Genomic DNA, 61,823 nt, shown 5'->3' on the forward strand with positions numbered 1-61,823 from the left:
CTTAATTGGTCATCTTAAAGATTGAATTCACTCTCAGTATTTTTGTTATGTGTATTGGCAATAGACATGTAATTTGTTTTATCGGAATTAATAGTAAGTTTGTTTGCATCACACCACAATACCACCTTTTGAAATTCACAATTCAGAGCGTTTATGTTGATTTGGTTAGATTTGTTTTGTACTGTGTGAAAAATATTGGAGTCGTCACTATATAATCTTAAGTTAAAATGGTCAGTGGATTGAAAGATGTCATTTATATATAACAAGAATAGTATGGACCCTAGATTGAAACCTTGGGGTACTCCACATGTAATTGGCAATGTTTGGAATTTAGTGTTATAAATACAAACATACTGATTTCTTGCTGTCAGATAACTTTTAAACCAGGACAAGGAATTTGCAATTAAAATACTGCGGTTCACTGTATCGAATGCTTTCGCTTACAATTGATTACAAACTGTTGCCTGAGAATAAATGCGTGCCAACGGAACTGAACTGAGTTGCTTAGCGATTATAATATTGTTTTAGGGATCGAACATGGGTATGGGTTTAGAATAGATTTATAGTGATATAAAACACTTCAATTATTGGCAGAAAAGCAAACAAGTCGTGGCAATGAACCTCAGACCACTATAAGATTGAACAAAGTAATTGCCAGTTACAAGGGAAACCTTGTTGAATTATTCCTTTATTTATATGCTAGTCTAAGAACCACTATTCAATACCAGTTTGACCAAGATACAGGTTTTAGGAAGAAATGGAGAGGATACTAATTCTACTACCTAAATATGCAGTAATAGAAAGCAAATATCTGGGCATGTTTATCCTGATGGCAAACATTGGGTGGAGTAATTAAATTTGCCTGATTGGTCATTTCATGACAAGATGGCGAAACATGGGCCGCTGACGATCTCCATCTTTTTCGATGACGATACATACTGCCTATATAAACTGAAGTAACGAAAAACAAAGCAACTTATAATGGACGGGTGCTACGAAACTTTTCTAGAGAACATGTCATTGGAAGCCATAGACATATAATTTCAGGTAATGCACAATCAGATTTTTATTTTATATATATTTATTTATTTTTACTATAATTTTATTCATTAGTTTGTAACTGTTTTAGTATTTAGTATTATTGCCTTAACTATTGCCACATCTGAACAGACGCATATATAACGAAATTTCATCGAGATCCCCTCTGACTGGTTTAGTCGACCAACTTCTATATCGCCGGTAACCTTTTACGGTCGCTTGCATTGGAGATGGGTGATTGAATCTCTAGCTGTAAATGCCGATTGTTCACCACATTTTATCAACATAATGTATAATAACTTTTTAAGTAATTGAGCTGATTTGTAATAAAATGTAAGCGACAACATAGACTGTCTATTATCGTGAGACTTTGACAAATATACAAATTATTCAGAACAAGGAAATCAGAATAGGTGGATTTAAGGTTAGTAACAACGTGATTGCTCTGGAAATATTTCTAATTATAGCTCCGTGGGCGCCGTGAGCCGCCGACCGTTATACAGCTTAAAGCTGTTGGGGTCAAATCAGTTTGCAATTTGATTGTTGCTTTTACAGTTTTCTAATGCTTATTTTTTTAGTTCCACTCTAGTTAATTATGCCCAGGGTTTAGTGTAAAGTTGAACTCTCAACATCAGTGAGTAGATGGCTGAATAAACTATCCTAGGCTGACGAAGATACAGCGGGAATTGTTCACATTTGTTGGAAATTGAAAAAAGTTCAATGTAACGACAATAATTGTAAAATGTTGTTGAATCTCAGTGGTGGATAACAAATACTAGAGGGAAAACTGACATTTTCTAACAGCCAATGTACACTTGATAATATCATCCTCAATAACGGTGTGCAAATTTTGAGATAAAACCTGTAAACGTGAAACACAGTATGATGATGAAAATCCCAACAAATTGTCAGAAGTCAAGATAAATTGGCGAGCATATTTATCTACATGAAATCATGAACATGAAATTTTGCAAAACTATTTTTCCGAGTTTTGTTATTGTAATTTAAATAAACAAAAGCCAATCTACTAGATTACTGGAGCAATGGCGACCTAGATGGTTCATGTCTTGCCGTGTTTAGCCTTCAATTGATAAAAATGACTGGAGTATCTAACCACCTTTCCATGGTATTTCCGCTAGCCAACATTTGATTGAGATGATTGTCTTCAAAATGAAATCCACGCCACGAAACACGTTCTTTTTATTGTTCGTTGCTTTTTAATTACTTCCTTTCTTGAGAACGATGCCCGGGGTCACTCTATATGCCGTTACTACCCCCATGTACGTTCCAAATTTAGCAGGGAAAGGGGATGTTTTTCATCTTCTAAAGCGGGCCCCTTTAAAATTCTAATGTCTGCAATAGGCCCCCAGCAATAAACTCACAAGGTTACTGCACTCGTTGTAGGCTTCCTCTTGCAACAACCACCCCCATACACCTCCCTACACTCCCATACACACCCCACTTGAGTGAAAAAAAAAACGGCAGAGAATGCTCGCAATAGGAGTAGGATGTTCTCAATATATGTCTGCAATATGGGGTCTGCTCTAGGGGTACTAAACTTACAGTGCGTCCGCAATAGTGGGTATGGTTTGGCAATGTGCTTCCAGCCCTAGGGGCCTATTATTTTTTAGCAAGAACACACATGGTGTAAGGTCGAATATAAAGTGACCCCCGGGGACGATGTTGGCCAGTACAAAAAGACTAGCTGTAATTTCTGTAGTTTAAACAAGATTTGAACGGGATTTTACGGACATTGTGTCAGATCAATGTGAGCTTTCGCGATTACCAACATTTTAAAAACATTAATTCAAATAAAAGTAAAATATTGTGTATGGTAAGAATAAATAATTGAAAATAGAATGAGCAACTAAATCGAGGAATATTATGTAGATAATAACAGTAACCTATAGACATGCGGAGACAGGAACAGTACCACATAAAGCGTAAGTCACACAAAACGGTATGAGGGCTGATAGTAAGCCTGTTCAAAGGTTTTAAGAGATTCTATTCGGATGATATGCAAGCAAAGATGCTGGTGAATGACAGTTACCATCGCAAGCAATAGCTTTCAACGAAAGAGAAAATCGTATAGTATGCTCGCTCTAAATAACATCGGGACTATCAGTTTAATTTGAGGACAGTTTACGCTATATTGACTCATCGGAGAAAAGGGAATTAATACGTAGACGTGATTAGCCTTCATATTTAAATGTGTTCATTCGCGTTATCTTTAATTATCATGTCATTACAGTGACTGTATTTTATTGTGCTTTATCCGGCAAAACTGTGTAGAATATATTATTTGTTTTCAGTATATATCGTGTTCATTGCCTGTACTTTTCCAATTTGTTCAGTATATTATAGGTAACAGTATGATCTTATCCAAGCCATCAACAATAAAAGAGACAAGGAGTATCCATTGTGTTGAGTACTTTATTCACTATATAGCTTCATTATTCAGTCTAAGAGTGATACACTTTTACTCAAATTTGCCTGGTTGAAAAATATTAACAAGGTTAAAAAAATGTTACAGTATTATATCTCCGATTTTGACATGGGGCACAAATATCAATTTCTTGTCTCACAATTTCATTTCTAGTGTTATGGATGTAGTATTTTATGAACGAAGTCATGTTATAAGGTAAGTTTTAAAAAAAGTGCAAATGTTTACGAAACAGTAACGATGCATTGATCCGTGGTCTGTGTTATTAAACAACAATTACACATGTAAAAAAGGTAACATGTGCAATTTGTTTTGTACATTGGCTATTGTTCGTGACTTGAGTATAGTGAAATGAGTCAGCAACATTTTTAATCATTTACACTATTTAGCAGTGAATTTGCATAATGAGTTAAAAGTAACATTACATGACATCTTTAATTTACCACACGCTTTCACAACATATCTGTTGATACTGAAATTGGTGAAAAATACCGTAAATTGTATTGCAGCAGATCTAAATTCACAGAACCATGTACTAATTGCGGACAACTCATTGTCAATATGTTACATCTAATCAAAAAAAAAAGTTTCGGACGTTTCCTTTAATAAACGGGATATTTAAGACATCATAACAAATATCGAATATATTATCTGCAATTAAATGTTTAAATAGATTGGCTTAATCATTACTTTCATCACCACTTTTCAAAAAAATTACAACCAAATTAGTGAACCACATTAATATTATTTTCATCAAAATTATTCTGGAATACTATAAACCAGTCTAATTTAGTTTCAGTGGTTATTAAAGTTTATTGTGATCACATGTGAAATATGGTTTACAAATAATATTAACAATCGGAGTGCATAACAGTACAAATCCGTGGCATATGGCGATCATTCGTTTGTTCTATTGTATAATACATAAATGAACTTGTGATTAGAGCAAAGTGTCGAATTCCAAATGATGAAAACGATGCACAGCCTTTCAAAAACACCAATATGTTGCTGTTTTAATTATTACAACAAAACAACAATTTATTCTTTTCTTTTGCAATTAATACCCACCTGATGTTCATGTGGCTGTCAAGAAATGATCTATTGGTTATATTGGTTAAAAGTTGAAACTTGTCATTTAAACCACGCCCACCAATGACTGCGAAGCGTACCCCTACGAAGTCGCATGCTGGGACGCGTACTCATAGGAAATCGAAAGTAATGTCCTATTTTTTGTCAGTAAAAGTGATGTCGATATTTACAAACATGCCTCTACTCATGAACTCATGTGATTTTAGCCTGTGTGGTTATCGTCGCGAGAACAATCCGCTGGCATTTTTGCAATTCACATCGCTGTATTTTTTAACAACATTGCTACAATGAAACAGAATATTGCCTACAATTAAACACGCTAAAAGAAACATTGCAACAGTGTATCAATATTCCAAGAATAAGAGGAGCCACAATTCCACATTCCCTCGTACATCCATTATCATTTCAGGGACAGCCAACGAGTCGAATGCAAACACACCCGGAAAAACTGTATGTTGCGCTAGTTGATTAGACTATCCTAAATAAATATAACAATATTACCCCTACAACATTTTCGTTGTTTATCTCATAGTTTGTGCTGTTTTCCCGATCGCGACGTTCTGTCTTAACCGGCTATTTGACGGCGTTCCACAGCCGCTTGCGCCATAGAACCCATAAAAATACACATGTACCTCGGGGGACATTAATTTAAGTAGTGTAAATGTTTGTTTTGTTTTAATAAATTAAAAAGCAAAATATTGGTGTTTTTGAAAATTAGTGCATCGATTTCAACATTTGGAATTCGACACTTTGCCCTAATCCTAAGTTTATTCATGCATTCTAGAATGGCAACTACATGACACGGATTAGTACATATATGTATACATTTTAAGTGTTATAAGTGTAGTTAATTGGTATAAAACAAAAGTTTTAAATTACGACATGTGTACATACAATGCACAGCAATACCCGTTTTATACTCAAGTCTTTATTTTATCACAAATACGAAATCCGATGTTTATAAACAATTTCAGCAAAAATATATATCACATATATAATTTGTGATAAATGAACATGTTTTAAGGTATATGAACTTAGATATATTCAATCGATATCAAATATTATATTTATATCAACTATTATATTATATTGAAGGAATTAATTTACAATCAATCAATCAGATGATTGTTACAAGTTACAATAAGTTACAGTTCACTACAATAAAGCGAAACGAATCCACTGGCAGGTAAGTACACAACTGTATAATAGTCAAATCAAGAGACAAAAATAGTCAAAGAACAGATTTATGGACCTAACGGAACACTTGAAGTGATGCCAGATGTTTCGTAAAGAATGAGTACACCGTGTTTCGAATGCGACTTCCGTCATATATCATTGTAACTCGTGGTCGCTAGTTTTACAGGTGGCATTCATACCGTATATACAAGATCCATAATGAAAAACCTAGAGTTGTGGATTGCGCTCTTCACTACAGAAAGATTCAGCCATGGTCGTGACTCTTGTCTGTGTGAACACGAAAAAGTAACACATATATTAATTTGCTACACGCGCATGCGCATTTATCGAGTTGTCATGCACATACAAATTGAATATTCCCAATATTTAAAATATATAAGTGCCATACAGTATAGACTATGCAGCACACACTGGCTATACTCATGTGCCACCATTGTTGGTATTATAATAAATTAAAGTCACAATTGGCATTAAAGGCGAACTTATCAGATAATAATACTAATTGGGATACGTACGGTTGTATCTACATTACCCTGATACATCTGTCTGTACCTGACGAGTTCTTCTTCAGCAAGTCTACACGAGCCGCTTGTATGAGGGAATACGCTGTCATTGTGAACTGTGCCTTGAGTAAACGTCATGACAGCTGGTGGTGCTGCATCTATAAACCGTAAGGTGTCACGGTATTCCAATATCTGGTTAGGAGATACGGACATTTACAATTTAGCAAACACGATTTTTCAGGTTTCTTGCATGCATATTTGTCAACACTAATATAAAGTCTGTCCGTTTTCGACATTGTGATTTTTTTTTTCGTAAAAAAATTGATTTTTACGAGATAATTCAGAAATTGGTATTAAGAATAATTTGTAATCAAATGAATTCCCTATGCATCCATAAATCATTTTCATAATTACCATATGCATTTTGGAATAGCAAATGTTACATTTAATTGTTAAATCTGGTGTTAAATATCACGGGGAAATGCAAAAGATATTTAAGATAAGTGCGATGATGTCACACGTAAACTTGCCTTTGGCACAAAAACAATGCAAAGCGTAACCGTTGTTGAGAATGTAATACACAGGGAGGTTAGAATGAATTGAAGATCCTTCTGTAGAGGACTGAGGAACATAGTTGCAGGTACTCCAATACAACACATAACTGTGACATTGTAGACAGCAAAACCAATATAACGTGAGTCATTAAGCTGAGGATATTTGACCTTTAACGTAGTAAAATACAAGTTTTGTGTTAACAACACTGTTTATGTATAATTAATGATCATATACATACACCAATCATAGAATATAACATTTAACAGCTTAACGACAGCCATTGAACTATTAATTGACTAATCCTATTAATGAGTGAGTTTATCCAATTTTATACAAAATCTAAGCAATTTCATCACATATAACGATGAACAGTGATTTCATACAATTTAAAATACCCCCACTACATTCCCGGTGGTTGTACTATGTACCTGTCTGGTTTCCCATGCTAAGAAGACACCAAATAACAATACCATTCCTTTATAACCAAATAGTAAGATTACCCATACAAGGTCATGCTCAGATATACATTCCAATATTACCGGTACGATCGTCACGTCCCTTCCACTTGGATCAGGCTGTAATTGACAGAAGTGTATGGCGTGAAAACCAATATATATATATATATATATATATATGTGTGTGTGTGTGTGTGTGTGTGTGTGTACGGACCGGTCCATGGAATTAGTTAATACTTGTAAAACAGCTACGTTTTGTTTTAGATTTGTACATAGTCGTTATTCAAATTTTATTCATAAAAATTGTAAAAAAAACATTAATTAGGTACAAATGACATAATGCAGAAATTGGACACAAAAAGGTGGGCAACATTATTATTAGAATAGTTGGAACAACCAGTGATTGTAGAAGTGATTACATTTTGTAAACGATTAGAGATTTCAACTTCCTTGGTGGAATCACTGACTTTATCTGCTTGCCTGTACCGAGTCTCTACAGATAACTTCCCCTATCACCTTTAGTATAGTATACTCGGAACACAACAATTAATTCGTCGTAACGTAATCTTGGAAACATTTATGTTCTCATCTCCATGGCAATATGGCACTAATTCTAAATCTACACTGATAAATCACTGCATAGCATCAAGCGAGTATAATTTCTATTATTGTTACATGTGTATATTGCCGCCATGGAGATAAGAAATAAGGAATAATCAATCAACACATTTTATACTTGGCTTGAACACATGTTTTGGGGTGTTTTAATTCACAATTGATAAAACCAATCGCAATGACTACGAACCCATAGAAATGTTAAACAACTTCACAAGAAATGAAAACCAAAACATGTAGTACTTACATACGATGGATATTCAGTTACATGTATATAAGGGTGGTCGACAGCACTCCATAGAATCAAAATGATAACGTCAAATGCCAACATTAATAGGACAATTCCAAATAAATGAACGTCGCGAATTTTCTATAGAAATAAAGTTAATAACGTTCAGAACATTTTTTAAAGCAATATATTGTTTTGCGATACCTAATAATGGGCTGGTTTTAAAACATAGCTTCAGAATTGCTTTAAACGGTATCTGCAGGGCGCAATACATCTCATCTGTAACAATCTTGTCTTTATTATTTTAATCTTTTCTGTCCACATTCAGATACAAAATTTTACTCATTTTAAGGTAGAGATGCAGGTTCGTGGGCACTTGGAAGTGATTTTTTTTTTATTATCTAAACAGTCTTTGCTATAGACTGTTAAAAGTTGGTAGAATTGTGAATAGTGGAACATACTCAAAAAACGATTTTAAAATATAGATAACAGATGAAAACATTCTCTCTTTTAAATGCTTAGCAAGATTTATTAGTAAGGCTGTACATAAATAGTAAAAAAGAAACATGGTGAAAAAAAGAAATGACGGGATCTCCATATTATGCACTATATTTAACTTTTAACAAAACGATAATACATTTACATTTGGAACTGCTGCAGCCATTTTAATTATGAGCATTAGCAAACTTCTTACTGAGTGAATTGTTATGCTAATTAGCAATTATCTCAGCTTCTTTTTAGTGCACATCCCAGAACTTTGAAAAAATAGCTCCTAGACGCTTTGACCTTTTGTTTTGAAATTTTCACAAATTATTGACAATGTGTTTATCTTCAAAACGCCGTCGGGGCATTGTTTTTGGCTGAACAGTGTTACAACAATCTTACAGACAACTAGCCTGTGGGTTAATTTATGCATAAATTTGAAGTATTGAAATTTGAGCTGCTGCCCTACAAAATTGACAACTGGTAGACAGTTTTCAAGACGGCACTTTCTTCATAGTAAACAGATGTACCCATAAACCAATTTTGACAGGAAACAGAAGCATGGTTCAGAAGCTATTTTTTTTAAATCACTTTTGACCAAAAAAACACATTTTTGTGCATATTTCAAATTACAATGTCCGTAAAAAAATGCACAATTTTAAAATTCATACAATAAGCTTTCCGAAAATATATAGTTTTGTGGACAAGGGCGGTCATCTTGGTTTCCTAATTAACTAATTAAAATACCTGTCAGGTAAACTGCATCTCTACCTTAATTTTAAAATTAATGTAAATAAATTGTACAAAATTGTGCAAATTTATTTTCTGGAATGTCACAAAAAAAAAAAAATTAATCAGTCATGCTGCTCTATATCACATTCCGTGCAAACATATAAGATAACTATAAGATAAACAGTAATGAAAGGTGAAAATCGTTAATTGAGAATGAATATCGTTGCAGTTGAACTTGCATACGTTATTCATTAATTAAAATATTATTCACAAGTGTGTATATGCAGTGTGTTAGTCTGGTAATTCTGTATTAATATATTGAATAATTAAATGAATAAAAAAGATACAAAAAGTAATTGTGAATGTTAGATTTGATATTGTACTTTAAATAAACTCACCACTGATTTGACTTTTTTATTTGTAAATATCTTATGTACTCGCCATGTCTTACTGAACATAGAACCAAACCCCAAAGTGAATCCAAGACAAAGTAAATAGTGTTTCATCTGTGAAAAAAAGTTAAACCTTCTTTGTACGGAACAGCCACTGGAAAATATATAAGAATTGCACAGGGACAATCGTACGTATACGTATCAAATATTTTAATTTCAAGATTTAATTACCTGACAAACAGCCAGAGCATGAACTCCACTTTCCAATCCGAAAAGTATTGTTGAGATATACACCAATAAAGCCCCAACAACAATCATGTTGTTCAAGTTTGGACTGGACATTTTAATAAACCTTTATAACAAAAATAAACAACGTAAATCCATGTCACTATTTATTCGTGTTACACATTATCAGAATACAACAGGACTACCTTCCTCGGCATTTATCGGAATTTCATTACTGACGACGACACCGTCGCAAAAACAAAACAAAAAACATATGCGCGGTATTGAATTCATTATATAAATTATATAAACGTTATAAATTAAATTTGCGATGCATAAACACAAGTACAGTGTCATAAGACGTGGTCATGGTTTTGCGGGCTTTAATTCAATTACTTGCACAAAGTTTACAAATTAAAAATGTGACAGATGGTCTCAGTTTCCAACCTACAATTTCCTAGCAATCAACGTATCCAATCGGCAATTACACTGACACGTAATGTATATAAGTTTCTGTATTTCTATTTATTTGTTTCTATCAAATCTTGGTACACATGACTGTCATATACATCGAGTTACCGTTTCTGTCGATGCACCACGTTGAAAGCCAAGAATGACAGTGCTAAGATGGATCCACAGGATATTAGAACACAGGCACTATAATAAATAATATTACTGATTTTCACGTGTTGTGTTTCTGTTAGTCCGTGATCACGTGGAATGTCGCCACCTAAAATGGTAAAAACACGGGAATAATTATATACATTTATTACCAAATAGTTCACAAACTGAAAACTAGGTTACCGTTGTTAGCTCTGGCAAAACATGTAATCGACTCAGTTATATACGCACTTTAAGAAATTTGCTTTTATCTCAAACAAATATATTTGCTAACCTTCCCAGAAGAAATTGGTATCCATAATAAATTCGTCAGTGTCATAATAGTATGTTCCTATAATAACATGAGATTCACCTAAATAAGCAAAAAAGTTAAATATTGTAAACTTGGGATCTGGAAGCAGAAAACATATAGAACAGCATAGAGCAGATTACGAATTGTCGAAGTCGAATTGTATTTGTTTTAATGGCTGGAAACATATTCTTACCTACTAATTGATATACATCAAGACTCCCTATTCTATCACCGGTTTCGGTAAACATGACTGGACCCTATAAACCAAAAATTAAAAAGATGAGACAATGGGAAAATGCGATCAAAACGATCTTTTCTATATAGTAGTTATACCAGCAACTATACATAAAACATTATTTGATTTTTGGTGGTACAGGTTTTTTTCTTTAGTATTTTCTTTTTATTAATCGTCATTCCTTCTCCTTGTATCCACACGGTGTATTTAATTTTGGACATGTACGTCACACATGATCACGCCAAGAAAGTGAGTGGCGTAACATATCTAGAAGTCTGATTCAATCTTTGTCACGATAAACAGAACTCCCTTCACACCCGCCTACAATCTGTAACATATACTACATCTAGACGGCTCACATTAACCGCTCAACATTAGGAAGATTGTGTCATGCTTCATTGATCGTCAATTTCACACCACAAATATCCGAACAACACGTCAATAAAAGCCAGAAGTCACCCAAACCACAATGAAAGTACGTTCAAAATCGTCGTATTGAAGATAAGCTGGCATTCTGGATAGCATGCGGAATGTAAAATTGTATTTGCGTTTGTGTTGCCAAACTGCATGTTGTACGGTAGGTAACTTCGCAACCATACGGGCTACATTATCGTTGCGAGTTTATACGGATATGGAAGCTTGAGAAATCTCGCGTCGGTATGCATCTCCTGCGAGTGTTGTGTACATTGAAAAGGGAATTGTATAAATTCAAGTGTGATTACAACTTTAATAATGGAGATGGTATTGCAAACTCACAGACAATCCTTCAAATTTCAGGTTATAAAATGCATCCAAGAACACAGCTGACATATCCGAAGCATCATATGTGAAATTCTGCAAGGTTTTATTGTCTGGTAAATTGTGCATTGATTCGTTTAAGGTCAGTGCCATTGCCCATATGCTGTCATACGCTGGTGCCGCAAATACACTGTAGGGCATTCCAAGTGAGGCAGACAAATTGCTGTACTCTGCACGGAACTGGTCGACAGTCTGAAGGATCAATATGTGTGTTAATAATTAAGAGGTTATAATGCATATGTCTCCTGCGTAATGACTAACTGATAAGTGAATGAATGAATGAATGAATGAATGAATGAATTAACAGATAAATCAAACTTATAGGCATATATATGAGCATGAAACACGAGATTCGAACTCGGCAAATGCGCATCGCCACTGTAAGTGCTCCCATAACGAATAATTTACACGAATTCTACATTAATAGTACCCGCTCTCATACTAGTATCCTGATCCAGACTAAAAATAGGCATGTCAATGTAGTTCATGTTCATTTATCAACAAATACAAAAGACTTACAATTCCAGATGATGGCATAATCCCGTCATGTCGAATTGGTGCTTCGGCGAACATTATCATTCCTTGGGCTGCAGTCTTAATTTCTTCCGGAGTACAGTCCACCGCATCAACGTTCTCCCACCAATAACTACCATATCTAGTTTTCAATGTTTGCATTGTAGCTGTTATCCATACATACCGAGGACTATACATTTTGTTTTTGTATGCCTGAAAAAATGCACATTCATCAAGGTTACCATCAGCAAAAGAAAAAGCAGAAAAAACAATAAGTTTAAAAGAAACAGTGACACGTTATATAATAGTTATTGTTTTACCTCACAAAAATGGGACACCATGTCAAAGTTATAGGTGAATATAATGCGAGCATCGGTTTTCTGTGAATACAAAAACATAAACATGTTATATATCATGACATATATTTTATTTGGATGTGATGTGTGCAAAAATGTGTTTTTTGAGCATGTTCATGTAATTTTGCGTTCATTACAATGGGAAAGTGCCTGGTCATTTGAACGCTGCGTTCTATATATGCCAATAACAAATGTTGCTTGAAGAAATTTGAAATTACCGTCATGAACAATGTCAAATATATGCTACAGAATGGTTCACCATTTGAAGTTAGTAATTTTAAAAATGCAATGAATTGTGTCAGAAGTCTAGAGGGCGTTTAGACTACACACACAATTATGGTCATATTATGGTCTTTTTGCTCACAAAATTGACTTTCTATCCATAATTTAGTTTGGTAAAATTTAAGCACAATTGTATGCGTACTTATTCCTTTCTTATTTTTATAAAATTGTGACGGATATATTGTTATACATATTTACTATACTTATTTTTACCCCACAATTGTGAAAAAATAGCTTGAAAAATAGGATGCAAAGTATTTTACACAATACGTTTTCAGTTAAAGCAAATACAATTATTACAATAAACATGCATTGTTTATCAGAACTGTCGGCGGTTATCCAAAACAGAATTGCCAATGCAGGGAACAATGATGATTTAAGACAAAAGTAAAAAAAAAAACATCATGGAAGATAGCTATTGAATTGCCCCTACCACACATATTATAATTACATAGGCTGAGTCAGACAATGCAGTACTTGGAAACACAATTTTAATATAAGAAAAAGGGCATTGCTAGAAAACAAGTATTTAAACCACGAACAATCATGGCGCAATAGACTAGCACAGTATGGTGATCACTTGGTCAGATGAAATTAATCAATGTTGGAACAGCTTAATCAACATATAATTACAACTCTTATAGACAGATATTTATCAATAGTGACTGATTGTTCATTCGTCCAATACCAGGCAAACACCAATATGATGGGATACAAATGAACCAACTCGCATGCAAATATGGCCCGACAAACGTTGATTTGAAAAGACTTTATGTGCCAAGAGTCTTATAAACCTAGTTGTATTCATAACGAGTTAACATAACATATGTACCACGTTCTAGCTAAGGTTAAACAGGCCATAACACATAACAAGCAACATTGGACACACTCTGCCTATTAAACATGGTGGTCGAAACAATTTAAACATGGTCATTGTCAATTATGGTATTTATGTTAACTTTTGTTATTCATGGTCATTGTCAAACATAGTAATCCATTGGCAATATATGATCTTTTATGGCCAGAAATAAATCAACAATGTTGTAAATTACCTGTAAAATGTCAAACGAGTCGTGCATACTTTTGTCTCCTACATAACAATGACCGATTGGCGATTGATTGAATAAAAGAATGAATGAATGAATCCAAATTACAGGCATATATACGAATTTATGAACTTGCAACACGTGATTCGAACACGCAACTCGGCAAATGCACGTCACCACCGTTAGCTGACGTGCTTTCACAATAGTATTCACGAATTTACCTTGGAAGCACCCACTCTCATAGTAGTGTCCTAATTCAAACGAAACATATGTACATCGATGTAGTTCATATTAGTTTATACAAAAAATATATTTTTATAAAAAAGTATGCGTCAACTTTCAGTTAACAGTTATGATTTAGTTGGCACATGCTCCAAACTATATAGTTGAGTACATAGAGTTTTATAATTCACTCTATGTTTTTGTTGTATATTGTACATTGATTATTACGTTGGGTTATAGTGTATTGTAACATTATAGTGTATTGTAATAAAATAGCCGCCTAGTACATTGTACACCCCCTCTCTTTTTCATGTCTTGCTCGGATCGTATATCAACTCTTGTAATAGAATCGTGAAGACACGTGAAGACAGATCAACAAGTAGATACATCCGAAGTGCTGGGATGACAACTGATACTTTACAGTCCACGAGTATATTGTTTCAAGTCCAGCAACCAGGTGGCTGATGATTTTTGATCCCTAAAATATTTTCCATATTTGAAAACATCCGAAGAGGCCTCTTGAAATAGATACACTTGTTTATGACCTCCAATTGAGAAATTTAATAGCACCCAAGTAGTGAAGCATATTTATTACAGGCGAAATATCATCTTCAGGTATCTCCCGAATTGCAGTATTACTAAATATGGATGTAAACATAGCCCGGTTTGGACAATAACAAGATTCCTAAATTCTACCTAAAAAGGATATTTAGAGAAATTGGCCAATGAGAGTGCGAATCCAAATAATTCCGTAGAATCTGAGTAATACTTACTATGCCGTATTTTGTATAAAAAGGCCTGTTTTTCACTGTAAACTTGTCTCTGACTACGGACTGGGAGAAGACTGTCCAAGTTTGAGTTTTGCCTGCTAAGTTCACCGTTTTCCAGCGAGAGCTTATGTTTGATGTGGGAACACGGCGAAACCTGACTCGATACTGATTTTCATAGTTTTCGGGTAAGCAAACTGATAACTCTTTTAATAGACATTCGAATTTGAGACAGGATCTTTGTCTTCTCTCAGTTAGTGACCAGAACCCGGGAAAAAGCCTCCCGTTATTATTTCAGCTTTGGAACAAGTCTGGAAACCGAAATTGGCAACGCAATCGCTATAATAGTTGTTAAATGGTTTGTGAGATCGCTTAGAATTCACAGAGAGGTACTTCATTACAAAGTAGAAACCCTAGTAAGATGAAAATTCCGGACCTAAAATTCGGCGTATTATTAGTCGTGGTTCATTAATTGATTTGTTTCGACTCTTAAAGGTTATATAATGTTTCAATGGGCCGTGAAATTATAACTAGAGTTAATCAAGAGATTAGTGGTGATAGCTAAACAAGAGTATCTTAATTGGTTGATCATCGTGCCTGTGGTGAAACCAAATACTCTCATTGTTAGTTGACGGGTTTACAGATACTTGTAAAGTGATAGTGTCCAAAGTTCATGTATTGATTTACAGTGGAATTCAGTTGGCATAGCAACCCAGGCTATGGGAAACTGAGTAGCACGCAGTACTGCCCAATGTCATCACGAGACTCTGCGTCTAAAAATAGTGATATCTCATTAAAAATCCAGACTTGGTTCAATAGCTCGAGTATAGGTTTGAGTCCAAGTACGCTCTGTACACTTTTATAAAAGACTGACCTTAATCCTTGTAAAAACACCAACCGCAGATATTGTCAATCTTTGATGTATTTCTGGAACTTAATTAATTAGCATCTGACCATACAAATTTTCTGTATCTCTTCTCTCTATTTTTGTGTTGTATTATTAAACCATTTTAACTTTATATTTCCCTTGTCTGAGTATAATTTATCGAAATAGGAACTGACCCGAGTTGACCCCTTCGCTCTTCTGGTATGATCTTCCATTGTCATGACCCAGTGTACCAGCCATTCATTAGGAAATAAGCCTTCAATTTATGATAACTGAAGCCGGACCTTGTGAATATGTGAAGCTAAATTACCTTTAATTTATTTGGCAACGCTACCTTACGCTACCTTTTCGAGACGTCGCTCATATTCACTAAAGTAGAATTCGTGCTACTGTTTAACCCTCAGTAGCACAAGGTACATTAACCGAAGGGGTGTTTGGGGGATTGCTTCCTTGCAGAGTTCCTCCTTGCTCCCCAACGGAATTTTGTTACAGTATTGTAACATGAAAACGGCTGTTTTGTAGAACACATCTCAGTATTCGTTCGAGGAAAAAATACAACAAGAGTTGTCGGAGCCATCTCGATGCTGGGAAAATAATAATATTTAAAGGTGTGTTTTGGAGCAATAGATTGGCGAACAAGCAAAAAAGCAATTTCAAAGACTTTGACATTGTTTTAATGAAAACTTGAAGTATACATGAGGGCACGACGTACGTGTTATTATTTATTTCGGAAACTCAATTTTTAATTGAAGGAATTAAGCTAAATTAAATAATCATGTTTGTTTATTTTGAACCTTAGAAATGACTACTGTTCAACTTGGGACGTTTAATTGTACTTAGCGTATGTTACTATGACAATCAACCGAATTCGAAAAAAAACAGTCGACAATGACTAAATGCATGGCCACAGCTAAATTGCTGTTTAATTGATATAAAAAATCAAAGAAAACAGAGAAGGAAGAGAAACACGAGCGATGTAGTCGAACGACAGGCATTACGGCAGCCATGTTTGTTTCATCTCGAGCAATACAATAATACCCACGATGCACTATTCCCATAAGCGGGGTATGTGGAAGTTCATAGCCAAGCGTACTGCGGTCAAGAACAAGGTAAGGAATTACGTGACCAGACCATCTCAATTTGCCGTCGATTTCCGGGTTCGGGTGCGTTTCATACAAGAAGATCTATACGCACTATACCGCCGAGTGTAGCAGACATAATCCCGATGGCAATAGGAAGTTCGAAGGACGCTAATACAGTTGATTTATAACAGACGAAGTAAATGGAAATCACTTCAGTCGCAGACACAAACGTATTTAAATGAGTTGGTAAACAAGAGACGATGGCAACTCCATGTTGTGCAGATTTACACACTACTAAAGTTCGACTAATGTTTACAAACACCACGGTCAGTCACACAAAGCCCCCCCCAAATCCAACGGGATTTTTAAATGCATTAGGGAACACGAGACGAACAATTATTTGTGCATACTCCACGTTATGACCAGCGTGAAAATGGCAATTTAAACTTTGCTTGAAGATTTTCCCGGGCAGATTTACGTAATACTACAGTTCGGTAACACGGCCAGTCACACAAAATCCATCAAAATGGAACTGCAAGTCGTATAATGCCAAAACAGTACTATGATTTCACAACTTACGTTCGCTTTTATTGATGTCCTCTGTACACCAGTAAATGTCTTTCCGTGCGCAAGAACACAAAGCCTAAACTATCAGAAATTCATTCGAGTGATGGTATAACAAAATAACTCGTCACTTCAATTTAAATTCAATTTATCGAAAAAACTATAAGAAACATTTTCATAAACAATTTTTATTATATAAAACACTTTGAAAAGAAACAAGATTCATAAACATAAATCTATTTGAATACATTTAATGGCGTTTCTTCACACCACAAACTATTGGAATCATGCACACGTGTGAGTACTTCGGTTACATATTTTATAGCTACGCCCAAAATAGTCCATCATTTATTGCGCAACTGTGACCAAATGACATCATTCTGTTAACATCAACACATTTTCATAAAATCTCCATGCACTGTTTGACCTTTCATAAGTGAAATACACTACAATTTACTCCAGAAAAACAATTTGCTTGGTATATTCCTACATTCTTGCATAGTAATGATGGGTTCAGACACATTCCAAGCTGAACAATTTTCTTGGACTAATAACAAAGCTGGTCAATTTTTTTCCCAGCAATAATGGTACTTACAATAATCGTTTTTCATCTACAAAGTGCAGTTGCATTTCCTGCTAACTCAAAATATACAATTCTTAATACTTATACACACGGATATTATCAGGACAATATATGTACAACATGACTTCTAGACTATCAAAACTTTTTTTTCTGAAACGCTGCAAAACATGCAATATTTTACATTACATCACAGGGTAATAGTAGCAATGTGACAAAAAATCATATCAAAGATAAATGAATGATGCTACTACAATTGTTTGTATGGAATTGAGTGCGGACTAATACAAAAGTATTAATACTTCTGCAGATTTGGAACCAATCAACAAAGTAGCGTCTGTTCTTTATATGCGCCTGTAAGTGTGCTATCCCACTAACAGCTCCATCCTTCCATACTTTCAAATTGCCATGCAAAATTACTAGATTCGACAAACTGTTACTATGCCCTATAGCTGCAATTACAACATATCTGTCATTGGTAATCTGGTAGCCCTCGGCTAATGTGATGAGACTAGTTAACAGCTCCACACACAAAACAAAGGTCACAGGCATAGGCAATATTGTTGGTCGAAGCAAAACTGAGCTTACGCTACTCTACTAATTATGATACTATACGAACAAGCCCTAGGACTACGCACTTCACAATGAGCTATATTTATTTCACTATTCTCCTACTCGGGGACTTAAAATACCAAAATTCAAACTGGTTAGCATTAAGTCAGTAATTATTTTAAGTCAGTACGATCAGAGGCTTTGACAAATCTTTATTGATAATTTTTTGAAAACAGATGAAGGATTTGATAAAATATTCTTCATAATAAGCAGATAACTTCAAAAATATATTTTTATTTCAATAACAATTCTGTTGCCAATCTGTCTGTAACTTGGAGGACTCTACTTGTGACTACTCTGCCTCAATATTAAATTATGCTCTGCTCAGTCATGTTATTACCGGTGATCAGACTAATATTCCACATGATGTACTTTACCAGATTGTATCATGTAGAATGATGTTCAATTAACCTCAATATATCAACTGTAGTCACAATTTGAGAATCATTATCGACTCAGTTGAAAGATATACCCGACAATATGCCCGAGTCAGAGTGAAGGCTAGAAGAAGTGAAGTGTGTTGTCAATGCTCTCAATTAACTGTCTCTAGGATAGGTGTGTTGTCTGTGCAGACAACCCTTCAATATACGGTTTGTTTGTAGTTCATACTATTACAAATACCTTATTAAAGGACTTTGTCTTGCTAGATAGTGAATATAACATACCCAACTGTAGATCTTTATTGAAAAGGTTATTTAAAGGAATTTGAAGTTTGATCTATATCTGATGCAACAAATACACTGCATTGGTGATGTACTTTCCATCAACAATTCTAAAGTTACTTATTATATTCCAATGATATAAGCTCAATCAATCCTTTCATCCATAATTATCTTCTCAAGACATCTATCCACTTGCACGTTAAATAAAAGTAACAGAGTCAATATCTTGCTGTCCTCCTTGAATTTAACTCTAATGGCAATCCATCTAGACTGTGTGGCAAAAGATCATCACTTTTCCCTAATTTTGTAGTAAACGTGGTTGAATTAATTGCCACACTATAGGTAACCAGCCACAAAGTACAGAAGAAATAAATAAACAGCGGAGGTGACAACCAAAAATAAATATAAAGGACTAATGCATATACGTTACTGAAATTTAATTAATTTAATATCAAGATTAATTAGTATATTGAAGTGGGTGATGTTCTGTATAATTTCTCCTATTTGCATATGTTCTGTATAAGTAATGTATATATATTGCCTTAACCCACTGTATAATGGCCACTCAAGACAAAAAATAAACATTTCTTTACTTGTGTTCCAAATATAGTGACATACAAACCGTCAAGGAACCTGTATCTTGGTCGGTCGGTCGTAGTAATATACTTTTACTATACGTATAATATATCTTTTTTGCATATGGTGTATAGATTTCTCAACTTTTATGATATGGTAGAGAATGCACTGGAAATGATTACTTTGACAAATGTCATAGACTTCTGTATCTTAAACGGCTAAGTCAAGGCGTTTTAAGAGAACGTCTTATTTCAAACATTCAGTCATTTCTATGGCGTATAACGTAAACTGATGACAAAACATGGCACATCTACAAGGCAGGTGACCTCTGACTGTTTAAACTCCATTTGACACGTTATTGATGTTACCGGTATGACAGAATATCCTCAATTTTTTGCTCCTGATATCACTTTTTGTACATTACTTAGTGGAGATGTAGATCTCAGGTTTCACATATAAATCATTTGATCACGACACAGAATGATATGTTGCTGGTGCTGATGTGGAGCAGAATGTGCTTACTATTTTTTGCAACAATTTACATTACTTCTTTCTCTTATTGATTTGAATTCATGTTTTGTTATTGTGGGTTTTGTTTTGTTGCTTGTAGCCAGTCCTTATTTGTTTGTTCTTGAACTTGTAAAGAACTCCTATACCACAGATCTATGGTTGGGTATGTTGTTTCACTGGTGAGATATTATAGCGGAATAACAAGACACATTTCGGCAGTTTTACATGTTTAAATAATGAAGTACTGGACCAGTAATAGAGTTAAAACGCATACAACAAAAACCAGACAAGAGTGTATAAACACGGGGGAGGGGTGTCTAATGAAGTTAGTATGTCATGATAAACTAGTCTAGCTTCATCGTCGTTAACAAATTCAGCCATTACTAAGGCAGAAATCAGAGATGTCATATTTAGAATCTGGCATCTGGAGTGAGCATGACTGATTTGCTATAGAGTAAGGGCGATATACAGGTGTGTCACACTAAGCCTCCAACTCATTGACACATTAACCAAAGACTCTTTATCTTTCATTAAATGTTATGTCACAGTGTTCGTGACAGCATGACAATGAATACCCATCAGTTCACTTGCAAGCAATACATAGAATCAGATCTATTTGGGCTTTTCCCTAATTGTCTGACCGAGAAAGTGTGTGGATGAAATTAACAGTGTGACGACTTTCACTCATTACCACACACAGTATTTGCCGGGATGTCAGGGTGGCGCACATGGCAACATCTATGCAGAACTACTCTGGTAGGCAAAATCTCCTCCGTATAAGCAGAGCCCCCACCAGTATTACTGATCTATCATGAACAACTTTTTCTACTACTCCATTTCTACTTCAACTACACAGACTACTCTATTCCCATCGAACAACTGCTTGTTAATTTCATCGCCGATACTGACAATGTTAGATTTTGATCACAAGTAACAGCGACTTTGGCAAACTTGGTCAGTGACATTATATTTTGAAATCTGACATGTTTCTTGCAATAAACAGTATGCAGTGTCAAAGAAGTGAAGTGTTATTAACATGTCACTAAATACAGTATAGGTGAAAAGAAATAATTAGGATATAATAGCATTGGGTTTGATAGCTACATTATGTGTGACGGTGATCAGGACCAGACCTTTTAATTGGGTCACCATACAGGTAAGCACATTATAACTTATTTAATCCTTGGGTATTGGAACATTGAGTAAACATAGTTTGCATATAGTACGTAGTAACGATGATCGTTCAGCAAGATGTGTACTTAGACATATCAAGAGTATACGCCTAATTCAATCCTATCGTACTACCCTGAGCTGATCAGAAACAAGAAGACCGAATAAATGGTTTTATTAATTCAGCCAGTGCATTAGCCGAGAAGAAATCCAAACTGCTTATTTGCAGACTGATTCACAGGTTTTGTCATTGTCAGATTGACCGAAATACGTGCGGCATATTGGGTGTCATGTTTGTAATTACAATGTTACTATGTGTGCCGGACTGGCGCGTTCAAGTTTCTTAATCAGGTGACAGGACGAGGTATTTATTTAAGGCAAGGCAGAGATTATTAACTTATGTAGCAACTTTAGCGAGACAGGATTTTATTGACACTGAAAATCACAATATTAGATCTCCAAGTCCGACTATACGAAGTTTTACCAAAACAGTTTTATTTAAGACAAAAAAGTACACACTGATCCAGAACAGTATCTTAAAGTCGGAAACCCAGTATTACACTGTAAATCTATGTGTTTTAAAATAAGACACATTTTTGTCCCCACTTTAAAATCATTTTCAAGTGATTTATAATGAAACATATTATAAGTGTTTTTCTTACAATCGCAAATGAGTTATTTTACAACACTACTGTTTTAAAATTAAACAAAATTAAACAGCTTGTCCCCACTTTAAAAACACTTAAAGTGTTTATAATCTGCATAATTGCGAGAAGTGTATATTATGAAAACACTTTTAGTGGAACATTTCAGGGATGTTTTTGCTCATAACACATTAGAAACACGATTTTAAAAGTGTTTCCACCATAAACATATATATATATATATATATATATATATATATATATATATATATATATATATATATATATATATATATATATATATATATACATACATGTATGTGCTTATTATCACAACACTTTTAAAAGTGTTTTTACTGGTCACACATTTCTAAAGTGTTTCTACCAGGAACATGTATAAAACGTGTTTATTATCACAACACTTGTTAAAGTGTTTTTACTAGACACACTTTTTGTAACGTGTTTCCACCAGGAACATGCATAAACCGTGTTTATTATCACAACACTTTTAAACGTGCTTTTACTAGTAACACATTTGTAACAGGAACATGTATAAAAAATGTTTATTATCACAACACTTTTAAAAGTGATTTTGTAAAGTGTTTATAACGACACGTAGAAAAATGTCTCAACCGAAGACATGTTTTAATAGAGTGATTTCACTGGCCACACATTGAAAAGAGTTTCCACCAAAAAATATGTACTGAAAAAGTGTTTATCATCGCAACACTTTGAACAGTAAAACACAATATTGACAAGTGATCGTAACAGAGACACATAAACAAAATGTAGCAAATGATGCGTTTCATGATGAGGCAGTTTACACTATTGTACAGTAATCATAACAAAAAAACCCACATAATCAAGTAAGAATGTATTCATAAATATAAACATAATTAATGTTTCAAGGTTTCAACACTCGACTATGCATGTTTTATACAATTTCATCAGTGTAACTAAAACACTTTTCTTACAAAATGTTTTGTCTTGAAGCACTTTCTAAAACAAACACACATGTAATGTTTCAAGGCAAAACACCCGACTGCATGTTTTATAAGTGTTTACATATATGACATGTACAAACGTTCATAAGAGTAACTAAAGCAATTTGCTTTGAAACTATTTTAATTTGAGGCACTTCAGAAAACAAACACACATGCAATGTTTCAACCTAAAACACCCGTCTAAATACAGGGCACTTTGTATGATTTGTATGGTATGCATCTATAGTGTACACAGTCATACTGTGCATGCGATAAATTTATTGATTTTAATATTTTGCGAGTGTGCATACCATGGACCTGTCACAAGTTTAATAACCGATGGAATTACACATGCATGGTGTTGTAATCTGGACGACGTTGCACTAAACAGGCATCAATTTCCTGTGATCTAGTCATTAAATCCAATGTCTTTACAGCTCTTATTCTATTGACAGAGCGTCGTTGTTGAATTGCAATATTGCGATGAACGCGCACCTGTGCGAATTTAAACAAGCTTCTCTAAGCCTCTAATAATACATAACCATTCAATTGTTATTTAGAAGTGTAATTATACAATAAATACAATAAATACAATATGAAAAGAAATATTAAATTAGAAATAAAATTAGTTTGCTACTTCTTTTCAAATATAACATACATTTCGAAAACGATGGTGGTCCTTAATGTATGTTGCGTGTTCAAGTAACTGGTAACTTTTGTCGTGCGCACGCTTATTCATGATTGAATTATACTTTTGGGAGTGTGTGAATAGGTGGCATACTCGTTAAAGAAGCAATAACAAGAAGGGAACTGGAAGTTATTCTAAACAAACCTGAAGGTATGATGATATTGTTACTCCGTTATGAAGCGTGTGGAAAGTGTAATTGATAGAGCCAGCGTCGGCAGTTGTGTCCTACATTGATATTTGCAGCGGCCCCATTCATTTCTCTATGTGAGGGATAACTGATTAAACGCAAGTTCGTGACAATAGTCGTGATTATAAACACGTTACAAAATGTGTCTAGTAAAAGCACTTTTAAAAGTGTTGTGATAATAAGCAAATTTTTATACATGTTCGTGGTGGAAACACTTTACAAATTGTGTGTTTAGTAAAACCACTTTTAAATGTGGTGTGGTAATAAGCACTTTTTACAAATGTTGTTTCTAATGACACCAATTTACATAATGTGTTATTGGCAAAAACATCCCTGAAATGTTGCAATAAAAGTGTTTTCATTATATACACTTCTCGAAATTATGCAGATTATAAACTAAAGTGTTTTAAAATGAGGACAAGCATATAAACACTTTAAATATTATATCACAAAACAGTAAAAATGTTTTATTTTAAAACAGTAGTGTTGTGAAATAACTCATTTACGATTTTACGAAAAACACCAAATGTGTATAATTATAAATCACTTAAAGTGAGATTTCAAAGTGAGGAAAAAATGTGACATATTTTAAAACACCTATATTTAGAGTGTATATGTGTAAAAGTCACGGTAATGTAATTGTTTATGTCATTGTGTTATCCAATGTACAATACTATTTACTTTTCTGAGAATCTCCAGTAGATTTCTGAGTAGACTCAGCGAGATTAGTTTCCAAGCTACCATATGATTATTGATAACCCCAATAACATCACGATTTTGAAGTTTTTTTAAATATCATTAAACAACGTTTATGTTAGGGGTAATAAAAAACGAGATTAGATAGTGCCCTGGGCACTAGAGTAGGTAAAAACGCTATTTTTTTATTTCCCTGTGCGGTTGCTACGTTACAATCAGCGCGCGTGACAGAGATATGTCAGAGACAATTTTATAACAAGTCGTTCGTGAGTACATTTGCTTCAAAATTACTGCTGTGTCGAAATACCTGGATCTACACATGCATGTGCAGATAACAAAATATACGGAGTTGTCTTTATTTTCATACTATGCAGCACTTAATACAGTATTTTCTGATTGGCTTAATGTGGTTTTACCAGAAGTAGATCTAGTTACCCCAACGGTTTCAGAAGTTGCACCCGTGCAGTGGGTCGTTTAGAAAAATAATTCTTTTATCTCAGTTTCTTCATTTTTTATTTTAGAAAACAAAATAAAATAAATTCAGGATTGTAGTCATATAGATTCATTCTATTCCAAATTAGACAATCAACGTACCGTGCGTATCCTCCGCAATTATAAAATACATCAATTGCATGTGAATATAAAAATCTAAAAAAAATGTTCAACTAATTATTATTCCATGAACATTTTGTCCTTCTATTGAACATGTACACTATAAGAAGTCTCACCTTAAGATTCCGTATGGCATTACCAGGGTCGTCTTCGGTTGGAAACAATTCTAAACCCATGAGTGTTATGTTATTAGCAACCAATGCCTCCGCGAGTACCTTTGATGCCTGGTGAAATACAAGTCGACGTTATGCAGCTACATATAGAGCAAAATGGTGGGTTTGGGGTGAAATATGTGTATGTGCAAAGCCCATTGCTAATGATTGTCTTACTTACTAATATTTGTTTTAATATCGGTTACCCTTGACATACTAGATATAACACTCATTTAGCCTTGATATTACCATCTATATTTAGTATATGCTGATTAATATTGGAGGAAGAGCATATAGTATTATCTGTAACTCCAAAACAGGCTCTGATACAAATAGGGTTTTGGTCAGTGCATGCCGTTTACGGTGGAGGATATAGAAAATAATGCCTTACTTGATTGAAAGAATTGTCGTCTCGATGCATAATCGCCACTTGTTTCCACCCAAATTGTCTCAAAATGGCAATACGTGCTGGTGCAAATAGTGTTTGCGGCATGGCTGTCCGGAAATAGAATGGAAACCTTGAACGATCGGATAATTCTGGCCAATTGTTACTACATGCAATCTGAAACAAAATCACAACACACAAATTTGCCCTATTAATTAACATTTTGACAATATAGGTTTGTGTTATGTACCGCCTTCACGGTAACTATTTCCAAGTTCAATTGACAGAACATTCACAGGGCAACAATTTATTTCACAAGACTAAACTTTAAATTTGCAGAACCAAACTATCAGTCTACAGAACACGAGGGAATATTCTGTGAATTTAAAAATATACTGAGAATGTCTTGTGAATTTTATAGTTATGCCCTGTGAAATTAAAGTTATGTCCTGTGAATTTAATGTTTTGTCTTGTGAATTTAAAGTTATGTGCTGTGAATTTAATGTTTTGTCTTGTGAATTTAATGTTTTGTCCTGTGAATATAATGTTTTGTCCTGTGAATTTAATATTTTGTCTTGTGAATTTAATGTTTTGTCCTGTGAATGTAATGTTTTGTCCTGCAAATTTAATGTTTCGTCTTGTGAATTTAAAGTTATGTGCTGTGAATTTAAAGTTATGTGCTGTGAATGTAATGTTTTGTCTTGTGAATTTAAAGCTATGTGCTGTGAATGTAATGTTTTGTCCTGTGAATATAATGTTTTGTCTTGTGAATTTAATGTTTTGTCTTGTGAATTTAATGTTTTGTCCTGTGAATGTAATGTTTTGTCTTGTGAATTTAATGTTTTGTCTTTTGAAATTAATGTTTTGTCCTGTGAATTTAAAGTTCTGTCCTGTTAATTTAATGTTCTGTCCTGTGAATGTAAAGTTGTTCCGACAATTGAGGACCACTGTAATAAAACGTTTATATTAATTTATAAATTATGATATAAAAATAAACTTAAAAATATATTGAATCGTACAAGCGAACACCATCAAATCGATTTTACATATAATTACTACGTTTTCAACGTTGTTTCATACCTCACAGAATTATGTGCTTGGCGGTGTTCTATTTCAGGCTCAATTCTGAGGTCCACACAAAATAACATTTGTAATAAAGTGATCGGTGCTTACCTGTAAAAGATTCCACCATTTAGCCGTCTCTGCTAATGCAATACTCGATTCTGATTTCATTGCTCCAAAGAGCATTATTTTCTGTGGCGGAGACTGTATCATGTCAATTAAATACCGCATTGCCACACCCGCATCACCCTAATAAATAAAATACAATGCGTTAAGGAAATAGAGAAGATCTTACGAGTGATCTTGCAATATCTAATTTACTACATATCTTCTATATCCCATTTATTTACTTAAAAGCTAAAAACTAACGCAGACATCTTAGTTCATGAGCGCGCGCGTACTCAAACAGGGGCGGCGTCACGAAATTGTGCCTGGGGCGAGATCTGCTCACCATTCTTTGCGCCTCGTAGGCGTAGATGGTTGCATTTTTTTTAGGAAGCCCTACTGCCAGAAAATCATAAAGCGTCCTTTCTCATTTGCTTAACCGCCGAGAATGAACACCGTTTTACACCGTTATTTTTGGCCCATAGTTATATTTTGGGTGCATTCAAGCATTAAACCTCCTACAATCCGTGACAAATGACCACTAGCCATGAGGGAATGATATGTGGTTTTGTTTTAGCCAACATCTTAGGGCCCCTCACCAATTTACATAATGTGTGAGGGCTGAGGTGTTACTGTCAGGGTCCAGGTTATAGGTGGGCTTTATGGATTTGTTTACAAATCATAAATATTTTAGATAGTCAGTAGTCACATTAAATCTATCAATTTGCTTGTATTGACCAATCAGATTGGAAATATAGAATATTATAACATTGAACTGCAATGATATATGGGATTAATCAGTCCAGTGGCAATATCAACCCAACGAGTGAGAGAAATATCATCTTGGGCTTTTCGTGTGTAGTATTCTTTTTCTCACATCACCTCAAAATACGTTGTTACAAAAAGAAAAACAAGCTTGATGCGTGTTTAGAGTCGCTAAAATGAGTGAATGTATTATTCCGCATCACAAAACGTACTTCTTAACATCCGCTGAATGTACAAGTGCCAAGCACGTAGAAATCAGATAACAATATATGTTTAACCTCACTGCATACACATTAATACAGATACATATTTAGCTGCTGAAGGAAGCAAAGCTGCCGACGTTTCACGCGCACGGGTAGGTGATGATGCCTGTACTGCCGGCACAATCTCTGTGGCGAATTCACCGCCGAACGATTCACGTCTTGCACACGAAATTGTGACACAATAGGTTCTGCATTTGGTATTGATATTTCATGTACTGACATTTATACATAGTGTGTGATTGATTTGGAGATCTCACAAACCAATCGGTCAGAGTTGTGATAAAAAACGAAGATACATATATGTGTGTCAATAAATGTATGTTCATTTCTATACAAACACATATAAGAGGGGTGGATTTCATATTACAGCTTACAATGTATTAATAGTATTAGGCATAAATTAGATACCTACATTAGTGTTCACTTCAATCAGCTCGATGTGGTAACCTGGTAGAATGCTTGGATCGTTGTTTATGTGTTCTATTGCCAATATCACTCCTGGGTATGCACCCCCTGCCCATATCAAATGTTGACCAGTTGTTATGAAGAATCCTCCAATGTACAGGGGTATTGTTGTGTTGTCGGCTGTGAACAGAAAATTATAGTCATTAGTGAAGAACACATACAATTGTCTAAATCTCAAATATTAATAGACTGTTACTGATGTATATCCTCCGGCACAGAAACACGTAATTGGTTGCATTGAATAACGCTTGGTGGGTGGGAATGAAACTTTATTTTATTACATAGTGCCCTAGGCACAATGGGAGATATAAATGCTCGTCTTTGTGAATTATAAATGTATGCTGTTCTTTGATGTGTGAACAAGATTTCAGAATGCTTTCGGTTTTCACCTTTTAGATATGGAAATTGTTGGTATTATCGATAATATAATTAACACATTTTCAATAATATTCATTTTTCATACGAATAATATCAGATAGGTAATAAGGCTGAAAACATAATAGTGCTACTCAGAGTCTGTACATATACATTATAGTATAAAACAAACAGTAATGTGCACGAATATATATATATATATAACTGCTATGTCACAATGAACAAAGTGAGCAAAAATAGTTTAAATATAATACACTGAAATTAATGTAATTTCAAATGACGGGGACTGAGACGCTTCTTTACTTTTGTTCGATGACATTCGTTAGACTACTATATAATACTTGAGGCGTTTGGATACTCTTGGTGCCCATATTGCCATTAAAACCAACCTAAAACGTAATTAGTGTAGTTGCAAGTTAAAATAGATTACATTTCGTAATTTTGCACCCTATATGAATCATTTCTTCTGGGACAGTTTTTCGTGAGCTAATTGTACATAATATCACGGCGCCAAAAGTACATATTTTCCACTGTTCCCGGATATAATTACTAGCATTTCACGTTATTTCTATATTTTGATTAATAACAGCTACTGTGCAGCATGAGCAATGCTTGCGGCTACGACCATCACATCACGTCGTGTCCGAGATCACACGTTGCGACTTTGATTTTCCAATAACAATACGTATGCATTCGTGAAAGTTCCGCATAAAATCATTGCAAGTCATTTTATAAGAAGCTTTCGGACATGACTGCTATTATGAAACGCCTACGTGAAAACTTAAGTGAAGCGGACTTGTTATATTTGTTCACAAACAAATGTACTTTAAATTTTACTCGTGTGAACAACCTTGTAAGTATGATGAAGCCCGTATTAACGACTGTGGTGATTTTAACGTCATTTAAAATGTACATTCGAGAATGTTTTTTCATATTAAACTCATCATTTGTTATTTGTAGCTTTTGATTCAGGCGATCTCATCTCTAGAGTGTGAATACTGTTCTTAGAGTTCAGATTGTAGACACTGACACTAATGCATGGATTTTATCTGTCTTTATATTTGTTCAAAACGCATTTCAAGTTTTCAGACATGATGCTTTTAGGAGGAATCTTTATTTAACTATTTGAAAATAAACTACTATGCAGCTTTAACTTTAAATCCGCAGATGTACAGTATAGTATGCACTCGAATATATCCACCAGATTCGACCAATATTTTGAAAAATTTTAAAGTGGTGCATACTCAAGTATATGTGTTTATCTTTTTAGTTTTTGCAAATGGTTAATTTTATAGTAACATTATGCGGTAAAATATGAGAAATATTAATCTTGTAAGGAAGTGATCTTAATAACCTCAATAACCTAGCAATACATTTAGCTTTATAAAATGATTTGTGTAGTTTTGATATGCAATGCAATCCAAGCAAGTAGACCATTTGACAAATGTCGCGAATGACTTGTGGTTAGCAAGAATTCCATTCTTACTGTAAGTGAATCGTATCCATGTAGCAGTATCAGATTTCCCAGTAATACTTTTATCAAAACCAGAAGCAAACTGACAATTCATAACAGGAAAAATCAAACATGTGTATGTGTACCTCAATTAAATTGTCCATTAGATAGTTTTTCTTATAAACAAACTTGTTATTTACAGTGTTTGCACAGATTACCGAGTCCACCGAGTAGGAATATTAATTATGTTCACTTTTAGTGTACTTTTAAGTTTTATAGATTCAGTAAGGTTTCACTCAATGAAAATACGCAACCAAGTTCATTAGCCAAAGCATCATGGCATTCCCAGACGACCATTTTGCTTATTTCCACAGAACTGATCTGATATAAACTGTGCATACACTGATAATTTCCGTAACCACGACATATACGAAATTGCGAGTATAAATATTGTACTGCAAATATACCAAGAAATAATAGTCACTGAGATAATAACAGTATAGAGAGCCGCATTAATTTACTATCATATGCTATACCACATACAGTTGTTCTAATTTAAATTCACTCTCTGGAGCAGCATGAACTCCCACAAACGTATGATGCTTTTTATCTTGAATGTTAACTAAATCGCAGCACGCTTTTACAATTAAGGTGGTTAATGGTGTGTTGGTTGTTCACCTTTCCTGAATACATGATTGAGCAGATGTGGTGTCGTTTTTAAAGAGTTTCGTAGCTCCTGGAGTCTCGGTACATAATTGACGTAATTGACTAGACCAGACTCCTATTTCTTGCTCGATGATGTGGCAAAATTTTGCAGCCACCCAGCCAACTTCAATTCAATGTAGGTGGTTGAACAACATAATCACGGTCATAACATCAATAGCTATATATGCCAGATGTCAACATTTGCAATGTCAAGTTGTGAGGTGAATTATATTAAGATGAAAAGATTCTGCTCATTCAAAATGGCAACTTTAAACTTGAGTTTGGTTGTCATATGTCTACGTGTTCGGTTTCCATGAAATGAGTAATAATACGTAGTAGTTACTAATAAAATATAATTAACCTTTACGAGCGGTGCCGATTGTGGTGAATATTCATTAAATGTCAACATAATTGCGTCTTTTCCTTTGTTTTAACGTCAATGATGCTGGAGGTATATCGCTCACAAATACACTCACATACACTCACGTGATATACATACTGACAGTACACGAATTGTTAACCAAATATCGGAAAAGCCAAAGAGATAATGACAATATCGTGCAATGCAATCTATTTTATTTTATTTTATTTATTTGTTGCTACCTTTTTACATCAGGGACTCACTAATAAGTAATTAGGAACTGCAATATAATTATTGGAAAAAAAAACCACATACTATATAAATGGAAAAAGAAACGGACAATTTAAAACTTAAAGAAAATACAAAAAAAATATCTTTTAAACTTAAAGTAAATGATTCTAATCTACATAATCTTTTCTATAATCCATGGCATCAATAAGAAATCTTTTCACAACTCTATCAATCTCTTCACATATCACACAATTGTAATGCTTGGTGATGTCACCTAAAAAGAAATATAGTACTGCTTTACCCTTTGTTTCGTCATTTTCACATATGATGTGACTAATATTTGTCATATTTGTAATATTTTCCCTATGTTTTTGTAGCTTTCATACTCTAGAACCCTTTGTTCTGTAAGTGTTCTAGAGTTTCATAACCTTTCTTGCAGCATGGACATATACAATCACTATTGACATTTGCAAACTTTCAACTTATAGTTTTCAGCTGAATTTAAATATCTAAACATTAAACAGATATACACTCCATTTGGAACTGTTTGTCATGCAGGTCTTGCTGAACGAGTTCAAATGCTGAGGCCAGTGTTGTATTCGAAGTTACGGGCACACATAAACATGAAACACGAGATTTTAATTCAACTCAGCAAATACGCCTTGCCACTGTAAGCAGACGCGCACCCCGTTACAGCACATTGCACTCTCCCTTTCACCCAAAACAGTTTGACTTAGCGTGTAGTGATTGAGCTTTATACAGTGACTAAATGGACAGAATCGTTATCGTCATAAACAATGTGTAGAATATAAAACCACCATGCAGTAAAAAAGAATACCTGAGTGTAAATAATCGAAATTACAGGCACATAAACAAACATATCAACTGGAAACACGAGATTCAAAAGTCGCAAATGCGCCTCGCCCGTATCTTCGTTTACCTGTAATTACATACGTATATAATTCATTCTGCAATGACACTATACCTCCAGCTTAACTAGATCGGCTGTGCGCATCAATATGTTAATGCATGCAAATGTTTTCACGAGTGAAACCAGGAAATAATTAGTACTGGTATTGTATGGCTAGAGTTCTGAAGACAAGAAAGATGTATAACAGCAGTATAAACGCAAGCATACATATTTCTACTTAGTTAACTTATTTCTAATGACAATATGCCTCCAGCTAAATTGCATCGGCACTGCGCACTAATGTATAAATGCACGCCTATGTTTGCTTTGGTAAAACCAGGAAATAATTAGTACTGGTGTTGTATAGCTGGAGTTTCAGGGATAATAAAAGTCTATTATAGCATATATATGCGTACATATATGTACATGGTTCACATATCACTAATGTCACTATAACTCAACGTTCAATGAATCGATAGTGCGTTTCAATGTATCAATGTATGCCTAGGTGTATTTTGGTAAAACCAGGAAATAATTATTACTGTGTTTATATATGTCTCGCTCTCAAAAGAAAAAAAGCTTTAATGCCATATATATACGTGAAAATTTGACCAATTTACATAATATATTAATTTATTAGTTCACTTCGGTAAAACCAAAACAATAATTAACCATGGCATTGTATGGTGGAGTTCTGAATTGAATAAGTTTGCATACACATTTGCATACGTATACGTACATATTTCAATGATTCTCAATTACAATAGCATCCAGCAATATTCTGTTGGAAAAGCAAGCTACCGACATGCATGATGATGCAATCGTTGCAATGCAAATGTACACAGTAAGTATTTAACAATACCGTTAACACTTTAGTATTCACCAATAAGTGACAGAACACGTTGATTTATTAATGAATGGCACAGGAGATGAGGAAATATAATGAAATGCAGTTTCAAATTATTAAATATATATTACAGCTGTGTTCATTGCGGAAACATTCACCAACGTCAGCAATTTGTCTGATATAAAATGCACTTAGCTACTTAACACATTAATATGATGTGAGATTTTGAAGGTTACACGTTAGTATGAGTGAAACGATCATAAATATATGAACAAAATACTATAATATCTAAATCAAGCATATAATGGAAAAAAAGTAATTTCTTTTAGTATTTATGTAAATACATATTTCCTGGTTCTGTCTTCCTGTTCGTGATGTTTTTCAAACGTAATTTTTTAGCTCATATCTGATATTGAGGGTGAAAAGGGAAATTCCATAAAATAGTTTATTGAATACTGTATGTAATGATTGCTACTTTCACATACGAGTTTAAGAGTTAAGTGTAAATTTGTAATGTATACGTATCATAACTTATTATACATCTGTTACCGTAACGTCATAAGTTACAGCGTGCCGTAATTTTGCGGTATTTTACGGGGTATTTTATTCCTACCATATTAGGAAATGAGTATTCCAAATATGGAATGATTACGCGCGTAAACGTTCTCCAATAATAAAAACAAACATGGCTGCGCGTCGGTCGATACTGCCGCCGTACTGCTTTCATGCATACTTTGAAGCATCTTCGTAATAACCTTATATTATTTTATTTGTACTGCAAAATACATACACTTTCGTGTTTAGGAACATTGTAAACACACACAAAAAATAAAACATAAATGTGTCATTAAAATGTTTATTGATAGAACATTCATGGAATAATGCAACCAATGTTATGCCAGCAGTACTTGTGTGAAAAAAATATAGTCTGAGACTCAAACGGAGTGTATATGCCATGAGATGGTCATGACATTACATTATTCAGAAGACTGTTTAAGATGCTATGATATCACAACGTTATAAAATTCTAATACTTCATTAGTTATCAACATGACATAACGCCTAACAGTTACCAGGTTGTGGAAGAAATAATTGTATGTACTCTTATATGGCCTTATTAACCAATCAGTTATACTGGAAATTAAGGCACTTGGCGAAGTTCTTTGTCGCCTAGTGGAGTTTGGTACCACCATGGCGGTGGTTCGAATCACATCTAAACATTCACACATTTGATTTGAACATTTTACTCGAAATCTGTTCAATTTGAAACATTTCAGAAAACAAAATCACCAATGATGTTTCAACCCAAAATAACAGACTATAAATGTTTCATAAAGTGTTAATGTATAAGACACATTTGTGTTCCCATGAGAGTAAACAAAACACTTTTTTTCGATTTTTTTATTTTTAAATACTTTAGAAAACAAACACAAATGCAATGTTTCAACTTAAAACACTCGACTATGCATGTTTCACAAGTGTTTATGTACATGCCATGTGCACAGGTTCATAAAAGTAGCTAAAATTAATTAAAAAAAAATGCTCACACACGTCACCATTGTCAGTAGACAAGTAGTGATAAATTTATTGATTTTGGTATTTTTAATATGTTGCGAGTGTGCACGGTGTTGTTGCTCGAGTTACTAACCTGGATGACACAGCGCTTAAACATACGTTAATTCTCTGTTATCTAATCATTATATTCATTTTTATAGCTATTATTCTATTGGTGGAGCCTCAATGCTGAATTCAATCTACCGGTAATATGGTGAGTGACAAAAACTGTGCAAATTTACGTATAATTTAAACGAGCTCCGTTAAGTCTCTTATTCATACATAACCATCATTTAGAAATTTCATTAATGCAATAAAGATTTTGAGATACATTGCGTAAACGACGTTTTTCATAACGAACACTATGTTGTGTGTTTAAGTAACTTGTAACTTGTCTCGTGCGCAAGCTCATTCATGTGGAGTATGTTGACTGTTTTTAGATTTTCTGAAGAACCGAAAGTTATCCTAAATAAGCCCAAAGCTAGGAAGACACTGTTTCTCCGTTACGAAACGTGTGGAAAGTGTAATTGATAGAAGCAGCGTCGGCAGCTGTATACTGCATCGTTATTGGCAACGGCCTCCTTTCATTTCAATATGTGCGGGATAAATGATTAAACACATGCTTATTAAGTTCATGTATTTCCAGGAGAATTCCGTACTACATAACTTCTATGCCGACATCCCCCAGAGACATGATCTTAGATATCAAATAAAATCATAAAAATTTAATAAGAAAATGCAGTTCAAATCGTATTAATGTTGTGTGGTTAATATTTTAGTTATATTTGTGGTTCAAATATTGCATCGCTTGAAACAATAATGATAATTAAACATTACTCACTGAATTTTGATACTATACATTTCGGATTTTAAGAAAAAAGATCGGAGCGGACAAAATTATATTGCTAAAATCGGGAATTAATTTTGTTAATATGGGCTATTGTTCCTTCCGTGATCCATGCAAGGTGAATATAGTTTTGAAATACCAAATTTCCGGTTTAAGGAGGTGAAAATAAGCAATCAAACCGTTTGACGGAGAGAAAAGTGAAATAGAATGGATGTAGAGCATATATACAGATTCGAGGATCGGGTGAGAATGTGATTGCAATACGAATACATTAATTTCTGGAGATGTTTCTCTCAAATTATTGATTTTTTATTATTATTTTTTCTTATTTTGGTTATGTTTATTATTTTCCCGGGAATTTGATGTACCAAGAGAGATTGGGCACTTTGTGTCAATAAAAAAAGGGCTAAAGATGTCATTGTTCGTTTCTATGCATCACTCATCCGTTTTGAAGTGTCAATGTTCACAATTATATGGTATTGTATCCAGAGTTTCACGAAAGGTTTGAATTTCAGTAAAAACGGTTATTCAGCGACAACATGTAAGTCGAGGATACTTCTTCATGCGATTGATGTATTTTTTTAAATGTTACACTCAGATTTACCTTATTAATGTTAATATTAATTTAGGAATATATATTCACTTGATTATGTGATTTGTTTACGTGTTTCTATTGGAAACACTTTACATAATGTGTGATGTGCAAAAACAATCCTGAAATGTTGCAATAAAAATATTTACTAACTGCTAATGTTTTCATCATATCACTTTCTGTAATTAAGCAGATTATAAACACTTTAAGTGTTTTCAAAGTGGAGTCAAAACAGTGAAAATTCTTGGTAACAATGTAAATGTTAACATGACATTAAAATAAATGCTGGTGTCTGAATTGACATCAAATATATTGGCCCTGAATAATGATACATTCAGTCCAAATTTCTGGATTAAAACCGTCAACAACAGAATATTTTTCTCGGTAACCCTTCTTGCGTTCATTCGCCACTGGATAGGCATACTGTACACATTTTTGTCCATGATAGTCATGACGTAATGCTAGGTTGGCAGCACGAGATGCCCCAGGTTACGACATCCGTTTTTTAGGCATACTGCATCGAACTACCCGATGAATACAAAAAAATGAGGTTCCACATAATAAAGTTGTGTAAGGGTGAATAGAAAAGGCATAATCATTAGTATCTCACCATTGAACAATTTCCTACTGTGCAGTCGCCCATGAATTGATGAAGTTTTACAGCTAGGGGTAGAAAAAAACATAATAGTATATTTCTATTCAGAGTCTTTACGATCGTTTCATATGTGTCTGAGACGTCAATGTATTGTCTTAGTTGACTGGCTGCCTGGCTGAGCGATTGCTTGGCTGACGGCTAACCGACTGACTGAGTTAAAATATGTTTAATATACACTGATTTAGCTAATCAAAAACGAGCTGTAATCGATGACTCGGGCAGGGGATATAAATATTGCGTAAAACGCCGATTTCATAAGGATGTATAAACACAAGACAAATACTGTTTATTTGGCACGTTTTCAGTGTGGCGCTGTTCCCCCGTGCTGTGTTTGTAGTTTTCCGTCGAAGTATTTCTAAATGAATTTGATAAGACAGTTTGTTGTCTTTCAAAAATAAAAATAAAATAGTTGATAGCGTTATTCTTCATGTTGCGACATACTATGTGTGGTGGTATTAATGTTGTCCATAACGCCAGTATGCAGTGGAACAGACATATTTCGGGGGTGAACAAACATATTCCAAACAATGCTGTGTCGAGGAAACTACCTACAAGCAAAGCATTCTACTACTCCTACATCTAAGTAGGTAGGCCAGATTCATAATCTGCTACATAATGCATAGCGATAATCCAAACCACAGTCCCTCAACACCCGGTTAGCTGAAGAAACGCTCAGAGTTCTATTGTCACAATGCGCGTTTCGCGTTCGTAAAATTAGCTTACTGGTAATCCCCACACTGTCAACATTACCATAAAATTAGCATAAAGTAGTACATCATTTTCACCAAGAATACCACGCGATTCATTTCTGTGCAGGCGTACACAACTTTTTTCATTTTTCACTGCTGTTAAGTTTACACTTTCTGACTTCCAGGTACTTTATTTTAACGCAATGTGGGGAAAACACGAAGATTTCGTCGATTCTAGTGACCTTGATAATGATTGGGGTTGAAATAATGGAAGAAGTATTTAGATGCTGGATATATGCTCGAAGAAAGTGTGAACAAAACACATACTACATCGTCGTCACCACCACCGTCGTCGCGTATGGCGTATGACCACAAACGAGACTGACTTTTAACTGGAAATAAACTAATAAAAATAATAATCGAAATAATATTTGTCATTTTGGGATATATAACGCTCCATATAGTACTAGCTATATGATGGTTTAAGACGAAATGTGTAGATACGAAGGTCGATATAATCGGATATTCTCAGCAAAACGGCGTCAATGTTGGGTGTCGACATCTTAAAAACAATAATTCTGTCGAGCACACGTACCGAGTAACGTGACATACTGTTATTTATTATGAATGTAATGGGTCATATATCAAATCGGTTTGGTTATCTAAAAACTACAATTAATTCCATCGAAATAACATTTTTTGTTAGCGACACCAAAGAGTCATCTTCGGATTCATACCCAACACACGACAGAATCAAACGCAAAATGAATGACTGAAATGAACACCTTCTCGGAACTTATGCACTAAGTAACAAATATTGTCCAACAATTAAAGTATCAAATCACATATTAATGAAGACTGTGATTGTTTTGAGTGTGGTAACGCGATTCACCAGGGTTGAAACATTCGTGGTATTATTAACATAACGCACACTGTAATAATGAATTAACATGGCAGCTACAGTTTGAAATCAAAATCTAATTTGTTTGTTATTTATAATGTACATGTATTTTAACACGTGGTCTTTTACGAAACCGATATGATCACGCAGAGACTTTACCGATTTTACTTAAAACATGCAATATTTGTAGACGTAACACAGAACAGTAGCGCTTCAAACGAGCTCGAAGAAAATGCTATGACGTCACCGCTCTCTCCCCATAAGCACAACACGCACTGTACACGGGACTCGGGCGATTCGCACCTTAGAAAAATAACGTTTCCTAACCGGGTGTGGAGGGACTGTGCCCAAACAAAACAGTATTTATCGACTTTTTGAGTATGAAGAGTTAATAAGTAATTAAATTGGACTAATACTGAGATTAATGTAAACAAATAAACTCAAAACGAAGCGTGACTGTGTACTGCAAACATTATACTTGAACACTTTGCACATATCTTCACACATTTGCTATTACATATATGTTGATTATCTTCCATCTCACTAGCTTCGTTCTCGTTCGATATACGTTACGTTTTTTACGCCCTCTTTTCGGGGTTCACAATACCTTTTTCTATATGAAAGCCAATTACAATCTCAAGGCATACAGAACGACGGGCGTCATATTTATAAATCAATTCGAAAACACGTATTCATATTACTCACTGCGATAATAATTTGAGAAGAAATACTATCTGGCTATTTAAGTTACGATTTGTGTACGCGGCAAGAAAGAAACCATTGATGAAAAGTCTGTGTGGCTTAAATTACACCAACCCAATCACTGTTATGAATACAGGTTGTGTCTGTGAACTCGTTGAGAAACGCGAACTGCGACAATTCTAATTACTGCATTTTGCGCAAACGTATGTAAGTTTAAGTAATTGACTACTTATGAAATAATGAGATTTAGTAGATCGTATCGTACAATGCTTTACGGTGAATTTTATACTGTCGGCGCGTTGGTTATGGGCTGCCAGTGACTCTACAGTCATACCAGCTAGCTTAATACTTGAGTCTAAATAATACAGTCACATTTATTAAAGCTACAGTTTCTTTCGTTATTAAATGTCTATTGTGTTAAAATCTATCATCATGTATTTTTGAAAAATGTATATTTTAATATCATATATATTGTACGCAGATGGTGGAAAATTCATAATCAAATTTTGATGTAAACAGCATATTCATATTGCTAAAACCACATTTGACTGGGCAGATTCATGTAATATTAACGAAACGTGATCTAACGTCCACTGTGGTAACTCAGTCTACCTTAATGAATATAACTATTACCCATCATCGAAAGTAAATCTTGTAATCATAAAATATATTTTAATGACAATTAAACACTAAATACATATTTCCATAGATGTGAATGTGGATAATGAAAGGACACTAAGTCCACATATCTATATATCGACATAAACCCCTGACTTACGCAATAAACATACACTATTCAACCAGAGCATTATATATCACAAAGGAACATTGCAGGAACATTAAAAATCCTACTAAATTGTAAGCAGATAATGTGACGCGTCAAACCATTATATTGAACATTATAGATGTTGGTATGGGTTATAACAAGAAGAGAATTGCCTGAAAAACACATGTGACTGGATAACGAGACTTAGGGGAGATGTGTAAACCTTTCTGACGTCATCTAGCGTGGCTTGTTGAGTCTCCAGTCTCTTAACCATTTATTTGTGTTACGCACAAAATATGGGTAGCTATAAATGAAGAAAGCTTTTTCAACAGAGAGATATAACTGAGAGAGCAGACAAGCAAGACTTGTTACACGTTGCTATATTTTGTATATTACAGTGACATAGGGAGAGAACTAACGTTACCACCGCCCGGACCTTCGCTAAGGCGTGTGAGTACTTGCAACCCAGACAATGTGTCGACTCACACTCAGCTACATCTAATGAACATGAAGGTGGTCCAACAATCAAAACCAACTTGATAATCCGACGTGCCGTCTAGCAGCTCTAATTGACTAGATAAACATATGACACACCGAATGGAATTAAGCAATCCGCACTAATACTATTACATTTAAATGATGCCACATTCAAACCATGTAATGTGTCGACTCACACTCAATTACATTTGATGGTCATGAAGGTGGTAATATAATTATAACCAAGTTTCTAATCCGATCTGCCGTCTAGCTCTCCTAACTGTCTAGATAAAATAGTGTATATCGCGTAAATTGAAGCAGTCTGCACCGTCTATTACCATTACATTAAAATTTATACCACATTTAATGAATGCATTGTGTCGGCTGGCACTCAATTATATGGGCAGAAAAATATGAAATCGACGACAACCAAGTTTCTAATCCGGCCTGCCATCTAGCACCCTTGTATAACACAGTAATTAGAAAGAACATTACGCAATTAAAAGCGACATTCAAAAATGTCAACGTGAACCTGTAAATCATAAATGTGGATAATAGAAGGAACCATAATCAGAGAAATTAGACGATTAAACATCATTTAACCACACCCCACATTGATCCCCGTAGCGTCCTTGATATGCAATTACATAATTTAATTAAAATGTCTACCAAATTGCAAGCAAACAATGTTTCACGCCAAACTATTCCATGTCCCATGTTCCTGCTATCCACCGTCAGAGACCCCTAGTTATATGCACTACCCGTCTTCGCAAAAAGAACATACTAACTGAAATTGAGCGAGGCTGAGGTTTACAGGAATACACATGCGACATTTTTTGTGGGTAGAACATTGCTTTGTAAACCTTACTTCTTTTGCCTTTGACCTGGAATATTACTATATTTTATAACGTGGAAGGAATTAAGGTAATGTGGTGCGTTAATATTCATTTAATATTACAGTACCACTACTCAGATGTAATACATATCATCGTTTGACAATTTATAGTGTTATATGTGAAACAAGTAAAACGGAAGATGATATTTATATTGTAGTTTGGTATGTCTAGGTTCGCACCATGGCGCTTTCACGAATATTGCTTGCTCGCGCGCGCGCGCAGTCGCAATAGTTCAATAACCTCATGGGAAACAGTATCAAACTGTCCATATGCACAGCTTTAAAGAAGCGTTCCTACATGACGTGCCTAGACTAATTACTTGCAGTATGCTCAGACATGTATGAATTACACATTCATAACATTTGTCGTGAGAGTTTCGTGTTCTATAGTCAATATTTCTTGTAGTGAGTAGTCAAAGTTTAAAATAATGCTTAACACAAACAAAATCTAAATACTAACCGTTGAAGGTATAATTATATTGAATGTAATTCCACATCCACAGTGTAAAATATTTATAAATTTACAAAATATTCATTAAAGTAAAAGAGCATTGATTTAGAACAGTTATCAGTCACTTAAAGTGCAAATGACCAATAATAAAATGCTGTCAAAATAGTAAAACTAATATGTATTTGTCAGGGGCTGTTGATAATCTATACATAAATGATACCAAAATAGTAGCATTTATTATTTACTTTGGGAGAACCAGTAAATATTGAATATAATAATGATACTGGAATAGTATTACGTAATATCTAGTTGAGTGAGCTGGTATTAATCAATATAGGAATGGTATCGTGCATTAATTAGGTGGAGAGGCTATTACTAGTAATAGTGAATATAGAAATACGTAATATTTAGTTAGTTTACGTAATGAATATGGAAACAGTACCAAAATAGTCGCATGCATTATTGAGTTTGGGGGAGAGAGTGGTAATAATGAAAATAGGAATACAACGAAAATATAGGCATGTATTAGTTGGTAATAATCATGGTAACCTGGAGGAACAGACTGAACTGTCGATGAATCTGTCTGTAACCAGAGGCAGCGCATGTTCCATAAATGAACAAATACCTCAAGCAATATTTGTTTTTTTCCCAATCAGCATGCTACAGAGTATCTCGTAAGAAATGATGCTTACTACGTTTATTATGTAGACACATACGCGCATGCATAACAACAGTGAACAACGTAACTGAGTACACGCACAAAACTTGATTACGTATATGCGCCTAAAGCAATGGATCCCAGCCTTAGACTAAACACTAGCATCACATGTTGTCAGTACATTACATTACAAATGAGAATTATCAAGTTGTAATATGCCTAACACTTTAATAGGGGTAATTTGAAAACATGTCATCATTTCTCCTAATTGTGAGACTGATTGGACGGTATCTATTGGAGAAGTATACAGATACAGATGATTTCTCAGGATAGTTTAAATCTTACACAGTGAAGTCATACTTAACTTACCTTGAATGAACTCATGCTATCCAAATGCCCAAAGTTCGTAATGTAGGCACCGCAGATGCTGAAAAAACAGCGGCCTGAGGGTACCATTGCTCTGAGTGATCAGTTATAAATTTAACACTATGAAATCAGAAGGACGGATCACTATGTAAAATGTAAACATAATTTGTGTTTTTACTACGCTTAGTCTATGAAGAGTAAGAATGTAAACCCAGGAGATGGGCGATATACCGGAGTTCTCAACCAACAAATGGTTTATGTGAATCCCCTAAAGTAGGAAAAGGTAACGCAACCACTTTTAGAGTAGTATCAATAACTACTATATAAGCTGATAGAAATGTAAAAACACTCACTTGTAATGACTGGCTTCGTATAACTAAAGCAGGAAACATGGTTCTAAAACATGACTATGAATAATCTGGTAAGCAGAAAAATATAGAATATGGCCGGATAACAGACTACAGGTTTTCCAATTCTTGCTTTTTTCTTGTTCTTTTTTATTTCCCCGTGCAATGTCTCAAACTCGCTGGCTAGTCGGCATAAACCCTCATGAGCTAAGTATGACGAATAATGGATAATGAAGATGTTCGGTGTCCCACAAAATTCTACACTAGAACGTGGTCTATTGACCTACCTGGGTGAAACGTCATGGAGTTAGCCAATCTCCCGATGTGATAAATGAGAAGGGTAAATCGAAAGCGTCTCTGGGTGTAGCTTGTATGCTTGTGTATTTCCGCAAGGAAATGGAGCCTAATCTTCAGAGCAAGACATTGATATTTCCACGGACACATCGGTTAGAAAACGAGATGGCCCAAGGTCAATCATAAAAAAATGTTTTGTAGGTCTAATGTTCAAGTTTTGAACATGGACTAATTTACCTATAGTTATATGTGCCAAATTTTCTATTGTTCATTATTGAAGTGTGTCAGGTCATCACGGGGTTTGGTTAGCTCTTCGCGGAGATTGGCCAGCCATCGCGGAATTTAGTTATATATCGCGGAAATTGATAAACCAAATTATAGGTTATACAAGTTAAACGTGCATGAGAATATATACACTTACAGGGAAACCTGGAAACACATTTTTCTGGATGTAATTTCACTTGTTATACCAAATACACTTTTGTTCGAAGAAACTGTCTAAATTCAGTTGAAATGTGTATCAAATTTTGTTTGATTTTACCATATATTAATCTTGTAATAAATCAAATAAATGAGAACAAATCCGGTCATATTACACCGTATATATGAGGTTGTAATCAAAATATTACTGTCTTTTTTACAAGTATTTAGTAACAAAACTAAATCTTTGAGAAAAAAAATAATACACTTATGAAATTATTTAAATTATCCGTTGTTCCCGAATTCCATTGCACTGGCGTAATATGTACTCGTCGTTCTTGTCAAACAAGCGACATGAATTCTAATCTTAAAATGATCTCAGGAAATACGCATGTTATCACCATGTTGCTATGGTAACGCGTACAGATTAGTTGGCTGAATATTTCTACCTTCGACTCCATACAAGTCATGTAATCGTGCCGTTAGGTTAATCTGACATCAACATTGAGTATCATCAAAGTATGCAGTGAAGGATGGAATAGTAAATTAAAAGCAGTCCAATCTCCTTCGAACAGGGCGCATCCGTTCTGTGAGACAGTGACTTTTTTCAAATGACTTGATTTTAAATAGCCAGTGCGTGTTTTCCATTTTCACTGATCAGAATAATTTCCCGCCGGCATTATTACCAACCCACAAACAAGTTCGTCACTTTGACGTACTAAATTGGCATTTAAGTAAGTAGCCTGACTGGAAGAAGATTAATAATTCTAATGCGTGACTTACAATGCATATTGACTCATCATATAACTCGGTTTTGTCAACATTACCTAACTCAATAAATTTGCATTTCCATGTTATGTTAGTGAGGTTTTCTACAGCGCATAACTTTACAGAATCATCTATTGAAGTAACTATGGTTACTAGATTGAACGGCATACACTGAAAGCAGTGCCAAACGTCTGGAGATGGTGAGATATAAGTCCGTGTAACAAATAAACTGACTATTGAACGAAAGAGTATTCACTTCATTTTGGTTCTGTTTTGAGCCGTAACATTGAAATAGATAGTTATTTAGATAACTTACCATCGCATCTAGATTTTAGATTTCCAATTATCACACAATCGTGGTGCCCCAGCAAGAAATGCACACACTTGGGAGCACTTTCATGTTTCATGTTTAAAACACACTGTTCTAATTGAAAGCAAATTGTTGAAATTAAAAACATGTGTCTCATATAAAACACGCGTATTTTCTATCAAAACAGTAGAGTTTTAGTATTTTTGGAAATGTGTTTGTTAGAGTAATTAAAACAAGTTTAGACGCACATGAAACTGAACAATGCAGTTCAATTCGTGTCATCGGTGTGTGGTCGTATTTTCGTTTCCATATTACATATTTTTTGGATAATAATAATATTTTACATCACCTAATTAAATGAAGCAATAGTAATAACTATTTTAACATTACTTACTGGTTTTTGATAATATAATATTTTTTAGACTAAAGAAAAAGACGAGATGATTATGCTTTGTTATGATTTTTTAAAGGTGGTGAAAATAAGAGTAGCAATCAAACCATTGGATGGATAGAAAAGTGAAAAAGAATAAGTGTACTGCTTATATGCAGATTCGTGGATTGAGTGGGAATTGGGTTTTAATATAGTATTTTTTTTCTAGTGAGCATGTTTTTCAGAAATTAGTGATTTTTTTATTTGTCCTATTTTTTTGTTTCTCACAGGAATCCGATGTGCTCAGAAAGACTGCATTCGAGATTACAATGCCACGGGGGAGGAGATTGGACGCGTTCATTCATATCAAAGAAGAAGGAGTTTATAGAGTTATTGTTTGTTTCAGTTCATTACTCATCTGCGTCAATATTCACAATTATTGGGTAAAATTTCTACAGTTTCAATAAAGGTTTGAATTTCAGTAAATACACTTATTCTGTTGCACATGAGCCGAAGATTTAATTAGTTATAAAATAACTTCTTCATGATATTGTATTATGCTTTACATAAACTATTAATGTCTGTCGTTTTTTTAAATAAACACAAATTTATAACTGTTTATATTTAGTAATATTTACTTGATTATGTGATTTTGTTATTGTATGTTATGATAACTGTGCAACAGTGTATAGTGCTTGATCGAGAAACGCATCATTTGGTATATCTTGCTCATTGACACTTCAGAATTATAAAAATGAGGAGTTTCGTTACCATGTTATCAGTGGACACTCATTTTAAAATGCGTCTCTGTTACAAGCACTTTTCAATATTCAGATTCAGTTTTGCGTGAAATCACTTCGATGAAAAACATACATTTCAATACATATTTATAATGGAAACAAAATGTGTGTCCAGTGAAATCATTTTTCAACGAGTTTTCATTACAAGTTCCTTGTAGAATCAATAAAATTCTAACTCATTTGCGATTTTAAGAAGCAAAAAGTTTAATTATAAAACACTTGAAGTGATTTTAAAGTAGGAACAAAAATGTGTCATATTTTTATACACTTAGATTTACAGTGCATTACTGTTCATTAAAATAACTTATTGCAACGACGTGTTCTCATTGGCCGATCAGTACTACGTGCAGTTATCAGATGCACATCTGTTTTGCTATCTTATCATGCAATACTGTTTTGCTATCTTATCGCTTGACAATGGTCGTGGTATTGAATCTCATGTTGCGTGTTTATACATTCATAATGTGCCACGGCCGTTATTTAAAGCAGGAAGGTCGTCACTTGCGCACGCGCGGAAATCGAGTCCCAGGCGACGATAACAACGCATGCTAAAAATGCAAAGACTCAAGGGGGGACGCTTGTTTGTGAACAATGACACGCTATGGCTATCTGACGCATGCGCAGGTGGCGACTCCCCGCTTTAAATAATGGTCGATCCTGAAACAATCACTCTCGGTAGGACTGTCACTTCTGGGATCCAGAGTCCTGCATTCGTTATTGCTTTGGATCCCGCCGAGTGATGGACGTAGAGACAACGCATAGACGGTGTTAATGGGTGGACCTTGGTCCCGTGTGGGGTAGAGGCCTAAGTCCTTAGGGTAGGTAAATTTTATGCTCAACCTTTTCCACCTGACCAAGCGCTACCCGATCAGGCAGTATTTGAGACCGGAGCCAAGAGTCTGGAGTCAAATCTCGCGTTCTGATCGGATCCTTCGGTTCCCCCAACCCTGGTACCACGATTTTTTTGGGTCAGTGGGGCGGACAAAATGGGTGGCTGCGTTTATCGAATAATTCGACCGGTTATTCGGAAAAATTCATGCACTGACTGCAGAGTAGTGACCCTCAACCTTCAAGTTCAGCCCACTGAAACGAATTTGTTTTGCGTCGTCAGCACTCGGAAGTCTCAATGGTGGAACGCACCAGTCTCCTAGACCTACTGACCAGTTGGTACCTGCGAGCCAGTTTTGCTTCAGCCGAGGGCAAGCGATAATGACCCCAAGCTGAGAAAACGTAACGACCAAAGTTGGCACCCACTGGCCAGAAGTGGCCAGGAGGCAAGGTTCTCAGCTCTTCTGGAGGAGGGAAGAGTGGCGACGCTCCCCTCAGGAAGAAGGGACCAGATGTTGGTCCTCCCTTCTCTTCTTCGAGGGTTGCCTACCCAGCTCGCAGGGGAAGCAGGTTTGATGCTTTCGCATGCGGCAAGGAGGATGGGCATATGTTCGGCGGGAGGCTGATTCGGAACCTATTGACTTATACAGGCCTCGCAGGGTCTCACCTCAGCGGAGGAGAGATCACCCAGATGTGGAACCGCCAAACCCACACATTTCTATTGCACTCATTGTGCCGGTGTATTCCAGTTTGGAGGCAGCGCGTAACCGATCCCTTGACTCTCCAGGTGGCGATACACAGTTACAAGATCCCACTGTAATATCCACCCCCATGGCCCCGTTCGAGGCACTACCAGGGGATCCCCACAAAGTGAGAGCAATTTAACAGGAGGTAGATAGTTTGCTTACAAAGGGCGTTATACACAGGATAGGGCACTCGGCATTAAGTCAGGGCTTCTACTCGCAAGCATTGGTGGTTCCAAAAACTATAACTGAAACTACAGGTGGCTGTGCCCCATGGACTTAAGCAGACCAAATCAGTATGAGCTTCCTGGAAACTCCAAGCACCATATCATTCTCCGTGCTCTGTTTCTACTGGTTAGCCTCGCTAGATTTGAGCTATACTTCGCCCAGTTGGGCCAAGTAGTCGAGTGCAGGGTGCTCCTGTTGAAGTTTTGCATGGCTTCATACATATTCACCAGCTTGTGGAAACAGGTGGTGCTGCTGCTGCGCCGGTGCACATAACAACGTACCTAGATGGCTGGTTGCTACACAACCCAACATAGGGTTAGTCAAGCAGTAAGGCTAACACCAGATTTTCTAGACCAGTTGTTCTTCCGAGTAAATCGATCAAGTCCCACCCTTAGCCAATACAACAGTTGGTGTTTCTGACCAGGGAGTTCGACACAGAGGTGGGCTTGGTACGGTCACCTCAGGCCCATTGCCTAAATGACCTAGCTGAACGCCTAGTCAGCGTTCCCTCTGTGTCTCTCTGAGAAGTAATGCAGATCACCAGAATGATGTCAGCAGTTCGCAGGGTAGTTCCCCCAGGCCGCGTTATGCAGCCGCCCGTTATAGTACACTTTTGTTGCAACACCGGGAACTGGAGAGGTGAGTAACACTCTCGAACCAAGCGAGGAATGCCTTGCCCTGGTGTTTGCCAATTGCCAACCTCAGGCAGGGGGTTTCCCACTCGCCACGGCTATGACTCTGGAAACGGATACTAGTACCTCCCTCACATGTTGGGGAGCGCACCTATTGCACCAACAAGCCCAATGGAAAATATGGCCCCTGCATTAGATTCAGGACTGCCATATCAAATGGCTCGAACTGAAAGAATTGTGCTTAGCACTACTTCAGTTAGTTCGAGACCACAGAGTCTTGCTTCGCACGGCCAACACAGTGGTGGTCTCCTATAGCTACAAGGAGGGGGACCAGATTGTCAGTCCTAGACGAGAAAATTCTCCTTTAGTACCTGGAACACAATGTGGAGCTAGCAGCACACCACCGTCCAGGGGCGAGAAACAGTCTAACAGATGGCCTCTCATGACGGCTCCGTCTCCAGAACACGGAGTGGCAGATACCCCAATGGGTAACCTTATGTTTTGAGAGTGGGACGGTCCAATGTTAGACCTATTCCCCACACCCCAGAACACCAAGCTCCTGACGTAAACAACATTCCTGTAGACTCCAGGAGCCTTTGTCGACCCCCGTGTACCCACATGGACGTGTAAGCCTTTCCTCCTTTCCTGCTTTTCACCGGGTACTGGAGAAACTTCGACAGGAGGGCATCTGCACTTTGACGTGGGTGGCATCCAATGGGCCAAGCAAGGTCTGGTTTCCACTACTGCTGGAAATGTTAGTCGAAACACCAGGGGTGCATCAGGACTTCCAAATCTGCTGTTCCAACTGGACGGCGCACTGCCTTTGAGCCCATCGGTGTACCACTTACATGCATCAAGGCTCTTGGTTGACTCACTCAGTGGGCTGCTAACGTCCTGGCCAGGGCAAACAGGGATCCCATCAATACAGCCTATGCCTTGAAATGACGTGCGTACACTGATTGGTGTAGTGAGAGTGAGATACATGCTATTTCCTTGTTGGCCAGACAGCTGACTTTTTGTCCATCGTTTGAACGAAATGGACTTGTCCTTTCAGCGATTGTTGGCTATAGGTCAGCCTTGTCACTATTGGGATTTTCTGGGGACAAGGCTAGCTGGTTGTCCTACCATTAGGAGACTATTAACTGTTTAATTAGAGGCCTAGAGCCCAAATGAGGAAACCAACCAATTGGAACTTTTCGGTTGTGCTGGCCGCTCTAAGCAGACTGCTCTTTGAGGCTCTCTGATCAGCACCACTTTTGACGTGGAAAACAATCTTCCTACTCACCCTCGCCTCAGGTAGGCGTCATGCTGAACTAGGGGCCCTATCATTCTCAGACGGGTGTGTCGTCTTTATGGACAATCAAGTCGTGATGAAGACACGAATTGATTTTCTCATCGGGAAGCAAATCCCAGGACGCGATCCACAACCGATCGTCATTCCTGTAATGACTGACAAGGAGACAGCCCCTAAATTTCTCTTGAGGATAGTGAGATGCAATTGCTCCACAGGCAGTCTCAGATGTACCTGCAGAAAGCACAACCTTGAATGTTCTGCAGATTGTGGTCAATATCGAGGATCTGGATGCACAAATGTAGTCCAGATATCTGATGAAGATAGCGATGACAATTAGCAATTACATTTTTCAAACAATAAATTTTTGGACAGAATTATAACTATTTAATACAGTTTGTTAAATCAATAACATAGTTTATAGAGTTAAAAATTTACGTTTAAATGGTCTATTGTGTATATAGTATAGCAGATTTGTAGATCCAACCAAGGTGTTTCATTCCTCTAGTTTTTCCTTTAGATGGGACGGCCATGTTGGATTCATGCAGATGAAGCATCTGTCTACCCAGGAAATCATTTATTTACATCTTTTCTGTACTGTATGATTCTGTTTAAAATATTCTAGAATCTTAAACTTTAACTTATGCCACATAGAAGAAAAGCCGGAAGAGAAGTTACATTGAATAATTATATTATCGCGGCCATATTGGATTTATGCTAATTTTCAGTTACCCAATCAACACATTTAGCACTCTCATACTTTCCCTGACTCAAAACAGTACCATAGCATCATAAATTCTTAAAATACCCCATCTAGAATTAAAGATATGTCCAAATAGTTATATTTACATGTTGTAAAAATGTGATAAACGGCCATTTTGAATATATGCAAATTAGGTATATTTCGGAAGCCTAGATTTTCCTAGACTTTTCGTATGTCAATCTAGATACCTTTCCGAGAAGCACTGTGAAGAAATTATTTCTGTTGCAATTTATAATGGGTTGGCCCCCTTTTTTGCTAGAATGACTGGACTAACAGTCAGAGTTATTTAATTAATAAAAGCGTGATAACAATACCAAAGTACCAAGTAAAGTGTCTGTCAATGCTGTTAACATAGCAGTGCTCATCTTAGGTGAAGTATGAATAGTATAGCAAATAAGGAATTAAAAATAAATTCGGACATAGATTGTCAAGCTGCTGCTTCGGTCATCAATTTGTCTGGTCCACTGAGACATACACAGAAAACGACAATTTAGCTTATCAGCATGACAAGGGATTTTAAAATGTATGTGTTAGATTGTTGGAATGTATCCCTGATGACTGCAGAATGTGCAATTGCCCCCATAACTGTAATACGTCTTTTTTAATACATTACTCCGAAAGTGTATTTTCAAACAATACCATTACATTTTAAAACATTCTGGTTCATGATATTTGTCAAACGTAATTGGTTCATTTAATATCCTATGTTTGAGGTGCAGACTTGGTTTCCTGATAGAATAATCAGTTACTGTCTGTGTCTGTAATATTTTATGAGAATATAAGCACATATTATATATTATGAGAATATAAACACATTTATTATAAAAGCAAATTAAGTCTGAATTTTAGTTTATGAACTTACATAAAACGAATTCATCTTTAACTATAGTACATGTTGAACCCATGACTGTAGTTACACATTCAGCCTAACTGTCAAACTGGATTTAAAACTGCCCACTCTTTTTTTAGGTATTCTGCATCGAACCTCCTACAGCATTTCTGTCAAACATATGTCATACTAGTAAATTTACAATACGTACTGTCTCCATGATTCTAAAGCATTTGTCAAAATAATAGGTGACATCCTTTAATAGGTTTCGATCGCCTTACGGTAGTGAAAGGCGAATAATCAGTAGTATCCAATCGTTGAATGATTTACCATCTTAGAGTTGCTCATGGATGAGCGGAGCTTTGTAGCCAGGGGTATGAAATAAATACGATAGTAGGCAAGCGAAACTCTCCTTATAAGGCCCAATTATTCAAGTTTAATCAACGCACTCAAACAAACATATCGGACATTTTCTAAAATTACGTTAGGTAATTAAGTATCCATGCATACTATTTTGTTGACGTCATATACCTGGAGGATAAAGTCATATAAGCGAGTGGTTTACATGGAAAATACATTTTTACAAAATGAAGAAAAGAGGGTCTGAAGGTTCCTAAAACTTTATGTCCACCGCTGTTAGAGTGTACATTTGTATTATTATACCGAATAAATCTTAAAACAGAAATTGTGTGGCACTCAATCATGGAAATCTTTCAGGTCACGCTCGTAGAGCTGAATGCACTTATGAACACAAATATACAAGTTGAAAGAGTTCAAGAGCATCAAATTGAATTCTATTCAGTGTTATCATGGACGCCTTTTTACTTTCATGATTGTTTTGAGAACCCTAATTTCAACAGCTTCAGCCTTACGAAGAAATGATTTTTGCATTCAACATTCAACATTCTGCGCCATCCTGTGCGTAGCTATACGCTACATTGCGTTCCAGTTCACATTACATGTAGAACACTGAAACACCATTATCTTTCAACAAATACTCTGTATATAATATGTCGATACACTGTCAAAATACGTAACAAAATCATACAAAACGGTGCCGTAACATGGTAAAGCCCACGAATCGCAGATTATTTAGGTCGACGAACTACGCAATCGAAGATCGAATGTCTCAAAGCGCGTAGCTGAGCGCGCTGGCGAAACGCACGGTAAGCTTGACTAAAAATCACTCGAAATCGCTACAATCTCACAGTCTTCCTTCCAATAAGATAGTCAATAATGAACGCAAACCTGGCAAACCAATCGGTTCACGAGTATTGCCGCATATCGTGTCCTTGACAAAGGTAAATTGAGGAGAAAGGTACCCGGATGGAGGTAGACATAGGAAGGTTGACATACAAATATGTCTACCTGTAATGCGCGAGTCTGATTGGCTGTCATGGTCATAAGGTATAATAACATAAAATGTTGGTGTCATCTAACAATGGAACGGCATGCATCTCAGGTACAGAGAAGGCGTGACCTCGCCATCGTAATAACAGAAGACAGTGTGTGAGGAGTGAGATGTGTTCTATTCTACATGCATTGAAGTGAAGATAAATCAGCCCAGCGAGCATACAGTGAATATCATTGTAAATCATCTATCAAGGGTTTTACACCACAGTTCTAATACTGATTTATACGGATTCAGTTGTGGCATCAGACACCAGTAGTTACTATATTGATCTCCTTTACGTTGTCTGTATTCAACCCACACCACATCGCTCTCAGAAATCTGCTGTTTCCGTTTCAAAGCTTCCCAATGAAGAACATCCATGGCAATTGGTTACGTTTACTACATACCAGAATTGTCGACCCTGACACGTCTTTTCTGTGCTTGATCCGCCACGAACAGCTTAACAGAACATTACAGGAATTATTTGTTGCAGTTTGGTTTTTCATTTGAGTGCTACGGAGGCTCAGAGGGTATGGCTGTCAGGAATCTCGAGTTACTGACAATTGAATATGCAAGAGATACATATACTTCTTGATACATCTTCCACACAGGTGCAGAACATAAATAGTTTAGTGAACCATTGGCGATTTATCAGATGATGTATCAGAGTGTACCACCCACACTCTCATATCTACATGTAGAGTGAGGGTGAATATGAACGATCCGAAAGTGCCGGGAGGCATTTCATTTCGATGTAGAAATCAATGATTTAAAAATGATTCAGTTGGCTGTACAGGCTTTTTCTACCATAAATAGTAAACATAACTCAGCGATTATAATTTTCTTTCCAAGACTTGACAGTTTCAATCCTCCGTTGGTGTACTCATCGTAACATAAATCGTGAGTGGAAGCACAACATGGAAGAGTAAATTAGAGTAGCTGACACATCTCATAATCACAACAATTTCAACTCAATGGAATTCCGGATCTCAGTGTGGATTGCCATGATTTGTGACAAATAAACCAACCATGCAGTCTTGCTTGGGCAACACCAAACACAGCTTCGTATATATTTATATTCTCCAATTAGTTTGTTTTCTGTCTACCATGTTACTAATAGGAATAATTACTCTCCATATATGTTGGGTTAGAACATCAGAACCGCTTTTAGCCCCATTCTTTACAGTAGATTGGGTAGAAATATCACTGGGAATGTTTGCTTTAAATTAGTATGAAAAACTGGCTAGACGGCTCCGAATCTAGTCATTAGCATCCCTTTTAGCTTAGCTTCATGCAGGAGGTCAGTCAGCTGCAGGCCCTCTCATTTTCTGATGACTTAACATTCACTCAAGCTGACTCAGTCACCTTACGAACTAATCACCTCTTAGGGCTGAAAAAATTAAAGGGCAGATGAAGAATCTTCCCCAATCATAATCCCATGTGATGGATGTATTCTTATTTCGTATATGTGCGCTCTGCTTCTAATACGAACCATGAATTTGGGAACAGTTATGTTCATTTGTCATGCTAAGGAAACCCTCCCAAGCAATAGATGACACCCACAGTTCTACCCTGGTATTGAAATTCACAATTTATTTCCTATTATTCGAACTGATCAGTGCTATATATGGAGTATGACTGGAGGAGGCCATATAGTCGCAGTTCAGAAGGCAATGTACATAAACAAAGACTAATGGATTAAATTAATTAGTGATACTATCACTATCACATTGGAAATAATCTTATTAGCTTTACTACGGCAAAAGAAGGTTTTCACTTTGCTCCTAAGCTAAACTCATTATTTAATTGTTGACAATTACTATATATTTATGTCATTGTTATCTATACTTCTTATTTTTTATGGATCATTGGAGATTGTGTTTAACCACTTAACCACTTCAGTATAAGGAATTATCAACACGACATTGAGTCATCATCCTTACCATGCTTAGTGAAATATGTAATTTATTTAAATTTTATATTGCTGAATCTTGTGCTGTTTTATGTCTCGGACTAGCAAGGCATGTAAGCACAGCTAATGGGTAGAACACATGATTTGATTATTTAAACAACAATAATCCTATAGTATTATATTGAATCAGTTGAATGGTTCATGGCCGCCGAACACATTCTCACGTCCATCAACGAATCAAATACAATAGTAAGGATGATTCATTATTATTGTTATAAATCTTTACTACCAGAGAATTGACAACATTTTTAAATTTGATTTTTCTGTCCAAATAAGTTACTTGCGAAATGAGGTTACGTTAGGTTTATGTAATTGGCTAGTGATGATATAAACTTGTTTGGTCGAAAGACTGGGCTATTTCATTTGTGTTTGTATGCAGTGTGGCAGAATGGGTACCCAAGCGCAAATTATCGATTCAAAATTTAGCAGCGAATTATATAATCCTATATTTGATTATTACTTTGAGCCTCTGTAATTCACACAACTAAGTCAACTCTGAAAATTCTTTTGAGTAAAACAAAACAAAATCATAATCATAACACTATGTTTAATATTTCGGGGGACCCAAACAGAAGTCATTGTGATTGTGTATCAAATATTTAGAGGTTATATATACCGGTAGTAACATGTGGTAATGTGATATTAGTAGATGTGAATGTGCACACAAATCACAAGATTTGAGTTGCTTTGCCAAATGTATTGACTCAAAATAAATCTAAAGTGCAGTGTTAAATGTTCGAGCAATATTGAATGTACACGGCTGGAATATAAACATATGCGAATGCTTTGTAAATTCTAGTATTAAATTTTACAGTTTCAAGCAAGTTTGAAATGTCTGTTCACGGTTGCAACATCTTTGCTATGCCCAGTGTTTTCGCATGTTGTTAATTATAGCTGCGATGCAACATGCAAATAGACTAGCTGATTTCAGTCCGACTTTGTATCAGTCACACTTGATGAGTTACTGTGGGTATTGTTTTATTTCATAATATATATCAATTTTCTATATTTTATGACAATACATTACGGGAAAGGGGGAGATCCTGTCGCACCATATTTTATGGCAATACATTAACTTTGAATTTGTGTCTGAGATTGCAATTGTGTTTTCGTCAACGATATTACACACTAGCCTTTTAAGAGTGGCTGTCATGTGACCTCATTGATATGCACGAATGTAATTGCAAGCAAGCTAATCATATATTTGGAATGTATGCTGACATAATTGATGGGTGCGGTGTTAGCTGGATCCTAGTATATATGAATGCTTTCATAGCAACGTTTTGTCAGCATGATTACTATTTAGTTATGTTGTAATCTGAAATGTGTTCAAATTAAATAAATTAATTGAATAATGTACCCTCATTACTATGCATAACAAAACTCATTATGTAATAAGTAGTTCAAGCTAGGTATCATATATATGGTTATAGTACCAATGAATATCGACGTGATGACGTATGATAGGTGGGCATGTTCCTAACAACAATACCCAAGTGCACAATATGGCTGACATCGTTTGTTCGATTCAATTTGAATACACTGTTCAAAATTACAAAAACCATTAACGATTGACGTAGGGTACTTTATGCCTATTGACGTCAAGAATTAACGTAACAAAAATGTTGCTAAGAGTATGTGTGTCTTCAATTAAGCAAACCAGTCACAACGATAAATACCTGTTGTGTGTGGGGTCATATCAAAAACGCTAATTAACTCGCGTTATAGTTATTAATAACTGCGTTAAGAACATGTTGGTTTAGGAATGATATGTTTTCGCCGCGCATGTTTACGCCCTTTATTGTACTGTGCTCCTAACGTCCATCGCACAATTCGTGATTAATCTGTTACAAAAATCACAGTTATGTCTAGTGATTTAGTCGGCACGTTTTCGTGAATGCATTTCCATGTAACCAAATTAATACACCCGCGGTAATGTTTTTAAAATATTGATATTGATGTGACCATGAGTTTATAAACGCGATATTATTGTCAAATCACTAATATACCCTAAAACGAAAGACTAAATTTATGTATAAACATCGTTGTATTAAGCATGTCAGATGTAATGGAATAAAAATTATCAAAATAACTATCTAATTAAAATAACTAATTTGTTTCAGCTTATGAATGTTAAAATCGCCGAAATACAACCGCAATCGCATAATATAATTTACAGCGATGTATAGATGTGTGTTCGCTGTAATACTCGTAATATGTCGGATCGTATAGTGGTTTACCTCGGCTTTCATCAACGTTCGAGCGCGGATTGTGTACATGCGTTGCTTGCCTCTCGTTTAACAATCGGAGCATATAAATCGAGCATGTGTCATTATAATTCATTTTTGTTTGGTGTTATTTATTCGCGTTTGATTGTCGAACATCCTACAAAAAAATGTATTTTGATAAAATCGGGAAATGTGCATGTGATTGTCACGTTGCTATGGTAACACATTATTCCTGTCTTTTATTCCAAAATAAGTAATATAGTTGATTGTACTGTCAGGTGAATTTGACATCAACTTTAAGTACAAACAAAGTACGCAGTTTTGCGAAAGAATAGTGAATCGGAAACGGTAGCCAATGCTCGTCAAATCTCATTCAAATAAGGCGCATCCGCTCTGTGTAAAAGTTCTTTGTGGCAGTACGTCGTGTCGCTTGTTTTCAAAGACGCAAATTTTAATCTGCTGCAGAGCATAGGCCGTACAGGTTTACACTATACCGCTGATCAAATTCCAACTGTGAGCTTTTTCACTTGTTCTCTTCTCTAACGATCTGCAATAATGTTGCAGATAAGTTAGTATCTAGAATACCAATAAGAAAACAACTCTAATGTGTTGTTTACAATGCCTAATAAAAATGCATATTATTTAACTTTTTACAGCGTATAGGCAGATAGAATATTGAACAGAATCAGTTGTCGGCGTGAAAATAACGGTGCGACATTGAGGCAGTTCTTCGATGTGCAGAAATTAAATTTACCAATGTATGAAAGAGGAATTATTTCCCTTTGTCCCATTTTGGTTAGAACTGTGATATTTGAATAAATACTCGTAGTTAAGGGTATAAAATTAATAATCGTAGCTTGGCGTTGAACAAAAAATCAGTATGAACAGAATACATGGTACACTTTATATTAATATTAATATGACTGTTCCATACCTACCTCTTTTACAAACCCTAAGCTTCATACACATTTTTATGCTACGTCACTGGTTTTATGATGCTACTTTTACTTTAATTGTTGCATTTTCTTTCAATTAAACTTCAATTAAATCGCAACCCTATACAGAGTCGCTGAATTAATGTCCCTGCAATGCACTCGGCCAAAATATTTTATTTGCGGTACATTTTACGTTTTAATCGTACAATATAGTTATCTACAAATTCCAGTCATTAAGGAATAATGAAACCATTTATGAGAATCAACGGGGTCGAGGTGACCCCAGAATGCGTACCATATAATGACTTGTTATTCTTGCAACACCGCGAGCTGTTACAATACACCTTGACGGTTGACCTCGGTGACAGGTAGATACCATATGTCTAATCTAATTGGGCTGAATGTTTGCGAATCAATCTCATCTGATATGCTATGGTGTCAATTGGCAATCGGTGCATAAATACTAATACCTTCATTAGCACCGCCGATAAACTGGAGGTAATTGTGGATCATATTTCTTAAAGTAAATGTTATCCGCTTTTCCCGTGCACATATCCCTTTCGAAGATCAAGTTCTCCTAAAGTTATTTTTGCAAGGATTTAACTGAGGGACGATACACTTTCTACTACAATGAGCTCTACTTTTACTTTTACACTTTTCGGTTCGCTATTACACTGCATTTCAATCGATTTCCATGCCTTACATACCGTAATGTTCTAAATATATGTTAATATAAATTCAGTTATAAGAACTCCTATTTATATCATGCATGTACCAAGAAGAAAAATTATGGTGCTTTGGATGTGGGTGTTGAATAGGTGAATGTTGGTACCATATTAGTTTGTGGTATAACGCGTTTCATCTGATCTGCCTGCCATATAAAGAGTACCATATTTAATCTTATCCATACATATACAATGACTAAACAAATTGGAAGACTGGTAACCTTATTGCATGCAGTATGTAGCAAACTTTCTCTGCTAATTTGTAGGCACGAATTGTTAATACGAAGACTGTTAGGTGAAGGATTTGTTATTTGTTATAGCTCTACATTACATTTAATAGTAGATTCAAAATGTATAAACATAACAACCATGACATATGCATTTACACAATCTGGGTATAAGGATGTGTTTTGTCGTTTTTGTGTCGAAATACAAACGCGTGTTAATTATAGAGTTAAAGCAAAGCGCTTCTGAATTTTAGTTTTGACTTTTGACATACATTGATTCCGAATCACATTACGTTGTTCAACTTTTGCCTGCGGTTTCTACATTTAATAAAAAAAAGTCTTAAGCTGGATTCATACTGTCAACGACAGAATATTTTTTTTTTTTACGGAAACTCCTCTTGGGTTTCTTTAACGACGGATTTTCCCTCCATGCCCTCTCATATTTTAGGTATTTTGCATCGAACATCCTACGGCGTGTATTGTCAAACGTATGTCATAGTCAATTGAACACGATGTCGCTGCCTTTCACAATTTTAAACCTCCGGTCTAAAGCATATGTCGATCCTTTAAAATGTTTCGATTGCCTAAGGGTGGTAAAAACAGAATATCCACTAGTATTTCTTCACTGAATGGTGTCCCATCGTGTAGTCCCCTATGAATGAACGGGGCTACACATCAAGTCATACGAAATTGATACAATAGCGTATTGCTATTCAAAGTGTTTACTCTCCGTGCATAAGGGTCTGATACGTCAATTTAGCGCGAACGCATATACATCGTAACACAAGAATACCGACTGAATGATGGATTCGACTGGCGGCGAGCTGACTGACTTTCGTTCTAGTGAAATGGCGTTTAAGCGGCATTGATCCAACTAATCAGTACAGAACGGTAATCAATGATTCAGAGAAGAGATGAATTGCTGATCGTTGTTTTTGGATTTGCTCGAATTAAATCTAGGGCTTTAAACATGGAGTGAGTGAAATATATTCCATGAATATTATGTTAAAATAGCTTTGACTAAGAAATATTATCGCACAGTGTTAGGGATACCCAATCTGTTACAAATCAGTTATGGCTAAGATACAGTCGACATGATGTATGGATCGTATGTCGTCATACGCGATAATTTGATCTTTCGCAGTTAAGACCCTGGTTTGTTAATAACGTTGGACGTAGTTTAGTAGTTACCGTTAAATCGCTGATTCCCATTTCTTTTTCTATCACTGATAATCACTAAAAATGAATGCAACAGAAGTGTGGTTAAAAAGACTATTGGGTGTTGAGACCAATTTAGTTAAACACTCAAGATATAACCTCTGGATTTCTTTTGGAAAAGTCTCGCATGTGCCGAATCGAATAATATGGGTTTTGATATTTCGGTATACCAGATTTGTAATGAGTTTTTCCTTGGTATGGTAAGGTATGGTATGGTATGGTATTTTGCATATCTAACACCGTTGTATTTGGAGCAGAATCAGTTTAGTATTTCACATACTTTGGCAACATTTTTCACCTACAGCACAATATCCTAAATACAATAGCTGCAAAGCAGCAATTATAAAAAAAGGAAGACCAAAGCATTACTTATATACACTTTAAGAGCATAGAGAGAGAAGAAAGTAGAGCGTATTGATTATCTTATTTGACTATAGGCTTTTAATTAGAGATCCAAACCTATAGGGACATGGTGCCCTCTTGTTACTTATAATTTTTTCAGTCGTATTTTTCGTGATTCGTTATGAGAACTGCTGAACGGAATGCTGCCAGGGAATAATATAAACTGAGCAGCGTGATTTTTGTTGTTGTAGCATTAACATATGCTCTATCAATATCACGAATAAAAATATCAAGTGATTGTGTTCACTATATATTACCATTTGATTCATTTTCAAGTTTAAACAATTGATCAAGTTATGCAGAAGTGCTCTGTTTATCAGGTTCCAACATAGTGATTTGTGGTTATAGCAATGAAAATATAGTATTGTACATCAATTGTCAATATAATTAATTTTAGCAAGAAATGTAATTAAGTGTCATTAAACCACTAATCTTAGCACATTTTTCATGTAGAATGCATCACAGTTTGAAAATTGTGTGGAGATTGGCCACGTGGTTTGGCAGCAAATCCGGCGTTAAAAGAATAGGGAAGTGTTCTATTTATCATATTGGTCTTATTTACAATAAATCTTTCGCATATTGATGATAATGATGTATTTGCATTGGATGGTTGGAGTATGTAAAGTAAAAAAACACTACAGTGCATGTTCAATGTACATGATTAGTAATACATGTGTTTGTTTGTAGTTGTTGGGGACTACGTTGAGTTTGTCAGTTCCAGGTCTAGCAGAATCGGAATTCTAGCTAACCACAAGACAGTCATGACAACATTACCTCTTCAAAAAAATACCAGTGACTTCCCACATTATATTGGTTATTTAAGCTAAACAGAAACCTTAAAAAACATGCTCTAACAACACCAAAAAATATTTCATATTCCTACCAAGATCTAGTGACAAAATGTGAAAAATCAACTAGATGATCTCGA

At 35.5% G+C, this 61,823-nt stretch overlaps 1 protein-coding gene across 1 annotated transcript; it reads right to left on the minus strand.

Moving 5' to 3' along the window:
• Positions 1–5,974: 5,974 nt before the first annotated feature.
• On the minus strand, positions 5,975–32,209 carry LOC100372827 (gamma-aminobutyric acid type B receptor subunit 2-like). The gene is made up of 19 exons (XM_085505792.1): positions 32,039–32,209; positions 30,599–30,668; positions 28,685–28,857; positions 27,251–27,388; positions 26,084–26,254; positions 25,657–25,764; positions 12,736–12,795; positions 12,422–12,628; positions 11,861–12,094; positions 11,063–11,126; positions 10,852–10,929; positions 10,536–10,686; positions 9,963–10,083; positions 9,738–9,845; positions 8,143–8,265; positions 7,254–7,400; positions 6,801–6,992; positions 6,283–6,462; positions 5,975–6,034 (listed from the first exon to the last, which is right to left on the minus strand). The coding sequence occupies exons 1-19, from the start codon at positions 32,207–32,209 to the stop codon at positions 5,975–5,977; spliced, it is 2,556 nt and encodes an 851-aa protein (XP_085361918.1).
• Between the last annotated feature and the right edge of the window lie 29,614 nt (positions 32,210–61,823).

The sequence above is a fragment of the Saccoglossus kowalevskii genome, chromosome 2 (genome assembly GCF_978046115.1).
Source record: "Saccoglossus kowalevskii chromosome 2, keSacKowa6.1, whole genome shotgun sequence".
In the NCBI taxonomy this organism is placed as follows: domain Eukaryota; kingdom Metazoa; phylum Hemichordata; class Enteropneusta; family Harrimaniidae; genus Saccoglossus; species Saccoglossus kowalevskii.

Coding starts and splice junctions, on each gene's coding strand:
- LOC100372827 (XM_085505792.1), bottom strand. CDS start 32,209: ATGACAAATATTAGTCACATCATATGTGAAAATGACGAAACAAAGGGT. Junction 28,858..30,598: donor ATGGATACGATTCACTTACA/GTAAGAATGGAA, acceptor TTCTGTTCACAG/CCGACAACACAACAATACCC. Junction 7,401..8,142: donor TAACTGAATATCCATCGTAT/GTAAGTACTACA, acceptor TGTCAATTACAG/CCTGATCCAAGTGGAAGGGA.